Raw genomic sequence first — 72,089 nt, 5'->3', positions numbered from 1 at the left:
GGGGCCATGAAGGGCTGCTCACCAAGCAGGGGCTCTTCTCCAGCCATCTGGCAGGAGGGGAGATGAAGCCTTAGAGAGAAAGGCAGCCAAGTCCACTGTAGCTTTGACCCTTCCTTTTACCTCCTTGTGAAATGTAGGGGACAGAGGGAACACCTCAGCCTTTTCAGCGTGGCTGCCAGTGACTGTTTACAACTCTCCAAAGAGAAATGTAAAGGAGCTACGTAGAGATTTTCCCGCTGCCTATGTGTACTTCTGCTTAGTGAGTGAGTGGGAAGGCAATCTCCTCATGAATGTCTGACTCCTCAAACTGACCGTGAGAAGCTGCCTTAGCAGTGGATGGAGCAGAGGAGGAGAGTCAGGTGGATTTACGAGCTCCGGGGTTCTGATCTGCCACACACATTTCTGGAGACCCTCAATCTTCCTGGTCCTAGACTCTAGTTTTGTTTTGTTTTGTTTTGTTGGTGCTGGGTCAACCCAGGACCTCACACATGCCAATCAGGTGCTCTGCTGAGCCAATTCCCCAGCCCCAGTTCAAGTTTAGATGGATGTCCTGGCATGAGTTTGAATCAGGCAAAGGTGGTGTGCAGAGGACTTACTAAGAAAGGTGAGGTGCTCAGGCTGAGAAAGATTTGGGCTGAAGCCATGTCACTCACACAGGGGCCATCTTCCATGTTCTCCTCTAAATGTATTGCATTTAACTGAAGAGCAGCTCCCAGTGTTGAAGAACAGTTAACTGTAGAAGAAGAAAACTTCCTACGTCTCACTCAGGTCAGGAAACACAGGAAATTAAGATTCTGAGTCCCACAGTGTGAGCAAGCTCTCCTACCTGCCTGGCTGATGGTGCAAATGGAGAACATGATAGAAGGTCATATTAACAGGTCTTACCACAGGTTCCCAGATGCCAGAAGTCTGCAACACTGAGCAAGCAAAAGGAGCTACACAGAAGTGGAGAAAGTCAAAGAATATAAGAATTTCCATTGGATGTCAGACTCCTGATCCTTTCAGGCCAGAATTCTCTGACAATAACAAACATTGGGCTGAAATGAGGGAGTTAGCTATTGTCCAGAGCTCATACTTTTTATGACTCTATTATTTATTTACTTATTATTTTAGTCAGCTTTCTCACTGCTGCAACCAAAAGACCTGACAATTTTAGAGAAGGAAAGTTTATTTGGGTCTCATGGTTTTAGAGATCTCATTCCATAGACAGCTGACTCCATTCCTTGGGACCTGAGATAAGATCATGGCAGAAGGATGTGGGGAGGAAAGCAGCTGGGAACATGGCACCAGGAGAGGCAGAGGGAGGTCCCCTCACTACAAACAAAATATAAACCCCAGTGGATTAACACACTGATTAGATTAAGGCCCTCATAACCTATTTCACCCTCTAAACATTTTTTCATTGCTTCACACATAAGCTTTTGGGGGACACTTAATATTTAAACCATAACATTTATTTTTGTGGTATTGGGGATTGAACCCAGGTGTTCTATCACTGAGCTACATCCCCCAGCCCTTTTTATTTTGAGACAGGGTCTCCTTAAGTTGCCAAGGCTGGCCTCAAATTTGCAATCCTCCTGCCTTAGCCTACTGAGTTGCTGGGATTATAGTATGTACTACCATGCCTGGTTTATGACTCTTCGAAATGTTTTTCAATAGCCTATGAAGTTGGAAGGACTACCAAGAGTTGTTTTGTGTTTATCATGTAGGGTGACTTCAAAAATTAAGCACATACTTCTTCTACCTCCTGCCTTTCCCCCAAACAGCTTTTTTTTTTTCTGTAGTACATCATTAGCTTATAACCACAAAGAGCAGAGGTAACTTTATGTATAGCAAAGAATACTAGAATAGAAATGTCAGCTGTCTTTCCTGCCAAAGATGGAATTGTCCTTGGACAGTTCACTTTGCCACCCTGGATTCAATTTCCTTCCTTGTGAAAGGAGAGTTAGCTTGATTGCACTACCAGTTCTCAACACTGGTTTCAAATTAGAATATTCAGGAAAGTTTTTAAAAACTTTTAATTTTTGTTGCATAGAAAAATAGTGACAAAAGAATAAGATCTACAGCCTAGTTAACATATTGTACCAATGTTAATTTCCTGATTTTGATATTGTATTATAGATATTTAGGATGACAGTCATTACTGGAAACGTTTGTTGAAGGGCACCTAAGACTCTTTGTATTGTTTGTGCAACTTCCTATAACTTCAAAATACAGAGTTAATTTTTTTCTCCCTAATGCCCGAATCCCACCTGAGAGATGGTGATCTGTTGGTCTGGGATGATAAATTGGACATCATTGATTGTTAAATCTCTTCTGGTCATTATAATATGAATCCGTGGTTGAGGACCACTGCAGTAGATGATCTTTAGGTCCCTTTCTAGCAATAAAATATTATCAATCTAATTTATCTAAACCTCTTGCAACCACTTAGATGTTCATCATGTAGGATGAGACAATAAGTTTATCATATACTGGGCAACAACTTTGTATTTGTCCTAAAGTTAGCTTTTCTTTGAGTGACTCCTTCAGTTTCAACCATCATTCTCCTCTAGCTGTATCAATAAGCTGCTGCTTCTCACTTGATGCCTTTCTCCATGACTGTGACCGTCACCAAGGGCCACTGCTTACCAGCTGCAGTTCACTTCCTGAGAGCCCTCCACCAAGTCCCTGAAAGAAGGTACTACCAGCTCCATTTGGGTCTCAGCAGGGAGGGAAGAGGCTCCCTTTAGAGTCTTTGTATTCTGTTGACTTTCTCTCAAAGTTCCATGGTAAACCAGACTTTACTGAACAGTTGGAGTTAAGCAATGAGGATTAAAATGTGAGAGGGGAAAAATTAAAACATAATGCCAAATAAGACTGGGCTTACAGTCCAGGAGAAAAGCAGACCCAACTTAAACCTCTCACAGGGAGCTCACCCGAAGATGCACCTCAATGCTTAGCCAAGCTCCCTCCCCTCAGATGAGTCCTCCTCACATGGAACTTCTTTACACATCCACAGAGGGACTCAGTACTGGAGCCACTGCAGGGAAAGTGCTGTTTACCCTCTAACTCATCCTTCCTTAAGAGTCACACTTTCCTAGGATTTCAGTAACACAAGCAAAGCTCTTCTCAAAATCTGAGTTAATCAACCAAAAATTATGCAGTGGGAGAGGAGGGATGTGGCTTCACTAGGATAGTCCCAGGTGAGCTGTGGTACTTTAGGTCCCATCTTGACAGGGTGAGGGGAAGATATCTCCCTTTCCCTCCTGATTCTCCAGGCGACAACCAATGGAACACACACACACACATCCAACTTGCATATTTTCCCAAAGCCCATTACGAACAAAACTGTTTCCTAAAGTGTGATCTAGGACACATGCAAAGCTGTATTTTAGATGTGTTCATCTTCTAGCCCCTTCATCTTTCCAAAGGCCTCTTGGAGCATAAGGAATGAGGCCAATTAAAGCAGAACCACCAGGCCCTAAATGTCCACCCTCTGTCCACACTAAAATCCAGCCCTGTGCTTTGAGACAGCCTGTTGACCCAATCTTGTTCTTCAGTGGGGCATCATCTCCATACTCTTATCTGTAGGAGGAAGAGAGGCCAGGGGTGTGGGGACAGGCATTTTCCTGAGCAGCTTCACCAGTGGGTCACACAGGGGTTAGTTCTGTAAGCTTTGCTGATTTGTAATGATAGTGAGTCCAGGATTGTATTAATAGAATTCATAATTCCACTGGGCTTGATCTAAATCTTTTTGAACTTTCATCTCTCTAACTAGACATTATTTTTAAAGACATTTTTTTTTTAAATCAGCTGAAAACCTTCTCTCCTCTACCACTTTGGTCATCCTTATCTATCTACACATTGCTCCCAAATGTTCACCTGCAGGCTTGGTCCAGCTGCCAAGATGTCCCATTCTGGCCACTGCTTAAGGTAACAGTTTCTAAGTGTTCATTGCATTTAGTTTTGTCTCATCTCACCTCTTGACTTCAAGAGTTGACCCTTAAGTTTCCCAGGAGTTTGATAATCAGCCCATACCCATCTGAACAAAATTCTGGCAGATTTATATTTTTAAGATCACCTCCTTTTAAAAAACTGTGATTTGTATTTTGAAGGCATGTGATCAGTTTTACATATGGTAAGCACTTAACATTTTATTTAATTAGTCTAATGGTTCTTATTCATTCATTTAAACTTCCAGTTGTAATTTTATTAGATGCCTCTATGGCATGAGGAACTGGCTACAGATATACATGTGAAATTTAAGGCAAAAGAGCACATTCCAAAAAGTTTATTCTTCCAAGTGTAGTGCATGGGAAGTGTATTGAGGCCTTTGGAAGTTCAGACCATAACATCAGGTAACTTGAGTAAGAGAACTCTTACACTGATTTGTATGTGATGTGACCTTGGGCAACTTATTTCATCTCTCCAAACTTCAGTTTCATCTATAGAAATGAGAACAATAATAATATGTATCTTATGTGATGGGTTGAGGATTACATGAGATAATACCCCAGCACTGGCCTATTGAGAGCATTTAGTATATGTGAGTTATAAGGATTGTGTTAATAGGTCCTTGAAGTGTGGGAAGAAAGAATGAGAAATAAGGGGGCTGGGAAATGATCTCTGTTAGAGCTGCAAGATAATTAATTCAGAAGGCAGAGGATTGAAGCCAGGGAAGAAGAAAAAGAAAAAGGAGAAGAAGGAGGAGGAGGAGAAGGGCATCCAGGAAAGGGCTATATTGGTACCAAACCCTAAACATCCTTGGTTTCTCTGCTCTTTGTCCTTGGAGATAACTGCTGGAGTGGGGTAGGGTGTACTAAGGGCCTTGGTCTGTGTCAATAGGTATTTGTTGACAACAGGCCAGTTTCAAGCCATTAAGAATCTAGTTTTATTGGCATGTCAGGAAGGCAGCGATTGTTCTGTTTTCCTGGCAAAGCTATTCCATGAGGCAGGCTGGAACTTGTCCTGTTTGCCTAAGTCTCAGTTAAGTCTCCAGGGAAAGGACAATCAGGTGGCATCATTTGGAAAGCATCTCTGACTCAGGATAGTAAGAAGTCCACTGAGTGACCATGGCAGTGGGTCAGCTTCTCTCCTGCCCCCACATCACAGGACTCAGGCAGCTTTGTGTTTGTCATCTTGATATCCTGGGGACAGACTAGCTCTTCTGGGGAAGACTGACTTAGTTGTGATAGGAACAAGGTTGTATGACAAAGCTGGGGTTTAATGATCCTATAGGCTCCTGAACAGTCTTTTGTAAGGAGTAGCTCAACCACTGGAGAGGAAGGAGCAGGCTTTGCATTCCTTCAGACCCAAGCTTGGGTGCTTACTGGCTGGGTAACTCTGGGCAGGTGACTTAAACTTTCTGAGCCTCAAACTCCTCATTTTGTTATCAATGTTGTTATGAAGACTAAATGAGATACGTGCCAGAAAACTCAGACAATTCTGGCTCACAGGAAGGGCGAAAAAATGGTGGCTATGGTGTTAATTGGTGTCAGTTATTATTGCCATGATGCTGAAACTTGGGACATGGAAAATGCCCCTCAAGACTTCACTTCAGGTATTAATCCTGTTCTTTGACTGTCCTCAGTGAACAAGATTTAATAGTAAAGTCTAGCACAGGTAGCTGAAGTAATTCTGGACCTTGAAAGACAGTGGGTTTCTTCAAACAGATTAATTGGAGGAAGTAAATTCTGAAAGTCAGTTTTGAACAACACAGTCAGTCCTATAAATCAATATGCAAACATGAGTCCATGACTTTTTCTGATGCTGCTCTTTGATGAATAGCCCCATTTAGAGGCAGGGCGGATTTTCTCTTTATTACCTTCACAGTGTGTCTAACCTCCATCTCATGCATCTCAGCACACTAAAATAATTTTAAAATCATCAATAAGATGAGACCACTCAAGTTTAGTGATCAATTTCCTAGCCTATTGGATAAAAATCAAGTCAAATTACTGTTGGTAATTTAAAAAATAACCCAGCATATAATAATAATGCAAAATTATTTATTAGTAAAAAAGAGAGAATTTGTTCATTATACAGAAAAATAAAACAATGGAACATTCCCTACAAAAATGTCAACTGTGAGTTGACAATTTTTTGTACAGCAGGCGTGGTACTATGACCAGGTTTGAGGACTTCATCTTAATACCTATATTAGCATCAGAAAATTGAAAACAGTGACATGTAAACTGTGATATTTTGTTAACAGGTTGCATAAAACAAAGTGTTATCTAGATGTGGTAGAAAAAGTAGCTATACCCATGCCATGTTCCAAATAAGTGTCGTTTCTATTAACTATAGCAGATGTCACAGTTTGTTTCCCTCTTATAGAAATCACTGGCAGTGGCTGCCGAGGGTGCGAAGTCCATGCAGTCGGTGCTGGGGTAGAAGTACTCAGCTGTTCTGACTGCCTCCAAGTGCTCCGCCTCACAGGATGCGCAGTAGCAGACAGAGGCTGGGGCTGCAGGGAAGCAGTTGTACTGGGCATTCGAGGGCAAATGATGGTAGGAGTAGTCTTCCTGAGAATGGCCATGGTTTAGGGTGTCCAGATAAGGGGGAGAACTGTAATTATCCGGAGGGTATGAAGGCAGCTGAGCCGGTGAGTAACTGTAGTCTAAGGAGCCAGAGAGAGTGGAGGAATCTGAAGGTGATCCTGGGGTCTAGAGAGTGAAAACCAAGGAGCAAAGAGCTCAGTAACTTAAATAGGATCAAAAGAAGCAAGCACCGTGGATTTATTCACACAGAGTAAGAAAATTAGGGGTAAAATCCCCAAACACAGAACCCAAGTCTGCAGAAGTAATTTTATTTGCTGACTACATATTTTCATGATACCACATTCTGTATTTACCTATTTCTTTCCAACAATAAATTGCCTTGCTTTACTGGCTTCCTTTGTTATTACCATATATTAGAGGATGTTTTGTTCTTAAACCACAAAATCCTATTGTGCTTTGGATCACCTGTATATTGAATCCTGCTGTTTGCCACAATATAAGGGGCAGGTGGCACCTTGGATATTTCTCCACACCCTTGATGGAGAAGAACCAGGTGAACACGGAATCTGCCCAGGGAAAACTTGAATCCAATAGGACCCAGCCTCTGGGCTATTTCCCATCACACAAGTCTTGTTCCCTGAGGAAAAAGGTACACACTTCCTTCTCTTTATGCAAGTCACCAAGAAACTTGAAGGCTTTCTTAGAAGGGCAATAGGTGTTTGGGGCCCAGTATTTTCCCCATGATAATATGCATATTCTGTAGTGTTAATTTCAATTCCTTCTAAAATTTAGTCTGATGCCCATATAGACGTCTGAAAAAAATCAAAATAAAAAAGTATTCAAATTTCTTCAAAAAGAAAAAGAAACACTTTAAAGTTTTAAAAATTATGAGTTTCTAAAATAACTAATATCTATTAATAGAAACCTTACTTCATTTAAAAAGATGACACATTTTCAAACACTTGAGATCTACCTAGAACACAAAATTCAAATTAATTAAAAGATTAGGCTTCATTTTTACTAACCATCTCAGACCCAAATGAGTTCCTATGCCTACGGCAGATCCAAATAACCAGTTATTGGAGTCAACTCAGTAACAAAACAACAAAACCCCTTTATCTGAATTAAATTTCATAGTATGTACAAGCAGCCTTAATCCTGTTTTCAAGATCTCAAAAATCCAAGGGCCATTGTTTAAACTACCGATTTCTAAATTAGTAGATGTTTTAACTTCACAATTTAAAAAACATTAAGTATTACCAGGAAACCTTTTTATTGCCACATATCAACTTACTTGGAAAATCATAATTGTGTATCCAAAGGCTTATGCTCTGCAACTGTGACTATCTTTATACATTGAATTTTAAATGATTCCTTGTTTCTGGATGGTTTCCTTGTTGATAGACTTTGTATAATTTCTCAGGAGATGACGCAAACTCTTACAAAGCATCACTACCCCAGAGTTAGCAACAATCAGGTTGTATAAAAAATGAAGATAAATTACCAGGCTCTGGTTAAAGCAGAAAGGGGTGGCCGGGAAGCTGTCTGGGAAATAGTGTGGAGGACTTTGCGTGCAGTTGGGCAACGGCTCTGACAGTGTGTCAGTCTGAAGATAGGAATCAAAGATCTGGTCCAGGCAGCTTGGATTTTCTTCACAAGAAACACAAGTGTTAAATTCTCGGGGTTGAAAATAATTTGGTGTGGAAGACATCGATTCAGGCTCAAAATACAATCCTAGAAGAGAAGGAATTTTTTTTTTTTTTTGCAAAATTGCAAAATGGATTTGAATGGAGTTTTCTTCAAAATTTTAAAGAGTTACTGTTCTAGGAAAAGCACTTAAGAAATTCCAGAAAAGTAAACAGGTAGGCAGTAACTTTTTAGTTATCTTAGTTAATTCAAGTGTTAGTGAAATGAATCTGGTTAACATTGTGGCAATTGGCTTTCAGTGTGGCTAGGGTAAAAATGAGGCATGGTGGCCTGACCTGTGTCCAAGTGTCAAAGTGGAATAATGGTTCAAGCCTCTGCCGTCATGGACTACAAAAGCATCGACAGCCTGCCCCTATCTGTAATTCAGGTAACCCTCTTAGAAGTAAATCAGAGGTATGTTCAAGGCTTTAAGAAAACTTCTGATGCTGTGGGAAATAATTCTCTTGATTCAGGGTTATTGTCTTCACACTTAATAATTTAAATTTTGAGGAGAGGGTTTTGAGTAGTGACATGAATGACGATGCAAAGGATAAAAATGGAAACCAGAAACTTCTTTATGGAAAACAGTACTACTTATTTAAAATTACAAAAAGCAAAGCATTTTCTTAGTGGACGTGTTAACAGGAGAGTACACTGAAAACCATGTTAAATACAAAACAAAAACAATTCGGAAACATCACTCCTTTTCCATTTTAGTATTAATAGGACTGACATGTAATAATTATCCTTAAGTGCTCAAGGAAGAGAGGTTTAGAGTATGCCCACCAAAGGGGCTCAAGGATATTGAATTTTTCTTTCTTTCTCTCTTCTTCTTTTTTTAAATCCCAAGTTCCTTTAAGTTAGAGTGACACATTCAGTGGGAACCCCCATCAGCACAGGTTTTCTTATATATGACCTTCTTAAACTCTTACCTGCTGAGTGGCATAGGAAGGACTGTTTATGTAATAGATTTATTCATATTGGGCTGGGAAAACTTACACTTGTTTGAACTGCTTTCTGGGAAGAGAGAAAAGAAGGGGGAGGGAAGCCCCTGTCGGCTAGAAGCTAAATGAACAAGAACAAAAACATATTTTAGTGTCTCAGGATGTTCTATATTCCAACTACTAGTGCATTAAAAATATATATATATAACATATTCTAAAAAAATTCATCTTGTAGTCAAGTTGGGTTACTTGCAGATGAAAAACTGGGATAAATGTGAAGAACATGGTCTTGGGACAGAACAGGCAGCAGAGAAGAGACAGTTCAGAAATGAGGGCAAAAACCTGCACTAGTTTCCTTGCTGGGCTTGCATCTGGAGTCACTATGCCTTTTTCACCTTCTGATTGGTTGGATTCCAATTAAATGGTGGTGCCTATCTTAACCCCTGAATCAAGCACTGGAAGACCTTTGAGATGGACCTTTGAAAAAGTTTTTAAGGGAACTGTAATGCGGGCTGTACTGACCTGCAGAAGATGGTGCGACTGGATCTGAAAGGTGGATACTGGTGCCTCCGGACAACTGCCAAAGCAAGAATATGACCATGAAGCAAAGAGAAGCATATCATACAGGGAAAGCTAAGACTCGGACGGGAACTGTTTCCTGCTGCTGTAAGGTAAGCCAGATTCTTTCTTCTAAAAAAGGTTGTCTCCCTTAAATACAACCAATGCTATATATATATATATTTTTTTTTTAGATTCAACTTTTATGTTTTTTGTTTGCTTGGGTATTTTTCATGATATTAGAAATTTAATATTAAATTTTGATACACTTAATTTTTAAGTTGTTAATTTTGATAAAAATAATTTTTATGTTACAGAAATGTAACACTTTGAGAAAACTCAACAAAGTGCCTTCCTATTAAACTATTTAGTTTCCAATAGTGAGGAGTCACATTTATATAATTCAACTAGAACTTAGTTGTTTTCCTCAATTTTCACATAATATCTGATTTCTTAGTCTTAGGAATACATTTTTCTGAAAGAACATAATTCCTAACTTTGTTAAGCCTGAGAAGCTAAAAAATATTCACAGTCTTACTATCTATGAACTATTAAAATAGAAAATATTTTCTTAAAGGTACAATCAGGAGTTGAAGCTGATTACAACAGTTGAAGTAGAATCGACATTCTAGTCTAAGGTCAGGAAATATTTCAGCTCTTTATATGTTTTTTACCATTTTTAAATAAACGTTGCTCTTTTCATTACTGTATTTTAAACTTAATGTTTATGAAACTGTGCCTTTAAACTATTTACAGCAAAGCAGCCTGCATTTTCCTGTTGAATGGATAATTATACTAATGGAGTAATTTAGAATTTTTTTTTTTTTTTTTTTTTTTTAAGATTTCAGGTGGCAGCTTTAAATTTTAAAGGGACAGTGTTGCTGTGGGATTCTGGTCTGGGAAGTTGATCTCACCACACCTCTCTTGGGTTCCAGGGCATACTCACTTCCGTACACTGAGCTACTGGGAGAACTGCACAGTCAGCCACTGCTGAAACAGGAGGTGGTGTTCATTCTGAAAATGATCCATGCTGTAATGTCATGAACCAGGAAGCTGGAATCCTTTACCAGCTCTTTATGCAAATATTTGGCTACAGCTTGAGCTGGAGGACTTGGAAGGAGTGGGTTTTAAAAAATCTGTTTCATTGTAGAGCTCTCTTTAACCCCATTTCTCCCCTGGATTGGCCTGTTTGCCTGCTCCCTGTTATCCTGTTGTTATCTCCCCGAGGTATGTTTACAATATCCTACTTGATATTATCTTTCTAGTCATGGGTTCACTTTCTACTTTGTCCAAACAATAAAAAGAAAAGCACCTTTCTCTTAGGTTTCAAACAGCACAAAACCTACAATCTCTACTTTATAAAAACACATCAAGGCTGTTAAAAAACAAACTAATGATTAAAAAAAGGTAAATTATATATTTTGATAAGTACTATCTCTTTACCCTGAAGACAAAAGAAATGTGTCAGTGTATGAGAGAGAGGGGGGGAGGAGAGAGGGAGAGAGAGAGGCGGGGGCAGAGAGAGAGAGAGAGAGAGAGAGAGAGAGAGAGAGAGAGAGAGAGTATTTGCAAATTGATCTGGTTGACAGTGTTTTTAAGTTAAATTATCAGTCTGGCATGCACATGCACATAGTTTCTCTGGCACTGCTTGAGATCTGATATTTCTCTCAAACTATAACTTCATGTTTTCATGCTTAAATTTTTAACTGTGGAAACTACTCTGACTTTACAAAAAATTAAGATAAATTTCTTCCTGTTTTGTAATATTTGATACTATTAATTCTCTCTCTGGCTTAAAGTTTCCCAGAGGTGTCCTTTAACAATTGAACAATTGAAGATAATCTCCATTAAGCTAGAAAGGCCTACCTACACCAAAGAGCAGGCATAAATTACCCTTGGGTATTTGCCATCCTTGACTACTGAATATACTTTTGCAGCATTCCTAGAATCTCAGATCCATCTGATGGCTCCCAGTGAGGGATTTTATATCTGGCTCACCTTCTGAAATTATGTGTGTTACTTATATGTGCTTGTGAAGGAATAGGCTGACAAAATCTTCCAGGAAGCAAAGTAGTATTTTTCCTGCAAGGTGCTGGGTCAGGAGTCCTGCTTTATTTCTCCCCAGGAGTGTGTGTGTGTGTGTGTGTGTGTGTGTGTGTGTGTGTGTGTTTATGTTGGGGGTGCGGATTCAGAAAAAGTAAGTCTTAACTGCTCCAGGGAAACTGATTAGATACACAAATGAAATGCTTTCCACTTGCTTTACCTTCTGTAGCTTGCTAACAAGGGAACAGTGGTTAAACCAGTCTGTAAGGACCCTATAGCAATAAAGTTGCTTTGCCCAAATGGGATTTCTGCAGGTGCAGTTGAGGCAGAATTCTAGGAAGTATCAAAGCTCATTAGTGAAAGATATTGTTTTGTACTGAACATCTTGACTGGGACAGTGGGGAGGGGGAGGGTGTTTCAGACCTAATTTTATTAATTATATATAACCATCTCTGAACTGAAAGGATCAAAGTTATCAAACTCCTGCTTAGTATGGATGGGTTTTCTGAAAGAGAACTTAGAGAGTCAATAGGTGGGAAGGTTTTTTAATGCTAAATATAATACTAAATATAAAACAACCTTGGTCCTATCTTTTGCTCAACCAATAGCAACTGAAAGACTGTGAACTTTAGCTATAATAGAGGAATGCAGATTTCTGATCTACTTATCCCCTCTGGTTATTATATAAACTAAATGAGACAATGAGTGTGCAAAAGTACTTTTAATGAAGAACCACTGTGAAGCCTTGTATAAATGTAATGAATTTTTAGTGACCAGAAATCCTGCAGGCAGAGATATTAACTTCTCTAGCTGTATTACAAATTCACAGCAAACTCACACCTGACTTCTAAACTCTGAACAGAGGGTTAGATTAAGATTATTGAATAGCTGACTTTCAATCCCTGGTTGTAATTTTATTTAAATTTCTTTTCCCAGATAATATTTATTGGCACTCACTGTATGGAAACCACTCTTCCAAGCACTTTATATGCAATAGCTCATTGAATCCTTACAAAATCCTGTTATCCCCAATTTAAAAGATAATGGGAAACAGGCAAGAAAGATGGAGTAATTTGCTGGAAGATACAGACCATGGAGGAGCTGAGATCTGAACTCAGGCCATCTGGCTCTGAACCTGTCTCACTACTCCTACATACTTTGCCTCCTCCCATTTCAGGAGATTCATTGCCAAAAGCCCATTTCGTGAAGTTGGACATTGAACATAAACAGCACCAGGCACAAAAACCGTTATAGGGCATATGCCCACAGGTTGGATAAGGACCAATCCTAATAGAGGCAATACGAGCCCCAGCTGCCTGATCCTCCACACCCAAACCAGCCCACAAGCAATGTACTGTCTATGGAGGCTTTCAGTAAGAGCTCTCCTCCTGGGGGATGACTTCCACTCATTTTTGTTGGGTTCTGCTGCTGCCCTAAGCAATCCTTTGTGCTTTAGAAAGGAATACAGTATGTCAGGGTACCTTATGATTGCCCAGACCAATTCTGTAATAACCTGGACCTTCATACATCTTAAGGAAGCAGTTCTATGTATACTCCAGAGATATGGCTCTCTTGTGTTGGGAACTTCAGTGACTAGTGATTTACAGACAAATGACCTCAGAAGCTGAGTTCCAGAAGAATAAGGAGGGTGGGAAAGATGGTTCCCAGATAAGTTAACCTGGAAGGGCTCCCCTATATGAGGTGAATTTCTAGGAGAGATTTTCCATGGGTATGTGAGGGCTGGACTTACACTGTCTTCCTAAAACAGCAACAATCTACTTACCTGGCTGACTCTTTTCCTGAAGAGAACCAACAAGCCTTTTATACCCAACTTTGACCAGTGACAGATGAACTCCCCCAAATTCTGATCCCCACAACATGCCCCACCTGTTCTTTGTGGCTTCCTGGGGTGAACTGGGATGAAGTTGGGCATAGACATTGTAAGAACATCTGAGGAAGGCAGGGTCTGGGGGTGGCCTCCACACCTTCCTAATATTGGGCTGAATGAGGTCTATTATGGGCTGGGGAGGGAATGAGGGGTTCATGCTTACGGTTCCCCCTGAGGCTGCCTGGTGTGCCCTCCTTTGCTGCAACAGCTCCTTCACTGTGATCTTCACCCGGACACCTTGATACACCTTCGGTTTTTCTGGGAAAAGGCAACTGAGTTAGTGGTCAAGTCCAAGGTCTGGTATCAGGCTGCATAGTGATGACCCCCTTTAGAGGCTGTGTCCACCAAGGCCAAGTTTCTAGGTTTGGACAACACAACGAGAATGCTAAAAGATAGTTTAAGGTAGCCAGAAATTTCAAAGGATTAAGAGAGGCTGAGCAATTTCTAGGGCTCCAGTGGGAACAGAACACATGGAAATTTGTGGGGTCATCCACCCCAGGCTGGGCCCATCCTAGAACAATAGCATACAGGTGTCTCTGCTCAGGAATATGGAGGCCAATACAGGGTCGACCACCACCTTGGCTAAGGTGGGAGACCCTGGGGTTCTGGGTCCAGCCTGCTGGGAGAAGGTATTATGGATCTGATTTATAGCAGCTGACAGCCCACTTCACCGTGATGTTCCCACTGGTGTTAAGTCTCTTCTATTTCCCCCAGTCCAGGCCTGACTTCTGGGGAGGCTACGACCTCTACGTGCCCTTAGCCTGGAAGCCAGCCCCAGCCCTGGGACGAAGTTTGGTTTGGTCAGCCCTAACCTGGGCGGGTGGGACCAGAGAGAGAACCTAGTAAAGAGTCTGGGTCCACTCCCTCCCTCCTCTCCGTCTTCTGCCATCTCTCTTTCGCCCTTTTTCTCCGCCTTTCCCGCTCTTCACATTTTCCTCCTCCCTCCTTAGGCCCTGCTCTAACTCTCCCCTTCTTCCCCTCTCTCCCCACCCCCTCCCTGTCTGGTGCAGGCATTTCCCAGCGGCGCACGGAGCCTGGGGGAGAGTCCGCGCAGCGCGAGCTCTGGGAAAAGCCGTCCGGAGGCTTCCGAGGACCGCGCAATCGTTAGGAGGAAGCCTTTCGGGAGGAGCCACCCCTGAGCTAGCTGGGCCAGGCGGATTGCCCCGGCTAGTCGAAATGGCCAGGTGCGCGCCGCAGAGGTCTGCCGGAGGGACCCCAGCGCCGTGTAGGAAAGGCCACGGCCCTGCAGAGCTGCAGTGAGTAGGCCGGGCAGGCTGTAAGGCCAAGCCGGGCCGGGCGAGCTTTAGAGGTGGGATCGGCCGAGGAGCCCTGTAGGACTCCTGCCCTGACCTCGACCCTGGAGTGAGTGCCTGGGAATAGCGCGGGGTGGGGCCGGGAGCGGCGGCTGGGGGCGGCCGTGCGTTTAGCCTGGGCATCTGGTGACAGTGCTAGACCGCCAGCGCCTCGCCTGGTCACTGCAGGGACCGCAGCCGGATAGCAGGGAACCCCTCACCCCAGACCAGAGATAGGGTCTCCCCAGGAAAGGGGTCGCGCTCTTCTTCCCCTAGACCCAGGGAATCTTGCTCTTGGCCCGCAGAGCCCAGGCGCCGCGCCCTCTCCGTATTCAGTCTCCTTTCCTCCCGCTCCCACTTCCTCGCTCGGTTCGGGACTCCGTGGGCAGTAGACGCGTCTTGGGGTCGACACAGAGACCGCCACAGCCCAGTTTTGTGCTACCGATGCGCTCTGCTCGCGTCACGGGCTCACGGTGAATCTCTAGCTCCCCCGCGCCGCCGTTTCTGGGCGCGCAAGGTCCGCGCCGCGAAGTCCCAGGACAAGACGGTGGAAAAATGGGAGGGAGGGCAGGGGTCCTGGGGGCACTCCAATGTCCGGAGCAGCCAACTTGAGTTCTGGGCCTCTGCTCTGGGGAGCAGGCACCAAGTGGGAGCGGCCACAGCTTGGCCCGCGCCCTCTCCGGATCCTGCCCGGCCCTTACTGGCGTGCTCTGACTTTGTGCCTCTCTGTTGTATGCAGGAAAAGCTGTGGAAATACACCCTGATCGAAATGCCCCTGGCCCGCATGATCCGACCCCCAAAGAAGCAGCCGAATTACCGGACATCGTGGTCAGCAGGAACTGGGACGCAGGCTGGATGCTGCAGCTGCAGGAACTCTGCGCCTAGGAGGGCTCCTGTGCAGGGAGAAAGGCAGAGATGCGACATTTTTAAAGTTTCACAAAGCATCTGGCTGCACCCAGGTCCCTGGAGCAGGAGACACACAGAATTAATGTTTTATACCTTCGGGTATAGGTTTGAGTTTTTCCCCCCTCATGCCAAGTATTTAAAACCTCTAGAAACCCATGATTTGACAATCAATGATTGCGCGATACTTTCAATTTGAATATTCAAAGGCTTAACAAAATGGACTATCTTCTGCAGAAATCCTGCAGACAGGCACCCCATAGGGAGTCCAGAGAAACAGGGAGTGAGACCCCTTTAGGTCCTGACCCTTGCTTTTATTGTATTTTGAGCATTTTGCCCACCTTCCCACAGACAGAGCAGGTGTCCTCAAAGATGCTCTGTATTTCTGCCTCAAAATTAACTCAGAAGCCCAAAGTGACTTAGATTGACCCTCATGACCACCTGAGCCAGGTTGGCTGGCCAGACTGATTCCCACATGCCCAATCTCCATTTAAGGGGAAATCTCACGTTTTGGTGACTGAACATGGCAACCCGTGGGTGTGGCCCAGCAAGGGGTCACTGTGGGCTCAGATTGCAGGCCAGAGGACAGCAGAGGCCTTCCCTCTGCACTTTGTGTCTTTCTGGCTTCACCTGGCCACATGTGGGCTTCCCTTCCCTTTTCATTCTGCTGCCTTACTTGGTCCCGAACACTGAGGTTTCAGCACTGAATTCCTGCCCATTAAGACCTTTTGATCCATTGCATGTATCTGGGGATGCACATGGGCATCACCCATGAACAGTTTTCTAAGGCTGGTATTTCATCACTGCACTGTGAGGTCCCTCCTTCTGCTCTTGTCTTTCTCCCTCTAGAGCTACTCCTGCCTTCTAGCTGTAGAAGCACCTGTGAGAAAATGGTGACAAGCTGGGTGCCTGCTCATTTTTGCTGAAAGGACATGGATTTGTTTTTCAAAACTTACTTTGGGGTGAGAGGTGGAAGGGATTTGAGGTCAGGCTGCACCCTTGAGCTAGGCCGAGCCCCTCACAAATGACTTGAGGCTGTGCTAGCTAGCTCATCTTCTCCAAGCACTGGCTGTGCCCCTTCCCTGTGATTTGGAAGATGGAAGAGAGACAGGAATATGCCAGAGAGGGAGCAAATCCTCTGTAGCAACACTAGGAGACAGGGATTCCTTTGCAAATAACCAGGATAATTCCCAGGATATCAGACCAGGTGATTGTTAAAGCCCTCTGTTCTTTAATCATTCATGAGTTCTCTAGGGTGAGGGATTATAATTAGCCCCAAAGGCCTTCAGAAAAATATCTGAATGTGCCCAAATGTATCAGAACAAGGGCATCATATAGAACTCAAGGAAGGGGCATCTCTGAAAATGATAAGTGTGCGACTATGATGAGTGTGAATTGCTTGACAGCTGGAGCCATATGGCTGGGGGAAAGGATCAGGAATGGGGATTCCTGAGGTGGCTCCTGGCAGTAGAAGGCAGGATGGAGGTGTTTGTCCCAAATCCATTTGGGATATATCAGCGTTTGGAGCTTATTTCTCCAAAGGCCCTGGGCCTGTGTCCTGATAGAAGCTAGGCTTGAAGACCAGATGTGAGGAAGGAAAGGGCAGGGGGAATTGAGAAAGTCCCTATCTCTGCATTGTCCTGTCATCTGCCATGCCAGGGCACTGCTTGGAATTAGGGATGGTCTCTTGTCCTCATAGCTTCTTCCATTACTTTTATCTTCTGTTTATTTTTTGGTTTGCTTTTTAAACACCCCCCCCCACACACACACCATTTTCCTTCATCTCTCTTTCTATTACTGCTTTCCTCAGTTTCTTGCCTGTATTGCTGTTTTTCTCTTTGGTTCCCTATGCTACCTCTATTTCCCCATGTTCTGGGGTGCTGTTCCATATTTTCATGCTTGATCTCCTTCCTAACCTTTTCTTTACACGTGGAAGATGGACAGAGATGGCAGGAGGCCATTCTGGTCCCTTGGCAACATCATGGAGGTTCATGCTAATGATAGGCTACTCATTAGAGAAGACATGTGAGACTTGAGGGGGGGGTATTCCTTGGAAATCATGGGGTCTTTAGGGACAGAAAAGAACCTGTGTCCCTTCTTCCAGAAGCCTCTGCCTGAGCCATGGCAGCAGTTCTGGGGCTTCTGTGTTGGCTCCTGTTGCTGGGATGAACATCAAGTTGCTGGTCAATAACTTCAGAAAATTAAATTTCCCCATGCCTGACCCCTGTTTGAGGAAGAACCCCTTCCCTTCCCCCACACTCCATTCTGGTTGTTAGCCCAATAGTAAGGAGTTTTGGTTTCTGATGTTTCTGTAACTGCAAAATCCCAGCACAGGTATTTAAGAGTCAAACTCCATGCTTGTGCAGGTAGGGAACAATCTTTTCTAAATAGATCCTGGACTCCTCCTTATAAATCTGCATGTATGCTGACACCTGAGCGACCAACTGCTTCTACCCCAAGAACCCCAGAAACCCATAAAAATGTCCTCACAGATTTTTTGGGGGATACTAGGGATTGAACTCAGGGGCACTAGACCACTGAGCCACATCCACAGCCCTATTTTGTATTTTATTTAGAGACAGGGTCTCACTGAGTTGCTTAGCACCTTGCTTTTGCTGAGGCTGGCTTTGAACTCGTGGTCCTCCTGCCTCAGCCTCTCATGCCACTGGGATTACCAGTGTGCACCACTGCGCCTGGCCTCATAGACTCTTTAAAGTTCTCATCTGTTGTTCATTGATGTCAGGCACTGTGTTGTATGGTTCCTCCATTTTATAGACAAGGAAGCAGGCTTTCCAAGAGGATTGAGCACATCAGTGGTGGAATTGGGATTCATATTTTGATAAGTCTAACCCAGGGCCCTTGGTGTTAACTACAATTGTTGTCTTTCTTATCTTTTATAACAGAAGCTCTTAAATTTTCTGGACTTTAGCCCACAAGAAATTCACACATATCTGCAACAATATCTACATTTATAAAACAAACTATCCTTGAATCAATGTATATTTATGCATGTGAGGCACTCTGATATTTTCTATCATATTCTAGCTTTTTCATTTCATTCTGTTTATGAGAAATAGATGTTGATTGGGAGTTACTAAGGTAATTTAATGTTACCCTCTCATGAGTTGTAAGTAGCATTGGAGAAGTGGCACTCTTAAGATATGCACACACATCTCTGTGTTGTGCTCATGGGAGTGTTTTGGTGTGTAGTTTATTTGTGCAAGGAGTCAAAGATGGTGCAGCATACTGACTTGAGAGTATTCTGGAAATGCTGGAACCCTGAAGAAGAGACTGGCTGGAGATGAGGATGAGCTGTTAATTATGCTTCTTAACCATCTGTGCTTCTCAGTCTGGAACCCTCTTGCTGGAAGCCCTGTCACTTCTAGGGTGTCTGCCCTGAAGTCCTGATAATCCCTTTGGGGTTTTGATTAAAAACAATAAAAACTGAAAAACTGTGGGTTTTAATCCACTATACCAGGCTCTTTGGCTTGAAAATATAACATTGGACTCAATATTTGGTGTTAGGAAGACTCTTTGAAGTAGGAGGGACTTAGAGTCTTTCCCCAGTATCTCTGCTGATAGCTATTTAGCCTCTGGCTTCATTGCTTGGCCGAGAGCCTGGCTCATAACAGAATCTGTATAGAGGAAATGAGAGCTCATTATTTATAAGGCAACCCGTTCCAAGATTGGACTTGGAACAGTCTAAGTCCAACATGGTGATCAGTGATTGAGCCATAATTCAATTAGGTTTTAATTGAGCAGCACTATGTACCAGGCATGGTATCAAACACCAGGAATACAAAGAAATAAGTCCTGGTTTTTGCTATCAATGGCCCTGTTCTCTCACTTCCACATGAGTGCTTTTCTATTACAAGTTTGTTTAGTTCATTCATTCATTGAACAACCATGTGTTGATTATCTGTTCTGCCCCTGTCTAATGCTCGTATGAGGAAGTTATCATGCCTACTCTCTACCCAAGCTTTCTGTTCTTGAGGCCTCCACCTGCAGTTTCTCTGGTTCTTCATAAATCTGTTTTTCAGGTCTCTGGTTGACCTTTTCACTGAGCTCAGAAACCCTTCAGTTTGTCATTGACCATCTTAAAGTCAGTCAGCGGTACCAAAATCAATAGAATAGATTTGCTTTTGAAGTTTTAAACTGAATATTTTAACTGAAAAAACCTTTGGTAGTCATTAGTATGCAAATGAAACTACAGAGCATTATGTTTTTCTCCCAAATTAGGAGGTTTTATAATATTTAGGTACCGACATATTCAAAGACTTTCAGTATATGGAAAAGGGATAGTTTATTCCCTCCATATTTGACTACAGCTCTAAATTTTCCTTATTAATGCAAAGTTCCTTTGTCACCTTGAGTTTGGACACTGTTACCATATTTCTTGTGGGAAATATCAAGTTCCAAAAATTGAATACATGGAGGAAACAGGTAAGTATTAAGTCCTAGAATGAACATTTGACCCATATGAAAATGACCAGGAAGTCTATTAGGTGAAAGCTATTCAATGGTTTGTCAATTTCTTCCCATAAGACACACTTGAAGTTTTAATTTTTTTCCTTTCAAAGTTTCCATGAGGAACAAGAACCTGATAATTTATCCATTAAAAATGACATCATATTATACACTTCTTAAAAAATTCATCTTTTACTTACAACATTTTTATTACACGATATTTGAGAAATACAAAAATACATCAAGAAGATTGTGATGAACCCAACTTCTATGTATAACCATAAAACTATATTTTAAAAAGAATACTGTGATGAAAATCTATGAATGGTTAAGAAATAAATGGTTGGATGTTCTTTTATTTTTGACTAAATTGATTATTAAGCATTGAAACTTGGGTTTTTCCACTCAAGATACTTTGTTAGGGGAAAGGTTAGCAGGACCACCTATCAATTTTACCAGTGCGATATCTAATTCCTAGATATTATTATTATTTTGGTTCCCATTGTTTTTCCTTTTGGAATATGTAACATTTTTTACTGTTTTCTTTTTTTCCTAATGTACTGAAAATTACATTGCATATTGCAAACCTACATGATTATTTAGTAGGGGTCATGGTTGTAGGGCACTGCTGTATCAAGAATCAAATATAATATGGTATCATCATTTGCAAATAACTGTAGAAGGTTTTATTATTATTTATTCAGTTTGACCCTGGGGGATTCTAGTTTCTGATTTGTTTATCAGACTTGTTTTAACAACACTAAATATAATACCAAGCAACAAATAATTTTTATTTATAAGTCTTATTGATATAGTCATATCAATGCTAAATGAAATTTCAACATTTTCCTGTGCTATTTCAAAAGTTCAGTAATTTCCTTTCTTAAAGACATTTAAAAACACTAAATCAATTATCTTAAATATGTAGCTACTAAAGCCCAAGATCCATCTAGTGTCTGAATTTGTAGAACTTGTCTACTGGAGAGAATTTTCTCATTTACTGGTTTCAGGGAGCTGTCATCCACTGAGTCAAGGACTAAATAGTTGTTCATCTTTGTGGTCTAGTTTTAGCTCAACCTACCACACATTTAGTGAACACCTACAACATGCAAAGCCCTGAGCCAGGTGCTGGAGAAACAGTGATGAGTCCTCTATGTGTCCTTCCTTGTTTCTTTAGCTAGTGAATCACTTTCTTTAGAGTGTGTGATTTTGCACTTAACTTTTCTAGAGTCAATAGGTGGTGAATATGGTGTGTGAAAAGAATAGTACAATATTGTTTTGAATAGAAAGTATACTTTAGACAGAACACAGTGATTGAAACCAATGGATAAATATAATTTTGGTATGTGGTTGACAGAATCACTATAATGCAATGTGAATTAAACCTTGGACATCAATAGTTATTTTGGTACTTTAAATATAACTGATGTTTAATTCCTTATGACTGTATCATTTAGATTTACATTTTTAAAATGGATTACAAAGATACTTTTCTGTGTATATATGTAAATATATATTTTACTATTGGGGTTAGTAATTCTTTTCCCTTTGTAGAATTTCCTTTGGAGCACTTCATTCTTCTTCCTCTACCACAATAGTACCATGACATTGTATTATTAACTGAGCTGTGGCAGGTCATAATGATCATTTAAAAGTATTATTAAATAAACAAGGTAAAGATGTGGTTTTCTTTTCTCATTCTTTGGGGTTTGAATAACATTGTAAGAGAAATACAAACACTTCCAACTCCATGCTCTGTCTGATTCCAGTGATTCACGGATGGTTGTCTACATTGCAGTTTTTGCATGGGTACATTTCACTTTTGGCCTTTTTTGGACTTTCTTATCTAGTCAGCTTTTTAAAGTAGCTTGAATTTGACATTACTATCTCTGCTTACTTTAAATCTTACATATATGCTAAATCCTGGCAGGGCCTGAAAGAGATGGAGTTTTGAATCTAAGCTCTTGAATTTTCTCTAGCTTTCCTAGAGAAGAGCAGGTTCAAAGAAGGAGGGGGAGAGAAGAATGTACACTTTTCCATATGTTGGTATTGGGCATGAAAGTGTGGTAGTAAATTGGAAGTATTTGAGAAGGGAGCACTTTCTTTGTAGAAAAGAAGACAAATGCCCCATTTTCTGGATTGTTAAGAGCATGGTATTTTATGAGTGGTGGAATGAAATTGTTGATCATGTGTGGTCATTTCCAATTATGACAGTGTAAGTAATAATTTTTATAGTAAAATTATTTTTAAAACAGCAACAACAACAAAAATTGGGAGAACTCAAATGAGAAATAGGAGAGGGAAATAAACATAATTTTCATGTTTTAATTTTGTAGCTTTTTTTCACTTTTTAGCAAAAATGTTCCCAAAACAATAAAACAAATTATAAGAAGTAGAGAAACACATTGTAAAGCTAAACAGATTTTTTTAAAAAAAATCATTTATTATTTGGAATTCATTAGCATTACTCTTGTTCCCTCCAAGCACTTTTAGGCTAGATAACCAAAATGGATAGTACGTGTGTATGGGCCTGTGTGTGTCTCCTTTTTTATTAACTGACTTTGTTAAACACCAAGAAAGGGGTTCGATGCTTGAAGAAGAATGTATACATCATTGCACTCACTGCGTTTTCTTGAGTTTGGAGGTCTGTTTACTGAGCTTTACCTAACTAAGAACCAAGCAACTTCAAGTTGTGAAGAGATGAATGGACATAATACATTGGCAGATAACATCCAAGTAAGTGATATGAGCATGTCTAATATTTAGCATTATAATCAAAAGCTGAAGTTGTGTGGAAATATGTAGATATTATCTATAATAATTATTATATTAATGTTATATATTATATAAAATATCTATATATCTCCGTGTGTATATATATATGTATATATACATATATATATATTTTACATTAACAATATTGTGTTGTTGCTTCTTAGTAACAAATGGTGAGTAGTTATATATTTTACACAATTAATTCAGAAAAATGACTCAGACTGCCATGAGGATCCCTAAATCCATAGAGGGGGTAAGATCTCTTCCGTCTGATGCAGAGATCTGTTGTTCATGTATGAGTTAACTGCTAGGTGACAGATGACTCTGAGAAAGTTATTTGGAACCAGGACTAAGGCCCCAAATTCCACTGGAAAAGAAGGAGTTTTTCTCTCCCACACTGAGTATTGCTACTTTTTACTGAAAAACAAATATTAAGCAAAATAAAGCTCAGGATATTTTCATTTCCTCTGGGTCTGTTCCCAGGAGTGAGATTGCTGGATCATAGGGTAGTTATGTTTCTAATTTTTTGAGGAATCTCGATAATTTGAAGAGGGATGTACATTTGCATATTTATTGCAGCTCTATTCACAATACCCAAGATAAAGAACCAACCTAAGTGTTCATCAGTGGATAAATGAGTGAGAAAATGTGCTATATAGATACAATGTAATACCATTCAGCCACAAAAAGATAAAATCCTGTCCTGTGTGACAACATGGTAGGACATGGATGACATATGTTAAATGAAATAGCCAGCTGTAGAGCTGAAATCATACACCATGATTTCACTCATGTGCATAATATGTACAAGTCAATCTCATAGAAATAGAGAACAGAATAATGGTTCTTAGAGGCTGAAGCGGGGAAGTGCTGGGGGGGGAGTTGGTCAATGCGTAGTGCAGAGTTACAGTTAGGAGGAATAAGTTCTGGTGTGCTCTGCTCTTTCACAGTAGGGTGACTATAGTCAGTGTGTTAGTCAGCTTTCAGTAGCTGTGACAAATGCCTGAGAAGAACAATTTAGAGAGAGGACTTATTTTGGCTCATGGTTTCAGAGGTTTCAGTCTACAGTCTGTGGGCTCCATTGCCTTGGGCCTGAAGTGAGGCAGAACATGATGGTGGAAGGGCATGATAGAGCAAAGCTGCTTAACTCATGGCAGTCAGGGAGCAGAAAGAGAATGGAAGGGGCTGAAGACAAGAAACACCTTTCCTGGGCATACCCCAGTGACCCAATTCCTCCAACCATGGCCCACTACCTCCCAGTAGTCCATTCAGCTATGAATGGATTAATCCATTGATGATCCACTTGTGAAAGCCCACCTCTGAACCCTACTCCACTGGGGATCAAGGCCTCAACACATGAGTTTTTGGAGGACACTTCATATTCAAACCATAATAGTCAATAATAATACATCATATATTTAAAAAACACTAGAAGAGAGGATTTTTAATGTTTTACTATCAAGAAATTATGTTTGAGGTGATATGCTAATTACTTTGGGTCATCATTTAGTATATACATGTATTGAAACATTGCATTGTACCTCTACAAGTGTGTACAATTATTGCCTGTTAATACAAAATGAAATTTAAGAAAAGGCAAAAAAAATTATACCAGGCTGCCAGAAAAGAGCTGGGTGGCCTGGAGGAGTACTGCCCAGCAGGTGAGGCTCATTCTTGATTGGCTCTCCTGGGAGAGAGCTTTAGGGGGTGAGGTAAAGGAAGGCTCCCTGCCCAAGCATCTCTGCTGGTACTCCATACATTAGAAATGTGTTTGCTGAACCAGAAAATATCCTTAAAGGAGTAGAGAAGGAGAAATATCAATTATTTACATCTAAGTGTGAACAAATCCCTTTGTGTGAGTTTCGGGACTCTTCTTCTACAAGAATGAGTACTTGTAGAAGATTCGATAGAGACTGCATTGAAGAGTTTTGGGCAATCGGCTGGACAATGAGAGTCTTGGCTTCCAGGAGATGGCAAGGAGGGACCAGCGGGATCAGAAAGATGTGAGAAGGAAGTAAAGGAAGGTCGGTGGTAGAAAGACAGGAGGAAGGGTCTACATGTAATTTGTGGGCCTTGATTTATGTACTTCCAGTCAAAGTGTGTGCAGGGCATTTATGATGGGTGTGGCCTGCAGACAGGAGCACTGCTTGGTGGGGGTTTCTCATCATTGGCAAACGAACCCAGTCTAGTCAGACTTACAGGAGACAGATTAGTGTTTCAGATATTGTTTCTTCATTTTTACACAGTGAGAGCCATACATTTCTGACTGGTAAGCCACCGGCAAGGCACAGTTAGGGGACATTGTGTGTGGTGCCACTGACTCACCTGACAATATGTTCTTCTTCCAAGCCATTTTGCTTTTTGGCATTAGGTGGTCTGTTTTTTGTCAATAGCTTATTCCTATTTTCTTTAAAATGCAAGGATTCTGATTTGATCACCAACTGTCCATTTTACTTGTCCATTCTGATAACCCTAGGCTTATTTCTCAGAGAGACCATGTCTACCTTAATTTAGACAGTCACTGATCAAATAAAATTTTTGGCTTTTTTGGCGGGGAGGGGCTGGATTAATTTTTTGACATCCTGGGCTTTAAAACAGAGTTGAAACTATATATTTAAAAAAAACCACACATGTAATCTCTGGACCTCATCCTCTTTTATTGACAGTAACACATTTACACTCAGTGCCATATCTTTTTACAGTGCCTTTACATGCCCTTGTAATGAAGGAAATGAATATAACACTTCACTCTTTAATGTCATATGGTATAAAATGAATTTTGTTTTATGTGCCTCAACCTATATTATACCCTAGCTATCTCTTTTATTAAATAATACACATGGTTTATAACTAAGAAAAATTACACAGAAGAACCATTCTGTTTTATGATCTACATAATTTAAGGAAAAAAATCAGTGCCCCCAAATGATATTTCAAAGATAACAGAAGATTCAGAATGGAATTGGCTACTAAATTTCCAAAATGACCTCACTGTAAAGTTGCCTCACTAGAATATGGTCCATGGTATATTTAATTGACACTGTATTGTATTTCAACTGGGTTATGGTGGTAAAGATTACAAATAAATGCCATCGTCCATTAACAAAGGGTGGCATTATGGCTTATCCTGAAAATCTAGTTCCGAATGAGCCAGCACATCTAAAGCAATCCCTGGAATACAGAACTCAACGACAAGCACAGAAGTCCTTTGGTCCACACCCTCAGTAAGCTCTGCGGCATTCATATGACCCCCAGGCCACACTCCCGTCTTCTTTGGTCCAAGTTGAATGGTCATGAAGGGAAGAGGGGTCTGTCCCCTCATCTGGAGAGAGAGGTACCACCTTTGGTGGTAGGTCATTTGACATTGTCATGAAAGGGGTAAAAGGGTAAGGAGGTGGGGTGGGGTACCCAGATGTGTTGTGCAGATCCTCTAGCGTGTGCAGAGAATAGGATTGAGTGCCAGCAAGGGAGGTCCCCCAGGTGGAGCTCCTGTGCTGTGTGGCACTTCCTGACTCGAGCTGGGAGAGGCAGCTGGTGCTGGGCTGCAAGGTCTGTAGAGTATCGGTGGGCATGGGGTCTGTCTGGCTGAGACCATCAGGCACTGTCTGCTCCCACGAGTCCCTCTGAAGAGAATGGGGTTATGTATTAGTTGATGCTTTTCTGTTTCGAGGGTTGCTGCTGGAGCCAACTTCCAGAGCAGCCTCAGGACCCTCCCTCTGCTATTAAAGCCCACCCAGGCAGCTTCATCCTGACACCAGAGGGGAATGTTTTGGTTCTTTTTTACTCTTGAATGAGATTTCCTATATGTATTGAGGTTACATTTCCCAGAAAACAACATTAAATGAATGAAATGTGAGAAGAATAAAATGGCCATGTACCCAGAATTCTATTGTTTACAATAAAGCACTGCTTGCATTCTTTTTGAGGCTCAGGTTTCTCTGGGTCCCAGAATACCCTTTACACTAGTGGGTAAGTCAGCCCTTGGCCGGCTTTTTGAAGGAGTAGACTTCCAGCTACACAGTAAGCTTTGGAGTGGGTGGAGGAGGCTGCTCTGACCTCAGTGAGAGAAGAAATAGGTTTGATGCTACCTCCTCAAGCCTACCTCTCTTGGAGTGGGCTGAACTCTTTCATAGCTGTGCTACCTACTCCCTTCCTAACTCTGGGCACCTCACTTTGTTCATCTGTGAAATGGTACTTTCATAAATATTCCCTGAGTTAGTGCGTATTAAATGAACAAAAGCCCATAAAGATTCCTGGTATAGAATAGGTACTCAGTAATGTTAATTCCCTCTCCCACCTTTGGAGATTCACCTTTATGGCAAGAAGGCTTTACAGTTTTAGTTTCCATGAAGAGTTTTAGCATCCTTCAGATCTCTATGAGCTCATCTTGTTGGAAGGATCCAGAGAACAACGTTTTATGGTAGAAATATTCTTGGGAAAGTGGGAGGCAGAGCACTGGGTGGGAAGAAGCCACCTGTGCTGGCATGGAGAGACAACTAGCCGTGTCTAGATGTCACGACATGCTTCTCTCTTATGAGCAGGAGGAATGATAATGACTTGTGCTAATGGCATTGGGGAACATGTGGCAAAATCTGTAGACTATTAGCAAAATGAACATAAATTTTACCTTATAGTTTTTTTTTTTTTTTTTTAAGTTCAAATCCCTAGATGAACGCTTGCTGTCAAGGTTAACATCCATCTATGAGCAAGTCTCCCTCAGGTGTCCTGGCAGAGCTGGCCTGACCTGGCCCCTTTGGGCAACAGCAGAGCAGCCTCAGGGATGTCCGAGAGTCAGACCCGCTTCAACCTGGTTGCCCAGCGCGTGGCAGGGCTGATGCCAGAGAGCCCTTTCTCCTCCTCTAACTCCCTGTTCCTGAAATAGCGCGTACTCACCAACACGAAGTGAGCCGGGTCGCTGGGGAAGGGCGGCGGCAGGAGCGGCGGCAGCGGGGAGGCGCTGAACAGAGAGCCCGGGCTGGGGGTCAGGGCCGGCGGGCGGTAGTCCCCGTAGGGCTCGGCCAGGTAGGACTCGAGCAGCGCCGCGTGGCTCTGCCCTGCCGACGACTCGCAGGGAAAGGGCTTGGCCACGCCGCCGGAGGTGTAGACGTCATTTGAAAACGGCTTACTGTTGTGGAAGTCTGAGTCAGACAAAAAAGATCTTCTGACGCCATAGTAACCTGACATGACCGGCGAACCTGTTGCCAAAGGAAAGACAAGTGGGCAAGAAGGCCCACCCCAGCAAGGGCAGGGCCTCTCGGTGGCCGCCGCCGAGTGGCTCTAGTGTGAAAGGACGTTCCTGACACCTGCCTGACACCGTGTTAACGTAGAAAGAGAACAAAGTCTTGCAAAGCTCGAAATGTGCCTGCGTGACTGTTAAAAACGGTGCTGGCCCGTGTAACTAGGTTTAACGTCCACTCTGCCTTTAAGGATGAGTTCATTTTAGATGATACTGTCACTGCTCAACCATTCACATGGGCATCACCCAGTCACCTTCTATCTTCCAGAACTGGGCACTATGCTAGGAAGGGCTGGGCTTAAAAATCTAAGTCAAAGAATCTCTTGGCATTTACATTTTATTGAATGGAGTGTCTGAGCTCTGTCCCTGTGATACAATGGGCTGCTTCTGGACTTATTACCTGAGACACTGGATGTCCGGAGAAGATAACCTCACCGCAGATCAGATGAACGTTGTACTCTGTATTCGAATTCTTTTGTGTACTGACCTTTAACACCATGTCGCTCACTGGGAAGGCATCAATCAAGGGCTTGCTTTGGGATAATATGGTTGCACAGAAGCCAATTTCAGAGGAACTCGGGACCTTTCTGCTTTGATGAGTTTGAAGTTATTTGCTGCCCTCTTGTGGCCATCACTCAGTTCTCCGGGCACTACGTTTAGGAAGAGTGCCTGGTACCAAAGCTTGGGTGCAAATCGGAAAAGCTGAAACTGAGGAGTCTTTTAGTGCCAGAGAGATGTTCCAGAAGAGAAGAAATGTGTTTTTAAACTACTTTCTGACCCCGTATCTTAGTTGTAGCGGGAAATACATGATCGTTTAGAACATGTTTGGGGGTAGAGATGAGTGTGTAAAACCGATGGCTTAAGTATTCCAGCTGGAGGTGGGGTCAGAGTGGTCTAATTGGCTAAGACCAACCCCCTGAGTCACAGAGGGGTAGAAGTAGGGGAAAGACACAAATGGTGTTTCCCTTCACTTCCCCCAACCAGAGCAGAGGACTTCTGAACTATGTCCCACCCACTCTTGGAGGAAAGAAAACTATCTCATGGAAACCCTTCCTCTTTGTTATCATGACTCAGTCCTGCATGATGACACACACAGAACTTGGGCCACCCGCACACGATGTTATGTATACTATGCTTATTACTCTTTCATCTCTCACAATGTCTTTCCAGCCAATCTGAAAGCTCTATGGAGGCAGAGCTGAGGTCTTAGACATTTTCCATAATCTGAATAAACATAACATTGTGTTCAACAATTGCATGTAAATTTATTCATTCAGAATAAGCAATCAAAATTCCCCCATCAAAACCTTTAGCATGATACTACTCACTTCACTTTCATCTTAAATTCTATAACCCCAAACTTCAAATATACTCATGCATTTTTTTTCTACTACTCATGCATTTTGAAGGCTGCAGTTAGAGTTTTAATTATAAGCAAACTTCTTTGGGGAAAAAACTGTGTAAATTCAAATTAGTATCCATAAATAGATTTCTGTTTCATGTCATCAATTTATAACCATAGGAATGAGTGGTTAAAGCTGAGAACAGAATGAAGAATATGTAAATAAAGCTTCCAGGTTGTCATATCTTTATTTCCAACTTCTAAATATAAACAACCATGAAGGAAAAACCTCTGCTCTCTTAAAGCCTACCTTTTTCTCCTTAAAAGAAGGAAGAAGAATTCTAGATGAAAAGAGAAGCTGCAGAAGTTTCTCTGTGTAGAAGAGAGCAGATGAAAGCACAGTGCAATGGCATAAAATATGATTAGAAAACTTAACACAGAGACATTTGTTTATTTGAAATCCTCTAAGGCCCTTATTTATTTTTCTTATCCAGTACTGTGGGCTCTAAAACGATTGAGAAGGCCTATGGCACTTCTGAGTTTGAGCGCTCAGAGGAGTGGTTTTTTTGTGTGTGCACATGTGTGGATGAGAATATCCCAGACTACTACTAAGAATTCCCCTCGTTTGGTGCTGTATATCTGTAACCCCAGCTACTCTGGAGGTTGACCAGGAGGACTGTGACAGGCTGGGCAACTTAGACTCTATTAAAAAAAAAAAAAGAAAAGAAAAAAGAAAAAGAATGCTCCTTTTCCATCCTCACGGGAATATTTAATGAGATGTGTGTTGAAATGAATACATCATGCTCAACTGAGTGGTTGATGTGCAGAGAGCACCCACTGAATGGTAGTTCCACATCTATGCCCTTAGGTATCTTTCTCTTTCTGTCTGAAGTAGGTACCTCATCTATAATATCATGTCAGAACTTTGTTTTAAAAACTGTCAGGGGCTTAATTCCTCTTGCCTTTATGCAAAAAGTTTCTTCTAGGCTGGGGATCAAAAGGCTGACTTCAAGGCACAATAGATTCTAAGTATGGGAATGACTGAATGAGGTCTGTCTTCATTGATTTTACATTTTGAAAATAGTTATTTTAAAGAAAAAAAAATTTGGTAAAGTCATGTAAGGCAGTTGTGTAAAAAACCAAAACCAACCAACAACAACAAAAAAACAAACAAAACAAAACAAACAAACAAACAAAACAGGAGCCCAAATGCTCAGTTTCATTTTGAAAGGGAATTAATCTCCCATTGAATTGAAGTACTCACCTGGCATTTGGACGAAGGGAGACTGGGAGGAGCTGACGCTGCCCTGGAAGGCAAACAGAGTGCAAGTGTGTTCTTTAAGGGAGATGCTCAAATTTAATTAAAAAACCAGGTTCTTTATTTTCTGGTAGTCAGAATACATTACTTGAGGAATTGGATTGTGGGTGTCAACTGAGAGTAAGAATTCAAGTACTGAAGAACAGAGTTTTACAAGGGACAGAGAGAAACCAAACTCTCAGATTCTGGTAAACATAATGATGACCACTGGCTGGGTGAAGTACAATGATTTATTCTTTGTGTTTCATTGTTAATACTTATTCATCGAATATGTATCAAGTGTTTGTATATTTTGCAATATGTACTTATATACACTTGGCATTTGGCTTCAATCACCAAAGGGCACATTTTATTGTCAATCTCCATGTAGAATAGAAGCTCCGTCAAGTCTAGTGACCTTGACTGTGGCTTGTCCTTGTTGCCCAGAGCAGAATGCAGTTCATGATAGACACAATAAAAATATGTAGAATGAAGAGCCCACAATCTATTGAGTGTGGGGGGTTGGGTGATATGGTTGGTCGAATTATGTCCTCTAAATGATAGATTGAATTTTTTTCTTTTTACTATTACAAAAATTTATTAAACAAAAAGCTTAATATGAAAATTATATGACTCAGTTTTATATCATAGTAAAACAAGCCCTTTGGAGAGGGGACATGGATCTCTGTGCTGAGCAGCCATTATTTATACTTGTTCTAAGGCTTGTAACTTGATGTTTCTATTTCTTCCTATTACCACCATTCCAATATTGTTCTGTTGCCCACAGTTGCCATCTCTACACATTCATCTGTCATAAGATTTATAAAGAGACCAAATCCCTTAAATATTCCTTGGACATATCTTCCACCATGATAATGTCTTGCCCATATTTTTTTTTTTTTTTTAAGCTTGGGAGGGTGAGCTTTGCTCCTGTTGTCTCCCTGCAGGTTCAGAGCTGCTTTAAAACAGAATTGGTGGCCTCCATCCTAGACCTGAGTCTTAATCCCTGGTCCTTGTGGATAAAACCTTATTTGGAAATAGGGCCTTTGAAGACATAATTACTTATATTAAGATGAGGTCATACTGAAATAGAGTGGGCCCTGAATCGCATAAAACTGATGTTCCTATAAAAAGAGAAGGACGCACCAAGATACAGACTGAGGGGAGAAGCTTATGTGAAGATGGAGGCAGAAAATCGAGGGATATAACCTTAAGCTACCAAAGGCCAAGAATTTTAGCAACCATCAGAAGTTCAGAAGAGGAGAGGATAGATTCTTTTCTAGCAGCTTCTGAGGGAACATTACTCTGACATCTTAATTTCAGACTTCTAACCTTCAGAATGGTGAGAAAATAAATTTTATTGCTTTAAACCATCTGTCTGTGGTAACTTGTTACTATAGCCCTGGGAAACGAACTTGGGGAGGTTGATGCTCAAACAGACAACACTCTCTGTAGTGTGAGAAGTGGCATGATCAGGGAAAGGTGGGGTGATGTGGGCACCTGCGATGGTGTTAGTGGTGGTTGGGGAACATTCTGGAGGAGGTGATGTCTATGCCTACCTCTGAAGGACAGATAAAGTTTGAGGAGGACACAACCACTCAAGCTATCTGGGCATGTAGAGTCTTAAAACATTCAAATGCAAATTCTAACTCCAGAATGATCCCTAGCAAAGTAGTGGATTATATAGTTGCTATGGAAGTTAAGAAGCCTTGGCATCCAGTTCTTTGGTACTGAGCTTTTAGTCCTGACCCTCAAGAATCTATATACTCTCAGGAATTGCAAGAGATTTTATAGTCTCACCTAACCACCCACTCAGTGCTTAAATTCTCTGCATGTTACCAACACTAAGAGCATCTGATAGCCAGTGACAGAACTCACCACCTTCTGGGGTGGCCCATTTCTTCTTTGGGGAACTTTGACTATATACAGAGGATGGAAAGAAAACGCTCTCCTAGTTCTAATCTTTTTGGTTCATATAAACAAAGTTTAACCCTTGTTCCATGCACAGACATTCAAATATTTGAAGACAATCCATTATTCCCCAACAGTCTTAGCTCCAGATTCTATAACAAATACCATAGACTGGATGGCTGGCTTAAATGATAATTTATTTCTCATAGTTCAGGGGACTGGAAGTCTGAAGTCATGACTAGGGCCCTCTTTCTCATGTCTTTCTGAATCTTTATGTGGCAAAGAGAGAAATCATCTCACTTGTGTCTCTTCCTGTAAGGGCTCTACTCTTGGGACCTAATTATCTGTCTAAGGCCCCACCTCCAAATACTATCACAATGAGAATTAGGGATTTAACATATGAATTTTGAGAAACATTCAGTCCATAGCTCAAACCATGAATTTTGCCTTTTGCAGGCAAAATATCCTCCACCCCTCAGAGGCAGCATAATACTAAAAATACCAGTGTTTGAATTCCATCACTGCCTCTTGTTTGTTGTTGGATCTTGGGTACATGAAGATTGACATGAAGATTAACTGAGATCATAGATGTCAAGTACTTATAATGGTGTCTGGCACAGAATAGGAAGTGTATACTCATGAGCTATTATTATACTAGTCCCCCCTTATCTGTGGAGGATATGTTCCAAGACACCCAGTGGATGCCTGAATCTGTGAATAGTACCAAACCCCCAATATACTGTGTTTTCCTACTTATACATATGATGATAGAGTTTAATTTATAAATTAGGCATAGTAAGAAATTAATAATGACCAAGGATAAAACAATTATAATGGTATACTGTGTAATAAAATCACCAGCATCATTACTCTTGCACTTTGGAGGCTGTTATTAAGTAAAATGAGGGTTACTTGAATGTACACACTGTGATACCATCACAGTGACATGATAACTGAGAAGGCTGCTGAGTGACTCACTTGTGGGCAGTATACACAGTGTTGTCATACTAGGCAAAGCTATGATTCACGTTCTGAGCAGGACAGAGTGGGATGGCATGAGATTTTATCTTGCTACTCCGAACGGTGCACAATTAAAAAATCACCAATTGTTTATTTCTGGAATTTTCCATTTAACATTTTCAGACAGCAGTTGGCTGTGGGTAACTGAAACTGTGGAAAATGAAACTGAGGATAATGGTGGGGGTGAGGGGAAAGTGCTGTAACCTGCTATATTTTTAAGTACCTTTAAATCTGTGCTATATTCCTCTAAGTATGCTTTAATTTATGTGTTTTTCCTGTTCAATAAGTTCACATATTTGAGTGGAAGGAGGGAACTCTTGGGCATGTAGTGGCCAGGAGTGGGTAAAGATCAGGGTCCCCTAACATTAGCATGATTTAACCATAGATGTGCCTGTGTCTGGGCACATCATCCCATGCTGCTAGGATCCATGCTGTCCAGTGTTACCCTCTTGTTTCTGGCTCTTGTCTGGCTGGTTTTTGCCTTCAAGGATTGTGTCAATCCTTATACCTCCTGGCTTCTGCCTCCTTTCCAGTATGATCAGGGAGTGGCAGGGTGGTAGCTGTCCTGGGTGCTGTCTGGGGAGATGTCCCATAGTTCTTCTTCCACCTTCTCTGTCTACCTACTTCCTTGATCTCTGTGGCCAAGCTGGGGCCAGGATGAAGCCTTCTTTAAGTCAAAGTACACATCCCAATTTGATGTGTGGACTTTTCCAGCACCAGAGCTGCTCATAACTACCACAACAGCACCCTGTTCTCTCCTCAGCCTCCGTCATCAGCTGGCATGGCCCTGCCTCCTACTTCTGCCCCAAGCCTGGAGAGAGACCAGCATATGCCACTGTCCCTTCACCCTTGATGACTCAGCCATAAAACTTCCTAGCTTCCTCTTCTATCACCAGTAGTCCTTGCATCTTCTTTCTTCCCCCTCCTCCTTCTGCCTTGGTTTAATTGCTACCATGGAGCTATCAGCACTCTCTCCCCAAATCATTTTTGAATCTGAAGGATTTACAGAGACTTTACAAGTCTGGTTGATTTTTTAAAAAAATATTTGATGAGAAGAAGCCTCTTCTGTTCCTTTCCCTTATATAATTTTCCTTCTACCTGCTGTGGAAATGACACCCTCTATTTCCATTCCTTATGGTTACCCCTAAAATTTTACCATGAAGATTTAACAAAAGCTACAAATAACATCTGAACCCTGTCACTGAAAGACAGGAAGCTGAGGACATTAACTCTTACCATTCCTCTCCTAATTCTCATGTATATGCTATTTTTAATATTTTACTTTCTTTCTTTATATTAAACCTTCACAAATGATCAGTATCACTTTATTAAGTAAACATGTATTAGGTTTACCTTATATGTTTACCATTTTCTTTGCTGCTCTTCTTCCAGATTTTCTAGATCCATTTCTTTCTCCTAAATGAATTCTCTAGAAAATTCCTTAAATGTAGGTGATTTTTGGTATTAAACTGTTTCAGATTTTATTTATTTGAAAAAATATAATTTCTTTTGACATTGTACTCAAAAGATAGTTTCTGGATTTATAATTATAATTTCATAGGATGTTTTCTCCTCAGCACTTACAGATATCATTCCACTGTCTTTTGGTTTCCACAATTGCTATTAAAAAGTCTGCTATTAATCTTCCAGTTATTCTTTGTTGTGATCTTTTCTTCCTAAAGGCTTTTAACACTCCCATTGTCATGGAGGTTCTTCAAATTCAGTTCCCACTTTATCATAGACTTCATTTTATTTATCATGCTTGATGTAGCACATACTTCATTTGTCGAGGGGTTCATTTCTTTCATAAATTCTGGAGAATTTTCAACCACATCTTCTCAAATTTTGCCTTATTCTGTCCTTCTGAAACTATTTATATATATTTTAGACCTTTTACTTTTGTCTTCTAAATTTCATAATCTTTCTTTATATCCCAAATCATATGTTCTTTATTTTTTGATAGATATGGATTTCTTCAGATCCATGTCTAGTTCACTAATTCTTTCCTTACATTTTGTTAATTTGCCATTTCACTCACATTAAACATTTTATATTGATTTTATAGTTTTTATTTCTATATATTCCTTTTTTAAAAGTCTGCTTGGTAATTTTTGATGAACTCATGTTGACTGTTCATTATTTAAGTTACTTTTCTTTTGGTAATTATAATATTTAAAAGACCTGTGAATTTAAATTTATTGCTTTTTATGACTCTTTCAGAGTGATTTGGTTCTTTTTTTTTTTTTTTTTTTTTTTTTTGGTACCAGGGATTGAACTCAGGGGCACTCACTCAACCACTGAGCCACATCCCCAGCTCTTTTTGTATTTTATTAAGAGACAGGGTCTCCTCTGTTGCTTAAGACCTTGCTAAGTTGCTGAGGCTGGCTTTGAACTCCAAATCCTCCTGCCTCAGCATCCCAAGCCTCTGGGATTACAGGTGTGCATCTCCATGTATTGTTGATCTTTTATTGAGACTCATTTGGTTGTGTGAAAAACTGGGGTCCTAAACTGAGATTGTTTTCCTCCAGAAGATTTATATTTATAATTCTCTGGAGCCAGGTTCCCTTTCAGATTCCCCAGATTAATCCTGGAGTCCCCAGGATAAACTCAACATCCCAGCCTTGGCTATAGCTCAAGGACCCGTCTTTACAAGTGAAGCCAATTTGGATACTTATCCTCAGGGAACCTTCTTTTCAACATGATCATCTTTTATTATTCAATGCCTTCATTTCTGCCAAACCATTTCTCAACCTCCCATTCCAACCCTGTTATCTTACCTCCAGATTTAAAGATTTTTCTTACCATTTCACTAGCTCAAAAACTCATTAAAATTTGTTGCATGCAGAATTTGGCTTTTTTTGTGTAGGACTCTCCCCAGCTGAGACTATCTAGCCTCCCTGGAGCAGAATTGAATCCCTAAATATTGAACATGGATGTAGATGCCTTCTTGGTGTTTACACAGCACAAAAGCTTTTATTTTTCTATGATTCTTATAGCAGGGATTTAAATTGTAGTAGAAGTAATGCATAAGCAATAACTGATAGTAGCTTCATAACACAGTTAGGTATTGTTATGCCCTAAGATATTATATGTATTATATGTATATATGTAATATATATTATCTTATTTAATTTTCACAACAAACTCAGGAGATAAGTAATATTATTCTCATTTTACTGATGAGGAAGCTGAAATATTAAGAGTATAACTCAAGTTCCCTTCAGTTACAGGTGAGGCTGCTAGTGGTAGTGGCAGTGGGTAGGATCAAACAAGGACCTCTCTGATTTCAGTAATTATTATCTTGACCATTAGTTTCCCAAGCATTTTAATAACTCAAAAATAAAAAGAGGAAATCATCACTGTTTACAAATACCAGTATAAAGGAGACTTAGGGATCTCTAGAGAGTTCATATGATTATTTAAAAACACACAAAGATCAAGTGGGATTGGATACCCTCTTGTCTGAATTATATAATTCAAATTTAAAGATTATCTACATACTCCTTCATCTTTCAAGTGATATTCTATTTGAAAGAGGAACTTTATTGAGGTATAATTTACATATAATAAAATTCACAGTTTTTAAGCAGACAATTTGGTGAATTTTGACTCACCACCATGCATACAATATAGAACATTTTCATCAAATTAATTATTTTGTAGTTATAATTAGTACTGTCCCTTCTGTGATGGCCTCAAAAATATTTTGATGGATCAATATAAAAATAAATGATAATTCATCTCTTCAGTTCATCTCATAGAACATAAAAGAATTCTAAAGGTTCTACATGGGAATGAGAAGGATTCATGGACAGATTTCAGAGCTGGTGCTCACTTCTCCATCCATTCACAGATTTTATAGTTCGGGAGAGAAGAGCCTAAACCCGGAGCCTTTAGCATGCACCCTCTGTGTCATTCTCCATTCCTGTCTTCCTTGTTCAATATATCACATTCACACTGTTGCCTCTTGGCCTACCAGTCCTCCAGAAATCATATTAAAATGAATATTGAAGAGCCCATAGCTTTTGACCAAGTTAGATGGTATATAATTTTTATTTTGCATACTGCAAACAACAGGATCCTGCAATGCCAGGTAGCCAAATTTAGAGGTTTGTATTTGAATGAAATTTGCCAGTCTGAAACTTCCTGTAGCCAACACAGCAGTCTCACAGCTGCCCCAAAAGCCCCTCCATGAAAATGAGTTAATTTGAACTAATAGGTCACCAAGGTAATAAAGTGATAAGATTAGGAGTCTCCCTTGAATACATTTATTATCATTTTTATGACCCTATAATATTTTTAGGTGCCAACTGAGTTGAAATAATATGTTCAAAGGTACTAGGAAGAGATCGATTACCGGCCTGACATTTTCACACTGCTGCATAATTTTATCTTTAAATTTGAATTATATCATTTAGAAGGTATCCATTTAAACCTAAAGATATTGTTACTAATTCTTTCATACTAATAGTTGTAGACACTTGTGAATAGGAGGTTACTCTCTTCAAGGAATTCATAGCATTTTATACATTTAATTTCTCATCATTTTATATCTGGTTGGGAGGAAGTAGAACTGATGCTATTATCTTGAACATTCTAATACCACATCTTAATGTCTGAATGTAGACCCACCAAGACGTCATATGATTTTCCTCCTACTTTAAAATGAATGTAAAGATATGCCATAGGCTAATACAGCCTTTAAATGAGTACCTTGTTGGAATGGAACACTTTCTTCACAAGACAAAAATGAGAATAGAGAATTTGATGCTTTAGTTAATGTGATAAATATGTGGTAGAACCAGGGGCATTCTGATTGGTGTCAAATCTTATATGGTGATTATACTTTCTCAAACAATTCTAATACATTTTATTACTTTTGCAATTTTCGAAACAGGTTATGACTTGTAGGCCGCTTCTTTAAAATAATTTTTTTTTTTTGTTTAGTACTGGGGATAGAACCCAGAGGTGCTTAACCACTGAGCCACATCTCCATCCCTTTTTATGTTTTATTTTGAGAAAGTTCTCGCTAAGCTGCTTAGGACCTTGCTAAATTGCTGAAGCTGGCTCTGAACTCATGATCTTCCTGCCTCAGCTTCCTAAATCACTGGGATTACAGGCATGTACCACCACACCCAGCTTGAGTTACATTTTAAATCAAAAATAAGAAAAATACTCCATAATGGATAAAAACCACACTTATAAGCATCTACTATATTCCAGGTGCTCTATATGATATTATCATAGTAGAAAGTAGATATTCTGTTTTACAAAAGGAGAAATAAAACATCAGAAAAGAGAAGTAATATACCCAAGGTCACACATATTATGAATTAAAAAACTAGTATTGAAACCAAAGACTGAGCTTTCAAGACATAAGAAGTACACTAGTTCCTCAATTGAACCACAGGGATTTTATTGGCCACCCTATGTGGAAGGCACAGTGCTGGATTTTGCAGGTGCTAGGAAAAAAATTCAATCAACTGCTTAGATTAGGACCTACTTAAGGAGACAAGTTATCTGTGACAAATTAAATATAGACTTTTTTTTCGGTAGCTCCTTGCATCAGGAAGTGAAGTCTATATCTCTACCTTGAATTTAGGATGACTTTGTGACTTGCTTAGACCAATAGAATATGGCTGAAGTAATACTGAAGTTTCAGAGTCTAGGCCTTAAAGGGATTTGCAGGTTTCACCTTTATCTGCTTGAAATGCCCTTTAACCTCCTCAAAAGGAAGCTGATCCAGTCTCCTAGGTGGAAGTGAATCCAGGTGCTCCTGCTGATAACCAGCAGCACCTACTAGAGATCATGGAGAAAGGTCATTCTAGACTTTTCAGCTAAATTCAACTGCCTGAGGAATCCCTGGGGAAACAATAAAGGAACTGGAACATACAAACTGTGTGTCAACTGTAAGAAATAATAATAGCTATTGTTTTAAACTGCTAAGATTAAGGTGGTTTCCTATACAGAAATAAGTATCTGATACAGACATGCTCAGGAAACAGTTGCATGTGATACTTAACAGTATGCACCTCGTTTCTGGGTTGTGTGGTCCATGATCTACAAACTGGAAGTTAAAAAAGCAGGAAATTGGGTTGCTGAGGGTTAGGATTGGGTGCTGAAGCTGAGGGGATGCAAAAAGAGAAAAGGAAGCTCCCAGGTGTGAGGAATTTTGTAAACCAAACACCTGGGAGGGAAATCACAGCTTTTCTTCAAGAAATAATCAGCGAGTTGATTTGTTGGGAGTTGAAGTTTCACTTTGCTGATAAAATAAAAATACATTCTTTGCCTACTGTGCTCCAGGATTGTAGTGATTGCCAGAGATATGAAGAAGGATGAGATATGAATTCTATTCTTAGCATATGGTTTCATAGGGAAAATAGTTACATAAATATTTATGTGTGTGTATGTGGATATATATGTAGTTAGTGCAATAATTAAAATAGTTGAGAGGACTAGCATTTCCTGATACTTACTTCCTATCAGACTCTGTGCCAAGTGCTTTATGAGTGTGTCTCATGATCTTTAGTGACAACGAATATTTGAGAGCTTTATGTACTCTGCAGTGTGCTTAATGATTTACATGCATTTTCTCATCAACTCCATACCATTAATCAATGAGATAGATTGTTGTTATCCCTAGTTTATAGGTTGAAAAAGTCATAGATGTTGTGAAGGACTTGTCCAAGGTCATAGAGCTAGTGACGACATAGTTTAGATTTTAACCTCCATCTACTCTAACCACAGTTTTGTGCAGGTAGAGGATTGGGGGTGATTTACTGTCCTGGGAGAATGTGATCGAACACATCATAATGTAGGTGATGTCTGAGTCCAGTTCTGAAGGATGAAAGGAAATCAGTAAGCAGATTAGCATAAAGGTGTTGACATCAAGGAGAAAACCAAAGCCTGGAATGTGTGGGACAGCATGTCAGCAGCAGGGAAATGCAAGCAGGAAGTGTGAAGACAGGAGGGTTGAAGAGAAGCTGGAAAAAAGAAGCAGAAGCCAGATTGTACAGTGCTTTTTCAGTGATGCTAAGGATTTCAAATTTGTCTACTAGCAGACTATGATTTCTTAGCAGTGTAGACATGGCAAAAGTGATGTCCTAGGCAAATTGAATCTGAGGTTGAAATGACAGATCTGAAATGGTTGATGATGTGGATATTGTACTTGATCAGTGATCCACTGGCAAGTGTCTGATGGTATTTCAGGAGGTCATCAGGTCACATTTCTATCCACATCTATTTGGCATCCTTTAGAGGATGTATTAGCAAAGTCTAATATGTGCCCGTAGGTGCTGAGGATTGCTAGCCAACTGTCCTGGGTGCTGTGCAATCTCAGTGCTCTCTCTTTTTCTTCATTACAACCTTCTGGCTGATGCATGTGTGTACAGAGTGGGTTGGTCCTACTTACAAGGGGGAAAAACCATTTTTTCAATGATTCAATTTAATGGTACACTGTATAGGTCCAATCTGAAGGCCAATAAGGATTTTTAATTGAGGAAGCAACGTTGAAACAGATATCCTCAAAAACACCTTGCATCTACAAAGCCTGGGCTCTAGGGGACTTAACTCTTAAGAAAAAAGCTTGCCTGGTTTTGGGCCACTTTTATCTTCACCATCACTAGTGTGGGCAACTAGTAGGGACTATGTTATTGATATAAAAGTATTAATGATTTGTTTAATGCCTTCAAATGTATAAAGGTATAATGAAGGCACAAAACCATGTTCAGCCTGGTGTGGTGGTACATACTTGTAATCCCAGCAGCTTGTGAGGCTGAGGCAGGAGGAGCCCAAGTTCAAAGCCAGCCTCAGCTATTTAGTGAGGCCCTTAGCAACTTAGCAAGACCCTGTTTCTAAATAAAATATAAAAAAGGGCTGGGGATGTGGCTCAGTGGTTAAATGTCCCTGTGGTTAAACATCCCTGGTACAACAAACAAACAAACATGTCAAATTCTGAGAGAAAGGAATTTACCATGAACATATTAATTTATGCATTTTTGTAATAGAACATGTGATTATATAACATATTTGATATTCATTAACTTGTTGATGCAACAACTTAATTTCTCTAAAATAAAATGTTAGCAAAATCTGGAAGAATGCATATGAAACTAAAGGTAGTTATCCTTAAGATGTAACAGAGTGGGTAAGGGATTGGGAGACTTCAGTAGACTCCTATTCTCCATCTTATACTCTTTGTTTCTGTTTGAAAATTTTACAAGGTATTTCTTGTGTAATTAAAGCAACTAGGTAATGAAAATAAATAGCCATTAGGTCTTCTATCTTTATTGCAAATCTCAGATTTTTAAAAAACTACGATTCCAAATGTCTTAAATTTCTGGGTTATGAATTATTTTATGTCCTTTGGAAGGCTCACACAGTTACAGAATTCCAACTTTCTGACAGTTTCTTACAATTTTTTTTTACTGTTTAAACTCTCCTGCTTGGCATAAAATTATACCCAGGCTGTCTCTGTGAGAAAATGATTGCTGTTGCCTAAGTTACAAAATGAAACATATTTTTTTTTACCCCTGGATCTTGGTGTGCCTTTGGAATGCTATTTGTATTTATGTAGCTAAGTTAGAACAACAGGAGTCACTGGGATGTACTTTGGCCAGAACAGAATCTGCAGAACTTCAACCCTGCCAGATGGACTTGCGATGGCTGTTTTGCTGCAAAACCTGATTATTTTTGCAAGCTGCATGAAAGAATTTACCAGCAGGAATTATTTTAAATTTCATGACATTTAAAAAAAAGACAGAACTAGTAGAACAGCTGAAAAAATAAGTTGCTTGCAAAAGGTTCGCTTTTATTATTAATAAAAAAAATTTCTGCAATTGTGAAGGAACAGGTGGTTGGGTGGGGAACACAGAAAGCCCTGGAAATGTGGTTTGGTTCTCTAAACAGGTCAGGACAGTGGGCTAATTAAATTCAGACAATGGGCCCTTTAGAAAGCCTTAGAAAATAAAGCATTCATTCAAATGAATGCCAAGAGTATAGTGTGTAGCTGTATTCAAACGATGGCATTTTGAGTTTACAAGGCATTGCCTGCTCAGAAAAATGTTTTTTTTTTCTTTTTTTGATTTTTTTTCTGGGTTCATGAAGGGCTTGGTTAGCAATGTTAACAGGCAATATGCAAACTACTGTGCTGTGAGAAAGAGCAAGAGGTGTGGGGGAGACACTCCCAGGATGGACATGGATTCCCTTTGTCAATAATCTTGTAAAAATTACAAATAATAAGAAATAAAGTCTTCTGGAATTCAGAAAAAAAATAACAAGGGCAAATGAGATGCATTAATTAAAGAAAAACTTCAGTTTTCCTAAGAGTGTTAGTAATCAAACACAAAGAACAAAAGGTACTTCTAAAAATATAAGAAGAATAAAGATAATATAGAAAAAACAAAAATCTCAGAAAACATAAGAAAAATAAAACAATAGCAAAGCAGGAAGATGTACATTAGGCCATCTGATGGTCATTTATTTTTTTTGTGCCCAGACAAGCATGCAATCTCACTAAAGCTAGAACACATTGTAGGGTGAGTTCAGTTTGCAAAAGCTGAAGAGATGCGAAGTAATTTTTATGGTGAATTCTAGGAAATCAGAGAAGAGCATGAGTATTTCCTGAAATAGCCATGGGGCTGACTTTTTCAGTCATATGTCTTCAGGGGTTGGGGTGCCTTAGTCCAAAGCTGACCGTTTTTCCAGCTATCAATTCAATATCCCATCCATCTGCGTTCTTAGATCTGAAAATACAGTCATGACTATAATTCTTCCTTTAATTTATGTGTGGCCAACCCTCTTGTTTTGAGGTCTGAATGTTTTTTTTTTTTTTTTTGCTGTTTCTTCTGGCCTTTTCCTTATTGTTTAGCACAACTAGAATACCAAAAAGAAGTAGTGCAGTGCACAAATTATTCAAATTTTAGTGCTTTTCGGATGTAGATCTTAACGAAAATTAGATTTATATGTTAGGAAAGAGTTCTGTCTCTCTTCAGCATGGAACATGAGGAAATGAGAGCATTGCTGGTCTTCTTCCCTCCATCTTTCCCCATGTTCCATAAGGAAATAAGTGCATTAGGAAACTTCCTTCCCTTTCCTTAGTGGCTTTTGTATTTATCAAGCACAATTGATCAACAAATATTTGAAAAAATGTTCAACATCTCTGGCATTTAGAGAAATGCAAATCAAAAATATTCTAAGGTTTCATCTCTCTCCAGTCAGAATGGCAGCTATCAAGAATGCAAACAATAAGTGTTGTTGAGTATGTGGGGAAGAAGGCACACTCATACATTGCTGATGGGTCTGCAAATTGATGCAACCATTATGGAAAGTAGTATGGAGATTCCTTAGAAAACTTGAAATGGAACCACCATTTGGCCCAGCTATCCCACTCCTTGGTTTAAACCCAAAGGATTTAAAAACAGTATACTATAGTGACACAACCACATAAATGTTTATAGCAGTTCAATTCTCAATAGCTAAATTGTGGAGCCAACATAGGTGCCCTTCGATAGATGAATGATAAAGAAAAATTGTGGTATATATACACAATGAAATATTACTCAGCATTAAAAGAGAATAAAATCATGGCATTTTCAGGTAAATGGATGGAGTTGGAGAATATCATGTTACGTGAAGTAAGCCAATCCTAAAAATCCAAAGGCTGAATGTTTTCTCTGATAAGTGGATGCTGATCCATAATAGGGGTGGGGTGGGGAGCATGGGAGAAATGGAGGAACTCTGGATAAGGCAAAAGGGAGGGAGTGGAAAGGAGGCAGAATGGGGGCAGGAAAGATAGTGGAATGATATGGACATCATTACCCTAGATACATGTATGAAGACATGAATGATGTGACTCTACTTTGTGTACAACCAAAGAAATGAAAAATTGTGCTCCATTTGTGTACTATCAATTGAAATGCATTCTGCTGTCTTATATAAGAAATTATAACAAATAAATAAATTTTAAAAAGAAAAAAAAAGAATATGAGTAAGGTGCTTTTATGTATATACAAAAGTACAGACACAATGGGGGTTAGAAGAGCATCAGAAGGATGGGGTCATCAGAGACACTGGGTAAACTGAGGTAGGAAATGCTGTGTTTCCTGGGTTTAGGAGTCTTTCTGGGTCTCAAAAGGGGGAGCTGATATGCTGCCTGCTCAAGTGAGTGAAGGGGAAGCCTACCTCAAGTCCCAGAAGTGAGTCACAGGATACCAACCTCAATCAGAGTGGTAGTCACACTTCATCACAAGACACAGCAGGGAAGGAAGGAAGCTTCAGACAAGAAGAGGCCAGAGAGAAATGGGTTGTGTGAGGTTGGCCCTAGAGATCACCAGGAGAGCAGAAAAGCGGCTTCTGCAAGGTCAGTGGTATACCTGGACTCTGAATCAGGAGGTGCTCTTCAGAGAGGGTGAAACCATGGAGGGCTGCAGGAGACTAGAGATCCAGGAGAGGTAGAAATGATGGAGGGGCAGGAATGATGGAGACAGGTTCTGGGACTCTGGGACAGAACCAGAGTAAGTTCTAGAAGGAAATGAAAAACTTCTTGGGTCTCATTTCTTCTCAGATGTCTGTAAATCATAGGAAAGGAAGGTACTACTCTGTTCAGGCTGGGTGTGGCATCTCTGGACCATTTCAGACACACTGCAATGACGGGAGAGAGACCCGTGTGGCCTGAAGGGAGCCGAACATGTAACTGGAGTCAAACACCGTGTATGAAGTCTAAGGGGTGAGATGGGCGAGCAGGAGGATCTGAAGGAAAGTGGTTACTCCAAAACCTGTCCTTCTTTGCTGTGGCTACATAAACTTAAGAACATCATACTTTGGGTGTAAGAAAGACTTACCTTACAAACCTGTGTCAAAAATCCAAGCTCCACTGCTTTCTACCTAATTTTTATTTTCCTTATCTGAAAAATAGTTATCAGGGCCACCCTCCTGAGGCTGTTGTGCTCTTGTTGATAAATGAAATATATTTTAAATAGAGAAATGAAAATATTTTTCAAGTCCCTATTTCAGAGTTCAGCAGTAAATAACAGTTATTATTATTGTGGTTTCTTATTTATCCTAGAGAGAGATGATGAAAGGGGACTCATGCCTGAAAGTCACCTCAGCCATCCCAGCCATGTTAGTCTTTGACCAGATGTGTAAGGACGTTTATAGGCCACATAATAATTTTTGTGCTTCATGTGATTTTCTGTTTTCGGTTTTCCTTGCAAACAGGGAATTTGCAAACTTCTAGTTGAACTAGAGGAAAGAGGATTTAAATCTTTCTCAGAATAAAGAAGGGGTTCAGCTTGGTGTTGGAAATTGGAGATTTGGGGTTGGGGGTGCCTGTGGGTAGAATATTATGAGTTATGAGAAAATCTATTGAGTCAGGAAGAAAAACAGCTGTACCCAGTAGTGAGAAGGGACACATTGAGATACTGTGAACACTAATCTCCTCCCATCTGCACCACTTTTAAAATTTTTTTACATTGAGGAAATGTAGGCTTGAGAAAGCAAAATTACTTGTTAGATCAGTATGTTGGTAGTAAATCTTGATCAAAGCTTTTATTTCTTTCTTCCTGTAATTTGGAGCTAGATTTCTCATAAAATAGTAGTTTATGATGGACAAGTATATAATTCCTGGTTCATTATCCAAGACTTGTCAAGGCTTTGGATATTTAGCACTGTGGAATGGGAGCAGCTGAAATTATCTTAATGAAATGTACCAAGTGGGAACTTCAACTCTAACCATCTTAACCTGCATAATGGAGGAGGGTAGTATTGCTACCATGTTTATTACAGCATCATTTACAATAGCCAAGATATGGAATCAACTGAGGTATCCATTGATGGATGAATGGATAAAGATGGTAAGGTGTACACCCTCAATGGAATATTATTCAGTTATACAAAGAAGAAATACTATCATTTGTGGCACCATGAATGGAATTGGATGACATTATATTAAGCAAAATAAGTCAGGCACAGAAAGACAAAATACCACATGCTCTCTCATGTTTGGAAACTAAAAACATTAATCTCATAGAAGTTTGGAGTAGAATAGTGGTTAACAGAGATTGTCAAGGTCAGTAAGGGAATAGATGGGCTGGAGAGAGGATGGCTAACAGGATCAGGTGTGTGGCTAGATAGAAGGATTAACTTCCAATGTTCCATAGTATAACAATGGAATGACAGAAGAATAACTAAGGTTGAGAACATTTAGTCATATATTTCAAAAGAATTTTGAATGTTCCCAACACAAAGAAATGATAAATGTTTCAAGTGATGGATACATCAATCACCCTGATCATTATGCATTGATATGTGTATTGAAATATCACGCTGTACCCCATAAATATGTATAATTACTACATGTCAGTTAAAAATAAAAAAGTTAAAAACCCAATCACTGAAAAAATAAGATTGCTAGCTCTTGCTTCTACTAATGTATTGTTTCCTTCACTCATAGTGAATAAATTTTTCAGATCTACAAAGTTGTCAAGTGGCCTTTTCTAATGGTTTGAAGTATTTATGTTAGAATTTGTAGTAATGAGGGCAGGGATATTTGACTCCCAAGGCTACTATTCAGAGCTCCCCATAATCTGGTGTCTACCTTAGCGCTGCACACCTTGCTGTAATATTTATCAAATGCTGCCATGTGTCGGTTACTATAAAAAAACCATAAAAGCTGCCATTTGTTGAACACTTACAATGTGCCATGTGTTGTGCCAGGTGCTTTGCCAACATTACCTAATTTTTCTCTCATGGAGCTTTCTGTGTTGGATATCACTGTCCCCGTTTACATCAGAAGAAACGGACTTCCAGAGAAATTGGATCTCTTTCATATGCTAGAGTCATTACCAAGGTCTGTCTTGTTCTGACGTGCAAGTCCTAACCACCCTCCCGCACTGCCATTCATCCTGGGCCAGAGGCTCCAGAAGGACAATCAGAGATAGCAGGATATTAGTCACTGGAAGGGGTTTAAGAAAACAAGCAATTACAGTGTAATATAATAAACAATTTAGCAGAAAAAATATGCTGGAGGCTCTGGGAGCAGAAGGAACTGTCTGAGACCTTCCCAGGTCAGCCCGAAGCTGAATTTTGAAGGATTGTGCACTAGACAGGCCTCTCAACAGTCTCTTCTATTTCTCCACTCTGCAGACAAAGTAGGTTCCCCCACTGCACAATGGCAGGTAGAGCGCCCCCTGTACCCTAGCCTCTGCTGGCTCTCTGTGTTCTGCTGGGACTCTCCACCCCCTGCTTACTGCTCACTTGTCACCTTTTTCCTTCATATCTTAGCTCAAGGAACACCCTCCTTTATGGATACTTCCTCCACCTACACTGTGACTTACCCCTTCTGAACTATAGTGTTCACTGATGCTCACTGTCATGATTTTGGCAAAATCAGAGCAAAGCCACCTTGGTATTTTAATCACATATTTCATATATAATTTCTTCATCTTCAACTGAACTGTTTATTTCTTCAAGGCAGTGGATTTCTTATTGCTTTGAATACTAACCAGCATCACTACTTGAATGTAATAGTTTTTAACAGCAATCACATTAATAAAGCACCTATTATGTGGCATGCCCTTGGCAAATATTAAATACAACCTTTATGATAAGCTGGCAAGGTAGAATTATTGTCTTCCTTTAACAGCAAGGTTGGGTAACTTTACCATCAGCACATAGTTGGAAAATGGCAGAACTGGGAATTGAATTTAGGTCATCTGGATCCAGAGCCAAAACTCTTCACCATGCTATGCCCCCTGGGTCTTACAGGATGAACTTCAGTAAACTCAGGTGACAGAGCTATCTGAAACATCAGCTTAAGGACATTTCAAACTGGGTATAAGGTAATTGCTAGTTCTTGCACATTCAGGTTTATTTTAAATCCTAAACAGCAATACAAATGTGAATGAAATGTGAATAACAAGAATAAAGAACATAAAAGAACAGGATAAATGTTTTAAAGCTGAAGTCTTAAAAATGGACTCTGAGTTGTCATTTAAAGGATACAAAGTATCAGCATTAGAGATCTCACATAAACATGGAAACTATAGTTGATAATATTGTATTATGTTAGAGATTTTGGAGATTTTAAGTAGATTTTAGCTGCTGTTGTCACAATAAAGTAATTATGTGAAATGATATATATGTTAATTTGTTTCACTGTAGTAATCATTTTACTTTCTATATGTGTTCTATAACATCACCTAAACCTCAAATAAACATAATCAAATTTATTTAGAAAATGAACACTGAGATGAGAGAAATTTTAGAGACATGGCCCAACTCTGTTCTATTGACAAGGATACTGAGGCTCAGAGAGGAGAAGGGAACTTTCCAAGATCACTTATTGCTACAACATGGCATTCCAAGAGTCTGAGGAAGGGGAACTTTCTCTTTGGGGTAGGAGAAATGTCTTATATGTTTTCCAAAGTTGCAGGGAAGTCAAAGAAACTTTGAGGTGTCATAATATACAGTTTCCCATTGTGTATTTTTTTCCCTACTACTTCACAAGAAATCCAAATGCAAATTACAGATCTGGACATCACATGTTTGTAGTCAGTGATAACTTACCTGTGCCCATGACTGGTATAGCAAAACAGCAGCTGGATATGCAACTAAACACACCTCCATCTAGAAGTTCTGATGCAAAGACAGTTATTGGGACCCAAGCTAGCCAGTGTACATCTGGTCTACAGTTCGAGCTTGCCTACATCTCACCAAGATCAAACACTCTCAATGACTCTGTATCATAAACACACTATATAACACCCATTTACCTTATGTTCCTTCAATTTTTTACTCCAGGTATGTGCTATTGTCATAATTCTTTCCATTACTTACAGGGTTGTCACTCCAAAAACAATTAGGACAAATTATTAACTAAGAACTCCAGCTGACAATATGGCGTTATCCAAGGTGTTCTTGACATAAACTGTTAATTTAAACATCAGGACTTGAGAAAATGTAGAAAGAGAAAATAATTGTAAGTAATTATAAATGAAGGACAAACACTTCAGGTGGGTATGAATGAATCCTGCCAAATAGAAGCAGTTAAAATTTGCTCTGTTGTATTTCCTACTTGGGATATTCCTCCTCAACCTTTTCCTCCAAGAACAGAATCAGAAATCTTATTTTTCTTCGTGTAACTTAAACAACATTCATACTGATTTCACTGTTTTTACTGACTGTGGAATTTTGATGAATGAGCAGAGCAGGAGACCTATTAACTGTGTCCATAAATCACAAATCAACAGAACAGATTGATCATCAGAACCCGCTTCCAGCTCTCTTCTTAATCTTCTGCATACTACACAGTGTTTCTCCATTCTCCCATGCAATTTTAATTTTAAACCAATTTCCATTTCCTACTCAGCAAGTTTTTACAAATTTTCCCTCCTGCCAGCTGTTGTATATTCAATGATTTTAAATGAATCTTTATGATAGCTTCAGAAAAACTTGATTAGAAAGCTAAATAGCCTGCAAATTGTTCACTGAATTTTGAAACAAAACTGAAAAATTGCAGCTATTAGACTTACTGCTTCTGTTTTTATAGATAACAGAGTTTATTGAATTTTGTGATGTTATTTTAAAAAAATTCAATGAATAGCTTTTATGGAACTCCATTGAAATAGTGTAATTGAAAGAAAATGTGGCAATCAGAAATCTAATTATATACTTTTTGGTACTGGATGTTAGTGAATGACTCATATTTATTTATTCTGGCAGACGATCTATTAATGTAGTAAATAATAACAGAACAATTTGAGAAAGAAAAAAGAAAAGCCATGATTTTTAAATAGATGCACACACAATAGTAGTTGTGAAGCCACAGAATTATGGCTAAAATGTATAGAAATGTTTTTAATTTCCAGTCTTTGGTGAAAACTTCTTGATTCAAGCTTTTTGTTTTTAAAATGGTGTTTTTCTTTTATGCCCACTGCAAAGATGTGAAAATGGTATCAAAAACAGATGTCATTGAGGGAGACTGGTAAAGATGGATCAGCATGGTTTGTGTAAACTTGTCAGAGTGTTGTCACAGAGAAGAGCAATGATTTGGGCATTGGATAATTCCCTCCTGGAGCCTACTTGTCCCCAGAGACAGGATAGTTTTCATAATATGTGTGCACTGGTTTTCCAGGACTGCTGTATCCATCAGAATCTACCTTCTAGTTCTGGGGACCATAGTCTAAAATCTGGGGACCATAGTCTAAAATCTGGGTGTCCAGGGGAATCTGTTCCTTGCCTCTCTAGGCTTTTGGTGGCTGCTGGGATTCCTTGACTTGTAGCCTCATCACAATCTCTGCTGAAGTAGTCACTTTACCTTCTTTCATGTCTTCTCTGCATGTGTTTCTCTCTCTCAAAACTCCCCCTTACGGGGGAAAGGCCTCTGCACAGGTCTTAACTTAATCACAAATTTTCCCCTATGAGGCAATATTCACAGGTCCCAGAGATTTGACATGGGCTTTTAATTTTTTCCCCAGTTTTTTCTTTTCTTTCTTTTTTGCCTGACACAATACAGTAAAGCTGCTTCATAGGGCCTTGGGTCACTAGTCCTTCTGTCAGCCAAAAGTTTTGAGCTGGCCTCATGGATGGCTTCCCTATGTGAACTGAGATATTAGACTCATTGTCTCCTAGTGCAATGGTATGAAAAAGAGGAGGTAGTCTCAGTGTTACCCATGTGATCAGAAACCCATCAGTGTCTACCCACAACATGGTGCTCTGTGATTCCTGCACACTTCACAGCAAAATAATGAACCGTTCATCATCTAGTACCAACAATACATAATCAGATTTCTTATTGCCAACTTTTTTAATGACACTATTTTAATGGAGTTTCATAAAAGCTAATCATTGAATTTTAAAAAATTGCATCTCAGGATCAACATGGGTCTGAAGAGTAGATGATAACTGAATGTGGTATCCTCCTTGAGATTTTCAGATATTCTAGAATAGTGGGCAGAGGACAAGACACGAGCAGGTAGACAACACAGTCACCTCTGTGAGATGCCATAAGTGCAAATCACCCCACATTTGGTTGTTCTGTATTTAGTGACCCAAATTTAAAAGATTAGTGATGGTAAGATACTAGCACTGAGATATTGGGTAACACAATAGAAAACACAGGAAAGGGTGAGCTTGTAACACCTATGTGTTGAGCACTGGAGAGTGAGTTGCTACTGTGGTCAGAGCTTGTTTATACTTTCTAGTCTCACTTCTTTCTGCATCATATTTTTTCATCCATTTTATTATTATTTTTGAAGGTAGCAGATTCTTCTGTACTAGTCCACATGATCTTTGCTTTTAAATATGAAATTAGGAGTCCAGAAAATGTGCTGCTTGCTAACTGGGCATCTTGGAAACAGTCACTGCTCTTCTCTTGATGGCAGCTTACTCATCCATAAATGGGACTGTAAACATCAACTTCACAGGCTAGTGTGTCTGTAAAGTGAGATGATGCACGAGGAGGGGCACCTTCTCTGTCCTTACATGAGTATTATTGCAGATTTTGTGTCACATAACTTTATAGCCTGGTCTTTGGTCTTTAGCATTCAGTCTAGTGCTTGGTTATATGATTTTGTATTTTTTAAATACAAATATTTTTATGTTTCCTTTCCACCAGGTTATTTGTGGTTTAATGGCAGGGACTATGTTGGTACTCCATGTTCCTTGAACCTACTCTCTCAATAACTCAGTGTCACTAGGTCAGTACCAATAGCTCATCCAGTTCTTATCTGAGAGGAGCCTTGGATGTGGTGTGAGGCTTGGACATTTGCTCTTTGGTCTGTGGTAAAGTTTGTAAATGGTGATGTTAAAGCCTATGATTTGGGCATTGGCTAAATGACAAAAAGACTACTCCCTGGCCCCCACCTAATGACTCTGTTAGTAGACTGGGATAAGCCCAGGAATCTATTTTAAAATACAATAACATGACTTATTATTATGCTTATATCATTTTATCTTTTCAAAAGTAAAGACTTAAAAACTAAAGAGAAAACACAAAATCTGTGACATGACTATCACTGATCGTGGACAAAAATCACATTAGGTAAAATTTTAGAGGGGAAAAGTTTTATCCACCATTTGGCTATGCAGTGTATCTTTGTGACTCTTATATCACATGTCTTTCTATAGAACTCTGGAGTGGTGCTTTGTCATTTGCATCAAGGTATTGATACAGCAGCAAGGTGTGGGTCACCTCTTCCCTCACACTAGGCAGACAGAATGTCCGCTTCTTAATGGTGGTTCTTATCCTAAGGCATGATTCCTACCCTTATAACTGACAATTTGCCTGGGATTTGTATCAGGTTTCACAATTCAGTTACTCCCTTGTCTGTTGTGCCTGTATCCATGGCCAAGCCCTCACATTACTTCCACTTGAAGTTGGGTAGACTGAGTTCCCTCCTGCCCCTCCCCACCAGGAAACTAAGCTGGAAGGATATTTTTAGCATACACTCCAGATGCTTTTGAGCAGGCATAGGAGAAACACCAAACAAGGATCAGACAAGAACCGATTGTTCAGATTTCTCTGTATCAGCTAAGTTCCATTTGTGGAGCTAGGAGAGGTGGTTTAAAAGAGGACAGCAGAAAATGAGCAATACAGGATGTTCTTGGATGAGGAAATTGGAGCTGGAATTGATTCACTTGAAGTGTGTTCCAGGAGTTTGCTTTTGGAGCTGTGTTGAACACTGTGCCCACTCTTAGCAGACATGCAGTGCCAGTGTGCATCAGACCCTGCACTAGATCCTGTACACGGCTGCCTCATTTATTCCTGGTTATCTGGAGATGCCCAACAGATGCCCAATGTTCTTGTTATTGTATGGCACTTAGAAGAATAGGTAGCTATTTACAAACCTTGATAGCCAAATACTATTGCCATTCTTGAATCAGTCTTGGAGATTTGGATGAAGCCACCGAAATATTTTAGACACAGAGCTCAGACATTTATGAAGATATAGATGACAGAGGTTTAGAATGAAGTGATAAATGCAATACAAGTACCTTCTACTAATATTTTAAAATCCGATTTTTTTATGGTACTGAGATAAATTTTTCTAAATTATCTCTGTTGGATTTAGAATGCCACATGAATGAAGGTCAGTGTTATTTCCACAAATTGAGTCTTTGTTAATTCATGAGTAGGGGAAATGGAAAAGTGAGGAGACGTCATCTTTTCATTGCCACCAGCTAAAGTGACCAGCCAGTAGGATCACAAAACTCTTGGAACACTGCTGGTAGCTAACAAATGTGCTGTGATATTAATAATAGTTTAGAGATTGTTACATTATAATGAACCCTAGAGTTTAATTCATTTCACGTTGGGTCCAGAGAAGTCAAGTGACTTTCCCAGGGTCATACAGCTTATCCTTAGAAGGACCATTATTCCATCTATGTTCATATTCCTTGTACTCCACTGTGATTTACAAAACATACAGCTCTGAGGGAATGTGCATTCTATTTCTAAGGGCATATAATCAATACAGATAAATAGAGATATAAAAATTCTTTCCCCAAACCAGTGTACAATAGGATGAACAGGGCAACAGGGGGAGGGAATGCTAAAGTGGAGATGTTGGCACATCTGGGTGAGTCAGGAGACTGTCAAAGGGGTGTGCTCTGCTGGCCAAGGTCATTCATCTCAGGAGAAATAAAAAAGAAAAAATACAACAATAACATCATTGTATAGTGTGTTCCAGGTAAATAAGAGCTTTGCTCTTGAGAATATCAGACCCATGAGGAGGAGATTGGTGTGTGGAGGAAGGGAGAGGGGAGATGGCTACCCTCAATCATGGGCCGGGACCTTAAGGCTTCAGTGTGTGACAAGCTGGGACTCACGTTAAGTCTGGAGTCACTCTGTCTGGATCGTTTTTCTGCCAGGAGATCTTTGACCGTGTGCTTCACTCTCACGCCTTGGTATACTCGTTTGCTGTAATCTCCTGGGACTTAAGCAAAGGGGATAGTCACAGTCAGATCTAGATGGGGTAGTAAGGTCAACCTCCCAGGGATGTACTCAGGGTTAATAATCTTGATGCCATTTTCCCATTCAAATGGTAGAGATCTGGAATATGAAGTGGCTTCAGTAAAGTCCAAACTCTGGTCCTTGATGGAAACTCACCCAGGCTCTGGGTAAGTAAAACAAGAAACGCTCTGCGTCCTCAGCATAAGAGCTCTTTAAAATGTCCTCTTTTTTCTACTTTGATTTGTCAAGATTTACTCCAGCAAGATTGATAACTTATGTTTTAATCACCAGATAAGGGTTTGGATAAAAATTGAAATAATGATTCTTATTACATGTAGAAGAAGTTAGATTTGCATGACTCAGGTCACAGACTGTTTGGCTGTCCCACATCTTGGTACCTGATGAAGGAGTAGGTCAACTGGATGATCATTCCTAAGAGGAAAGTCATTTGTTTACTACACTAAAAGAGTGTGCTTTGTTTTTAAAAATATGGTGACATGAGGTATTACTGCTTTAAAACTAGCCAAGGATAAGGGAAGAGTTATTTGTTCACTTAACAAATAATTTTTGAGCACTTGCTACATGCACTTACTGAAGATATCATAGTGATTTGCAATTCACATTGACTATTTCACTTTTAGCAAGAGGAAATTGCATGAAGAAATAGAGAAAACCTATTTCATGTTTCTAAAATTTGTCAACGTCGCTTCTAGGGATTGTGAGCTCCTTGTCACTGGGGATAATCAAGCAATGGCGGGAGAACTGTTTGAACTGTTTTAGAAAGCATGTAAACACCAAGTTAGTGATTGAACTAGACACATTTCAAGATACATTTTGCTTATTAAATTGGTATTCTGTAGTAGGTTGGATGGCTTCAATCCCTTTTAATTGAAGTGTGGCTGGCTTTCCAGCCAAGTCAGCTGGGACAGAATTTAGCATCAACATATATGGCAGGAGTTATTAGTATATAAATGTATGAAGCAGATAACCAAAAATATTCTCTAATCTGAATTTACAGATAGTTACTTGACATACAAATAAAATTGTATCACAAAAAGAATGAGAGGAGGAAAGAAAGGAAAACAAACAAACAAAACAAACAACAACAAAATAACTGAAGTTATAACCAGAGGCAGGGTGGTGCAGTGGGTGGGGGAAGTTGATGGCCTGAGTTAGGGTTTACACAGCTACATGTTAGTCACTGACTTGGGGAAAAAAACAATCACAATTTTTTCAGTTTCATTTTTCCCCCTGTTAAAATGGATATGATCTCTTTTTTGCTATATTCAGAGGTTTGTAAGTAAAAAATAATATATGCATATGAAAAATGCTTTGGAAACTACCAAGTTTCTGTGCCTGTAAACCCAGGCAGTTCTGGTTCAGCAAGAAGGAGAATATCCAAATGATTGATGGTAGGTATGGACTTGGGGCTGTGGAGGAATGGGAAGGAGGGCAGGAGTTGAAAAAAATCTAGGTTCCAAAACATAATTCAAAGAAAACCACATACAACCTGATTTAAACAAAACAAAATTATTTGAAGGGTCCTTTGGGCTAATTTTGGTCTGTCTGTCTTGTGTATGTGTGTGTGTGTGTGGTGCTGGGGTTTAACCCAGGGCCTTATACATGAAAAGCAAGCACTCTCTCACTGGATATATCCCCAGCCCCTGTCTGTCTTTTAATTAAAGAGGCTTGAAGTACTCCTTTCAAATAAGTCTCAAACATAAAACACAAAGACCAGAGGTTTGTTCCAAAGGAATCTAAAAGTTGCTTCTAGAATTGAGAGTATCTTATTTATTTTTGTTTTGAACAGCCTAAGGCTACATTTATTTACCAGTTATTTATTGACTATTTTCTATGTGTTGACAGAATACAAAAGAACATGGTATCTATTGGAAGAGAAATATATTATAGATAATTGTGATGCTACAATAGAAATAAGGCTAAGATATTCTGAGAAACAGACTGCGCCGCTTCCTGGGGGAGCAGAGAGAGGACTGGGACAGCCTCTGATCTGAGGCTTAACAGAGAAGGTGGGGGGGGGAGGTGAAACCCTAGGAATGGGGCCTGACCTTCTAGGTGACTCTAGAAGGCAAGAACATTCCAGATGTACAGGCAGCCTGGGTAAAGGTCTGGGCTGCAGAACAGAAAGAGGTGTGAGGGAGGAAGTGAGGCTGGGGAAACAAGTAAGGTTTAACTAACCATGGTGTTTCTGGTATACAGGAGCTTGGACTTCATCCTGTCGGCAATGAGCCACTGGAGGCTCTTAAGCAAGGGAGTGGTGTAGTTAGATTTGCATTTTGGATAGACTCTTCTGGCAGCTGTGTGGAAGGTGGATTTGAGAATCATAAAGACTCATAGAGATGAGTCAGGAGGATTCTGGAATAATTCAGGCAAGAGGTGCTGGGGTCTGAGATAAGCAGGCAAGGATCAGATAGGTGTAAGATTATGTAGGTATGGGAAAGAAAGGAGAGGGAAGGCTCCAGTGATTCTCAAGCTTCCACTATGGTTCTAGGACATAGGTTTCAGAGTTCATCATGACATTGATGACAATTGAAACCAGGGAGGGGGATGGAATCCCCGAGGGAGCCTGTGACAGTCACCTGATGACATACAGAGAAAACAATAAAGTGTCTGGCACTCTGGGATAACAGGCTGGGGTACTCGCAAGGGCTGAGAGGATCAGCATCTAGGGAAGGCCCTGAGCACTGATTTCTGACAGGTTGGTTGGGAAGCTCGGTACTGAATGATTCAAGATGGAAATCTGGGGAGCACTTCCATTTGAAGGGCTGTCAGAGGAGGAGAAGAAAGCCTTATGAAGAGGACACGTGAAGACTGTTGGAAAAGATCCAGCAAAAGCCAGGGGGAATAAGGCATGTGGAACTTAGGCAGAGATTTTCAGGGGATGGGAGGAAGGAGGAAAAGTATTGGATACCAGTACAAGTGGTCTAGGAAGATAAAGATGGAAAAGCATCCAGTGCTTTCAATCCAGTGGCTGGTGTTGACCTCAGTAAGAGTGGATTTTGGAAGTGTGCGTGGCTAGAACCCAGACAATAATACAGGGGAGGAAGTGGAAACAGGAGACAGAGAGACGACTACTTCTTGAAGTTTGAATGAGAAGGGGAAGCAAGAGATTGGGGGATGGTTGGAAGGAATTACATTGTCACAGAGAGGTTTGCTTATGCTTTATAATTCTCTGTATTTATCAGTAGTGGGAACTGAGGATATTTGAATGGAATGGAGGGAAAGACTTAAGATTTTGGAAAAGGGGAAAAATGAGAGAAGGAGACTTCAAAGAGGAAGACATATAGTGGAATCAAGGACACAAATTGGTCCTCAGCCTCTGACACTAAAATAAGGAAGGGTGGGTGGCAAGTGAGGAAGAATGGTATTGCCAGGGACTACGGCAGCCCCAATATACATGCAGCAGCCTGGAGGAGGAGAGTAACTCAGACACTCAAGGTTGGAAGAAGGCAAGGGTCAGAACCAGAAAGATGAGTCAAATCAAGAATAAGCACAGGTGATTCTCAAAGTTGGATTCCTAGACCTTCAGCGTCAACATTGGCTAGAAACCTGGTAGGAATATAGATTCTCAGGTCCTACCCCAAAGCACCCTAGAAACCTTAGGAATGGGGCCTGACTTCTAGATGCCTCTGATGTTCTCTGAAGTTTGAGAACTTCGAATATCTTTATGAGTGAGGTTCCTGTGTGTGGCAGAGTGTGTTGGGCAGGGGAAACTCTAAATTCAGGCAGTTCTGGTTGAGCAAGAAGGGGAACATCCGAGTGATTGATGGTAGGTGTGGACTTGGGCCTGTGGAGGAAGAGGGGGTGGGAGTTGAAGAAGAGGTCCAGGCTGGGTCATCTGTGTGTTCCCAGACAGTCTTGGCTTCCCTTTATTCTGAAAGGCTTTTTAAGTGATGACTTCAATCTGAATTAGTGATTCATACTTTCTGTGTATGCCAAAGAGCTTAGGGGAAATATACCTCTTCTAAATAAGTTTAACAAATAACTACATAGTAATTAATAGAGGAATGAAATTTACAAGATGGTAAATAACCAGATCAGAACTTCTTGTAGACATAGATGAACTTCAAATGGATAGCCCAGCTCTGACCTGGACTTGAGACTTGGATATCCACCTATATTTGCATGTCCAGTAGACATCTCAAATTCCACATGTCCAAATCTGAACTTTCATTCTTCCCTTTCATTTTGGTTTTACCTGAAGTCCTCCCCACCTCGGTTGATGGCAACTCCGTCCTTTTAGTTTCTCAATTTCAAGGCTGGCGTCCTTTACAACTTCACAACCATTTTTGGGGAATACACAATAGGGCCACCTACACAATAGATCCAGAGTCTGCTGACTTATCTGCACCTCCATCTCTAATATCCAGGTTCTCTCTACTGTCATTTAATGGAGATTATTGCAGGAGCCTTCTAATGGTCCTCCTGTTCTACCTTTCACCCCTGGCTCAGTCTGCTTTCAACAGAGCAGCCATAGTGATCCTTTCAACAAAGAAAGTCCAGTTTGGTCACTGCTCTTTTCAAAATCCTACAGTGGTTCTTCATTTCACTCAGAGTAAAAGCCACAGTCCTTAAAAAATGGTCCTATGTGACTCTATGCTTATACCTCTGTTCTCGTTTCCTAAGATTCTACTCTTTGCCCATTGTACTGTAGCCAGTTTTCTGAAATGTACCAAGTACTTTTGCCTTGAGACTTTGCACTGGCCACGTCTACCAGCTAGAATATTCTTCCTCCTTTTATCCACATAGCTAACTGTTCTTTCCTCCTTCAAGTCTTGGCTCAAATGTCAGCTTCTCAATGAGAACATATTTAAGGTTGCACCTTCCTCATAAAATTTGCCTGATCCCCCTTATCCTGCACTACTTATTCCCATGTAGCACTTGCCACTTTATAAAGTTCTGTAAAATTTTTGTATTTAGAGATTTATTGTTTGCTCCTTGCAAGACTCTAAGTTCCACGCAGCTTTCCAGTAAACATCTGTTGAAAGCATTTTGTTGTTGCTGTTGATAATGAGGTGCTGAAGGTCTTAAAAACCTGACTATATAAATATATGTAGTCATACATCGCTTGGAGACTGGAACGTGTTCTGAGAAATGCGTCGTTAGGTGATTTCATCATTATGCAAACACCAGAGAGTGTACTTATGCAATTTAAAATGGCTATGATGTCACTAGGTGACATAATATCATGGGACCGCTGTCCTTCATGCAGTTGGGGCATGATTATGCTTTATGTCATAGGTGATGGAAACAATTAGATTTTTTTCAATATAAGAATATTGTGTATCATATTTTTTGGAAGAGTTGAAAAATTTTTTGAAAGATGGATCTGAGTGTAGATCCTAGAATGGCTAAAGATTAGGAAGTAGAGAGGGTAAGAAATTACAAACAGAGGCTAGCCTCAAACCTGGATGTGACAAGGAAAGGGCAGATTTAAGAGAACAACAACAACAACAACAACAACACACACACAATAAAACAACACCATGATTAAGAGGAGAAATCTAAGAAGGCAAAGTAGAGTTTTGATTCTGATAGGGAAAGAAGAATTCAATTTTGACTATGTTGACTTTGAGGTTGTGGTGACATAATCAAATTAAATTTAAAATATCCCTTAGCTAAAACTAGAACCTGGGCTAGAACTCTACATCCAAGAAACATCTTAAAAACTATGAGAATTAAAGCAATGAAAATAAAGTTTTCCAAGGAGGACTTTGCAATAGAAGAGTACAGTTCAAGTACAGAGCTCTGGGAAATGGCTGCAGTTCTGAGCCCAGGGGAAGGAAGGGATGGAGAAGGGCCACTGTGGGAGGGGTGCAAGGCGGGGGCAGGGGCAAGGCCCAAAAAGTCACTGTGTACCAGAGCAGAAACATCAAGGGAATGAAGGAAGAAGGATCAGAGAGCAAGAGGGTTACCACCAGTTCTGTTATGCATCTGACACCCAGGTTCTCAATAAGTGCTTGTAGTATATACAAAATGCCTTAGAGAAATTGAGGAAAGTAAAGGCAAGAAAGGCCATGGGCTTAGAACTTGGGAAAGAATACTTTCGTAAGACAAAGGTGGAGATGTCCTTTCTTTGGGGGTTTCATGGGAACATGGCTAAAATTATGCTCCCATGCTGTGGTCCAGGAAGGCCAACACCTACACTTTACAACAGCTCAGAAGGGAAATTGACTTTGACAATTGTTCATGGAGGCTGAACAAATTATTTAAAATCCCATCTGGAGTATTTTTCATGATTTTTGAGTTTGGGGAAATTTCTGAATCTCCTTTTCTATTTTTTTTTAAAGACAGACATGATATATAGAGTTCAAAAAATATTGCCAGTATTCCTAGTCTCAAACATTTTTTTATGTGCATGTGTCTATTTAAAGAATCCACACCTGCATAAACCAGGAGAGCTGAAGAGTTTTTATTCAAATACTCTAGATACAAACTTGCATTCAGATTAGTTGTTGAGAAAACAAAGACAAGCCTTTCCGGAGAGAAAGCACAAGCAAATTTATCAATAGCAATCAATTTTTCCTTTAGAATTTGGAATAAAAATTTGGCACTGTATGATTGTAATTATGTTCATACAGCAGAATGTTTTTTTTATTTTTATTAGAAAAAATATTCTATTTTTTGCAATGCTGGGGATCTTGAGCCTGCTAGACAAGTGCTCTACCACTGAGCTATGCCCCCAGCCTAGCAAATTGTTTTAGCCTTATGACATCCTTATTCTTCCCCTTTTTTTTTGATGGAGAGTTTAGTCCATAATAGATTTAATGCAGCTATCACTTTAATATTATTTTGAAAATTAAACATTGTCTGCATCAAATCACACTGGTATATTCCGAAATTGATTTAATAATTAAAATGCAGGTGATTCCTAAACTATTCTTACTGATTAAATGGTAAGTCCACTTTCCATATTTGAAATTCATTCTAATTCTATATTTCTGATGACTGTTTTGTGGAGGGCATTTTTTTACTTTGAAATTAATTAGAGAGTCTAAGCTTGTGACAGAAGGTAAGGGAAAAAAGAGGGCACATGAAACAAACACAAAGAAAAAAGAAAGTTACTTTAGAAAAGAAGCATTTCTATTTTGGGTTCTGCAACTGGACAATGAAGATAGTAGATGATGTCTCTGAACTATCATCCCTCGTGACTTTGGGATGGAGGCACATTGTCAATCAAGACAGAACAGAGTAAAAATCCAGAATGATGGGTTATTGTTGGACATTTTGCATCTTTGTTCCATTCTCTGCCTGTCAGGAAAGGGCCAACAATGAGGTTCCAGGAAATACAGTGGCAATATGGTATGTTGGGTCACTGTGTGGCTCAGCTGCCCCTCTTGTCCTTTGGGGACCTCTCTTCCCACCCCAACAGGCTTGCCTTGCTGAGGATCGAGCCCTCTCAGTGAGGGGAAGGCAGATGTCTGCCCTGGAGTAAATAGTACTAGTGCCGGGCATGCTAGAAGCTATTGTTTGTATTCTGCTTCTGATCTAGGAAGAGAATATATTAGTTTTACTGTGGGAAACCTCCAAGGAGATACAAGGAGAGGCAACATAGAGTCTCCAAATTTGTCCACTAATTAAATGTTCAAATTATTAAATTTGTCCACTAATTAAATGTTCAAATTATTATTTTCATACTGCTTATGAAATCAGAAAGACTGAAAATTTTAAGGATGGAAGGCCAAAAGAGTCAATATATTAGGATTTAGGTGAAGTTTGGTTTACCCACACTATTGCTATCCACAGTCTCTCCGGACCTCCCCTTCATTCCCACCTTGTAAGGCTCATAGTTGGATCCCAAAACAGCACTACTGCCAGTAACCAATTCCATGTTGCAGAAGATAGGTGATTTTCTAACTTTATCTCCTTATCTTTTCAATAAGAAGATCTTCGATTTTTAAAAATATTTTTTCAAGATAGCTTACAAAGCATTTTTGAAATATTTTATCTGTCATTATTTATTAACATTTTAAATGCTGAAGTTTATATCTCAAATTTATTCCTGAAAAGGTGGGGTTTTATTCTCTATATTGACACTAATACTCAGGTTGAAGATCTGTAAGTAGTTTGAATCCAGGAAATGAGAGTCTCTTACTTATCATGTGTTAGTGTATTGCCTTTCATCCTAGCCTTAAGAGCTGAAAGCAAGATGCCTGAATAAAGGTATTTCTGGACTTTGTAATTGAGGACTTAACAGAAGTTGTTTCATTTAACATAAAATTTCATAATTGTAGAGAATAATGCATTAATATTCAGATAATAATTTTATAAAAATAATGTTAATTAAATTGATCTTTCGGAGTACATATCTAAATTCAATACAGCAAAATTACATCTAACAATTAATAATTAAATGTGTGTAGAATTGTTAACATGTTACCAAGAGTTCTAAATAGTTGGTTTCTGGTCCGTATTTTTATATGTCTAGTCAAAATTAGTGATATTTCTTCTTTACCTTTGCTTTGTGTTATAATTTTGTGATGTCAAAAATAAAAATTAGAATTATTAAATTTTTTAAAAATTGTAACAATTGACTTTGACTTACCACTCTCCATTCTGGATGGTTCTGGTGAATTTCCTTCTTAGAAGCAGCAGTACAGGGCCTCTGCAAATGGTGTCCACTCCTTGGTAAGGGATCCTGATCCCCTGGAGAGCTCAGCCTGATCCTAGTGGAAAAGCCTTCTGTATTCAGTGGAGATGCTTCTGAAATGACTTGCTTTGGATTTGATTAAATGCAAATCCTTTGGTGTATGTTTCTGTCCAATTTGCATCCCCAATGGAGATTGTATATGAAGGTACTTTTTTCCTCCCCAAGAAGATTTTTAATCAGTAACAATAGTTTCCATTAGGAACAAGCTCTCTTAAATGTTTATTATGAAAACAAGGCATCCATTATTTGTTTCATGAAAGCAGTGGCATTTTTTTACCCCTTTAATTTAGGGTTATATTTTTTAAAACAGGATGCTTGTATGAAAAAGTAGATGTTTCTCAGTAGGGACTATCCTTAAGACTTAGATTATGGGTACATGATTTTTAAAAGCTGGGTGGTTTTCACTTGTAGATAAAATCCTAGGAGGTTGTCTTCATTTAGAAACAGAAGTCTGGAGGAATGAGATGAACATAGTTACGCTAGGTACATGTATGACTGCACATACAGTATGACTTTACATCATGTATAACAGAGAAATGAAAAGTTGTGTTCCATTTGTGTACAATGAATTGAAATGCATTCTGCTGTCATGTATAACTAATGAGAACAAATAAAAAAAAGAAACAGAAGTCAATAGAAGAATGATCAGTGGGGAATGAAAGGGAGAGAGGAGAGATGGGATAGGGAAAGACAGTGCAATGAATCTGACCTAATATTCCTGTGTACATATATGAATATGCCACAGTGAATCTCACCATCATGTTCATCCACAGATGCTAATTAAAAAAATACAACTATGAGTAAATAGCAGAGAGACCAATAGAATAGAGGGCAGGAAACAGGGGGAGGGAGGAAGGAAGGAGAAGTGGACGTACTGGGGACAGAATTAGAACAAATTATACAAATTCTTTTATAATTATGTCAAAATGAATTCTATTATCATGTATAATTAAAAACAACCAATGAAAACAGAAGTCAAAATTAATGTTACAAATACAATTGCATTGCCTTTTTATGATTTATGAAACAAGTATAGGAGCTAGAGGTTCCTGTACTCTGCAGTAAAGCAGAATCATTTGTGTAGCTGGTCAAAAATATCTTTGTCCTGTCCCTCCTGGCAGAGTACCAAATCTTTTGAAGTAAGATTTGGATAATTACCTTTTAAAACAAACTTTCTCACTTTTAAAAAAGGAGTCATTATGATGCATAGTTAGTGCCATGAATTCCTTTAGAGCAAAATTTAAAGAAAACAAATTTTGGGTGCTTTCTGACATTTCCCTCATTCATCTTTAACTACCTAGAGTTACTGCTTAACATCATTTTGGCTTCTCCTGATTCTAAACAGAGCTAGAACCAGGTGCCTTCCTGGTTCCTCTGGATTTTTATAACACTTATATTTCAGAGCCTACATGGGCATCATCTAGCGATCGTTAAGCTTGACTGTATCATTTGAGACAGTGAATTTAGAGCATTCAGAGTATGTCCTAGATATCCCGGGGTCCTGCAGACTGATATCCAGGGGTTCTGCAAAGTCCAAACTATTTTCATGATAAAGTCAATAAATGATTTGCCCCATTTAATAATACAATTAATGAATTATTTGCCCTTTATCGTTCCATTTTTTCATGGATGCATGTGATATCTCAACAAATTGAAAGGAGAAGCAGATGTGAGAATCTAGCTGTTATATATGAAGCTGGACATTAAATATGCAAAACAAAACCCACTTTTTCTAATTAATTTTATTTTGGGAGTTTGGACAATAGAGTTGTTTTTTCTTAAAAAAAACAATGGTTATTTATGCTAACAGGTCAAGCTTTATTAAATGAACAAATACTATTAAATTGCTATATTAAATGAACAAATACTATTAAACAATATTAATTTATAATATAATAAATATATGGAGGAACAAAGTTTTGGGGGTCTATAATTTGTAGAAGAGTAAAGGGGTCCTGGAACCTGAAAGTTTAACTGCTTCTCAAGACTCTTCTTTATAGAATATACCCCTTGTGTTCCTACATTTCAAAGCAAAAATCCAAAAGAAAAAAAATAACACTCCCAAACAAAATTATCCCAATTTCTCAGTTTCTAGCACCTGTTTCTCTTAGGAAAAGCATGGCCATGTTGATCCTGTGACCACAGTGGTTTTTATCCATTTTCAAGCAGGCGTGCCCCAGCAACCACCCCAGCTCATTCCTACTTACACTTCCAGCCAACACCTCTACATTCAATTAACAAAATCATTAAGGGAACTACTGACTTTCTACAGTAAATTCCCCAAGCTTATAAATTCCTTTTAGCATTTTACTTTTTAAAAAGGATGGAACATTTTGAACTTTTTCAAGCAGATTAGAACCATTTTAAAACACAGATACAACACCCCATCACCAATCAAATGAAGACCAACCTCTGTAGCGTGGCGTTCAAGGCTCTCTATGACCTGGCCCCATCCTGCCTTTCTACCTTGTCTGTCACTGCTTTCCTCCAAGTAGCCTGTGCCTCGGATTTCTCAAAGTGGATCTTGATCCACCTGCCTCATAGTCATTTTTGAAGCTGATAAAATTCAGTCCATCCTGGACTTACTGAATTAGAATGCTGGCAATCATGCCAGATAACCTGCTCTTTGAACCAGTCCCTCCCTTGTGTGATTCTTAAATATTAAAGGTTGAGGTCTCAGATACATCTACAATGAATTAGTCAGAGTTTTACAAGTAAGTTGCAGGCTTTTTCCCTCTCTGTCTCTGTTCACAGTATTCTCTCAAACTAAAGCACTCTGTCTCACTTTGTCTTGATTAAATTTTATGTATTTTTCAAGATTCATCCCAAATGCCACATTTTCCTCATAGTTTGCTTGTATATTCATCAAGATTGATTTAACAGCCCATTTCCTAGTTGTCCTTGTTTGAATTTCTGTAATGGTACTGATTTCATGCTATTTTCCATTTTTAAAAATGTCATTTACTCATTTATTTTATTGACATATAATAGCTGTACTTAGGCTTTCCGTTCTTGTCAGTGATTTGCATACCTATCCCTCATACCAACTAAGACTGTCTCTCATTCTTTTCTTCTCTGTGCATAGAATCCATGAGAGATGATGATTTCTGGGTATAAGCAGCAATATATAAAAGATGAAGCTTAGCAAAGGATAGTCCATTATTTTTCATGGTTAAAAAAATGTTACCATGAATATGACCTTTATTTATTTATTTATTTATTTATTTATTTTTTGTTACAAACCAAACACAACACTGAAGAGGTTGTAACTATCTCCCAGTGGGTTGGTCCAGAATCTGAAGCTCAAAGACATTGTGATTTTTCTAGAGGAAGTTCAATGAGAAATGTCAATTCACTGCAGAAGCATTTCAGATATTCAGTGTCATCAGAAGAGGTAAAATACATTAAAGCTGAGAAATTGATTTGCAATAATTACTGGCTTGTTCTTGAAAGTATCCTCTGGTACACATGTCACATTTATTTAGAGCTCCAGTATTACTTGCGTAGGATTAAATACATTTAAAAATAAAACCAAAGGAAGGTTGTTTTCTTATTTCAAGGACACAATTCTCTCACAGAGTTGAGTGGATGTTGTTGCTGGAAGAATGTGGGTTGGTGATAGATTTGGCTGTTTGCTTCAGTTGTTGGTGGGCTCAGGCAGGTTGCTGGGCCACAGTAAGGCTGATGATGATCTGGGGCTGCCAACTGTGAAGGAGGGAAAACAAGTGTGGGTTTTGGTGAATAAACTATGATCCACAGAGTACAGGCATGGTTAGTATGTGTCTTCGTCTGATACTCCCGACCACAGTGCCTCTGTGTCTGCCTCCTTATTAATTCCAGGGCTGGGACCCTGCTGTGGAGGTTAAAGTATCTCCTGACAACTTGGTGGTGGCATCATTAACAAACTATCAGTGAGGCAGATGTGGTGGAGGTGAAGGTGAGGAGCACAGGCGTATGGGGCCCTGGAACAGACACACCAAGGTGGTAACCAAAGTCCCCTCATTTCCCCCACCCTGCCTTTGTTCTAAGGCCATCCTATTCCCCAGGATCTAGAGGGGATGGGAGGGAGCAGTTAGGGATGCTCATTGGTTGGACCATTGGAATGTTTCATTTGAAAAGCGTCAAAGGGCTCAGGCTGGAGAATATAGCCAATAGATTATATTTCTGAACTGTAGGGAAGGTGCCAGAATGGTGACTTCAAGTCAGTGAGTTATTGAATTATTATTTAGAGAGACCTCCTTTGGATTCGTATTGGAGTGTCCTGGTTATTTAGCCATCTGGATCCTTCTACATGTGGCCAGTTTCATGACCACAGACTTTCCCTTGAATCTGGAAACAGCTGTTTTGCAAATACCATGACATTTGGGCATGTTTATGGAAGCTCAGTTGGAGAATAAAATGCAGATGAGAGATGGCCTTCACACTGGAGATCAGATAGCTGATATCGCTTAGTGTGGCTGGGAGAAAATTTAGTTCTAGATCTGCTGGATCAGAATAAATCACCACCAAGGGACAAATGATTACATTGATCTTAGCATTTTGTTTAGTAGCATTGAGGCTACCGATATTTTGGGTAATGCTTTGATGAAGGACATAATTTAGGGTATATTGATCCATTGCCGTGGGAGAGGAAAAATATATAATCATGAGCTAGTGAAACTTTGAGGTATGCAGTTATTTTATTTACTGGGCTACACCATTCTGTGATACCCACTGTCCCCTTCAGGAGGACTTGAGTACCTCTTTGGGCCTGATGAGTTTATTTTCTGAGCAGTATATAGAGCCTGAGGCAGGTTTTAGATCCTCACACTTCTTATTGGAGTCACTCAATTCTCTAAGATCTCCCCCAGAATCTAGGCATGAAAGTGGTGGTTAGGGACTAGGGAAAGGCCAGGTGAGCTGGAATGGTGGTCCTGCAGGTAAAGGCTGGACCATTCCCACCCGACTCTAGCACATTTCCCTTTGGTGAAGAGCCTGCTGCTACACCTTAACTCTGATGTAGTGAGGGGAAGTAGCAGTGATGGCAGGAGGATAAAAAGAAGCCTTTTTTTTTTTTTTAACCAAGAAGTTAGATTAACAAAAATGCCAGGAGATAAGAATCATAAGCTTCCCATATATTTAGAAATCTCAATTGTGACAAAGTGGGGATCTTGACTATGTAAGCCAAGAAGTAGGCTCAGTGAGATCTGTTGAAATAAGGGTTTTACTTCACATCTATTTGGTGTCAGGCAGCAAGCTGGTTGTGGAGTATGAGGCCAACCATGTTGTGCTTCTCCCCTCTGTGGCATTGTGACATTGTAAATAATGGATAGCTTATGTCTAGACTGGTCACCATGGCACAATTGCAAAGCCAGTGTCTGGTGGTGCTATTACTATGTAACCTGTGGGCAATGGCCCTCATGGTATAATATGAAATAGGACCGAGGCCCAGATATTAGAATCAAATGTTGTGGCCTATTAAAGACAGTATGTACAAGTCTACATAGTAATTCTTCTGGAATTTGCTCATATCTGAGTAAAAGAGGTAGACAATCCCAGTGAAGAGCCTTGTATTCTGGCCAGAGCTTGGCCTGAAGGATGGCCTGAGTCTACCACCAGGGAGAACTGAGGGCTCTTGATATATCACCTTCAGAAATATCCCTGATCCAGATTTAGCCAGGTATGTCAATGAGAAGTTCGCTTCTCATGTGTGGATAAAGTAGTGCATCTCATGAAGCGAAGGTGCTGTCCATTGTCAGACACATCATGACTCTGTGCTCCACTGAGAAGGAAGCAGCTGCCTTAGACTGTGTCATAGTGCCTAGCAATAATCATGACACTGTATTGGTCACAGAGCCTTCTCCTTCTGTTGGAGTTTTTTTTTTTTTAATGAATTTTTGGGGATTTAGCACTATCTCCTGCCTTCAGTTGCATTATGTGACATTTAAAAGGCAATTCTTTTGCTTGTTTCCCACCAACATAATGTAACACACTTACATATTTGTAGGCGTTTTCTTTTCTTAGTTTTCATGAACTCCAGGGTTTTGCTTTATAAGAAAACATGGAATTGTGGGCATTCCTCCAGAAATGAATATCTTACTGATTTATGGCATTTTACTGCTTTTTGTGGGCATGATAATTTTAGTGTCAGTGCTTTTTCTAGTGTGCACATTTGAATGATACTTATCCAACCTACTTAGTGCTAGTGACTTACATACTAGGGTGACTCTATGGCCAGGTATGCTTGAACAAGGTCCAAGTTGACTCTTGTCATGGCATCTCATCTGCTAATGTCCCCTTTACTCTCTAAAGAGCCTCAGTTTGGAAGATGAAATTATGTGGTCACCTTACACATACCTCAACCAAGGTGCCAGCAGCAATGGCTATGACTTAAGTTGCAGTGATGTGGGCGACAACAGCTGTGCCATCAGTTCTGCTCAGATGACAGTGACTGTGGCACAACTCCATTTGGAAATGTTGGATTGTGAAAACATACGTATCTTAGAGTCCTGAACACAAGGAAGAACTTTTACAAAATTTATGTGTCTGTGAGTTCATTTCCCCAACCCTTTCCTCTAAAAAGAAATGCAGATGAGTTTTCATTCAGCCCTTCAAATGGGTCACCTATTGTATTTCTACAAGGAAAGTCACATTAAGGGGCTGGTGGTTTAGTGAGGGAGGCAGAAAAAAACCTGACTGCTAGAATGCAGTGTGAAAAGTGCTCTTTGGAGATTATTATCCCTGCCCTCCTGGTGTTCATAGTTCTGTACAGTGTTTCTTAACCATTTTAAAATTCAAGCTTCTTTTTGATAAACATAAAACATTCCCTTCTTCTAAAGATTCAGAAGTAGGCATCTTTTCCCCCATCTTTTCTCCTTTTCCCTTTTTCTTCTTATCACTGGGTAAGTGGAGGAAAGGGTTCTGCACAAATTAAGATAATGCAAAAAAAAGCAGCATGGATCCCCTAATATTAATATAAATGTTTAAAGAACTATGAGAGGCTACAAAGAGACTTAGAAAACAGGAAGGATCCTTACAGATGGATGCATTTAAGGTGAGTTTTGGTGTGTATGTGTGTGTGTGTGTGTGTATTAGTATGTTTTCTATGTATTCATCCTTCTCCTCTAAAATAAGCATCATTAAGTTTTTTTGTGTATTTTCCCTAGTTTCTTTATGTATTTACTAGTAAATATAGATTCTTACCTTACTTTCAGCTTCTACCACACAGCACTTTATTTTTATTTTCTTTTTTTTTATTGATCGTTCAAAACATTACAGAGCTCATGATATATCATCTTTCATACATTTGACTCAATTGGGTTTTGAACTCCCTTTTTTACCCCAAATGCAGATTGCAGAATCACATCTGTTACATACTCACATTTTTACATGATGGCATATTAGTGACTGTTGTATTCTGCTACCTTTCCTATCCCCTACTATCCCCACTCCCCTCCCCTCCCTTCCCCTCCCATCTTCCCTCTCTACCTCCTCTGCTGTTGTTCAATTCTCTCCCTCTTTTTCCCCCCTCCCCCTTGCCCCTCAAAACCTCTTATAATTTTGTGTATCATTGAAGGTCTCCTACCATTTCCATATGCTTTCCATTCTCTCTCCCTTTCTCTCCCCCCATTAGTCTTTGTTTACTGTTAGTCTTTTCCTCATGCTCTTCCTTCCTGTTCTGTTCTTAGTGGCTCTCTTTATATCAAAGAAGACATTTGGCATTTGTTTTTTAGGGCTTGGCTAACTTCACTTAGCATAATCTGCTCTAATGCCATCCATTTCCCTGCAAATTCAATGATTTTGTCATTTCTTAGTGCTGCATAATACTCCATTGTGTATAGATGCCACATTTTTTTATCCATTCATCTATTGAAGGGCATCTAGGTTGGTTCCACAGTCTAGCTATTGTGAATTGTGCCGCTATAATCATTGCTCACACAGCACTTTATGTACACCATTCCCTTCTTTATTTTTCCTAATTACCTTAGGGACTATTCTTTAAAATTTCTTTTGCAGAGATGTGCTATCACTCTTTCAATCGGTTTTCTACTAATAAGCATTTAAGTTGTTCCCAGTCTTCTGCTATTACAAACATTGCTATCATAAATAATCTTAGATACCCATCATTTTATCTGTATGAAAGTATATCTGTACAGGATAGATTCTTAAGGTAGAATTTCTGGATTAAAGGTTATGTGCATTTTAAATCTTTAAATGTAGATGTTACCAAATTACCCTACACAGTCCTTGTACCAACCTACCCTCTGCCATAGTGATGAGAGCATTCTGAGGGAATGCTAGCTTCCCACAACTGCACAGGCAGTGTTTGCAATAGAGAGAATCATTCCTCATATACTTCCCACAGAGGTGTTCAAGTACCAATACCTGGGACCTGTGAATATGTTAGGAACATAGCAAAGAGGAACTAAGGTTGCTAATTAGCCAATGTTAAGATAGGGAGATTTTTCTGGATTATCTATTGGGTTCAGTATAAGTTTAAGTGTCTTTAAAAGTGAAAGTGGGAGGCAGATGGGTGAGTCAGAGGAAGAGGTGACTAAAGAAAGGATCAGTGATGCAACATTGCTGGCTTTGCAGACGGAGGAAGGAGGCCACAAGCAAAGGAGTGTGGGAAGCTTCTAGAAGCT

General features: G+C 39.7%; 2 protein-coding genes and 1 pseudogene across 2 annotated transcripts; all 3 read right to left on the bottom strand.

The window, feature by feature from the left end:
* Positions 1-6,031: 6,031 nt before the first annotated feature.
* Pou2af3 (POU class 2 homeobox associating factor 3) lies at positions 6,032-9,683 on the bottom strand. The gene is made up of 3 exons (XM_077797722.1): positions 9,635-9,683; positions 7,987-8,216; positions 6,032-6,647 (listed from the first exon to the last, which is right to left on the bottom strand). The coding sequence occupies exons 2-3, from the start codon at positions 8,191-8,193 to the stop codon at positions 6,279-6,281; spliced, it is 576 nt and encodes a 191-aa protein (XP_077653848.1). The 5' UTR covers positions 8,194-8,216; positions 9,635-9,683; the 3' UTR covers positions 6,032-6,278.
* A 16,051-nt stretch (positions 9,684-25,734) lies between these two features.
* Positions 25,735-63,370, bottom strand: Pou2af2 (POU class 2 homeobox associating factor 2). The gene is made up of 5 exons (XM_077797837.1): positions 63,361-63,370; positions 54,671-54,777; positions 30,881-30,923; positions 27,932-28,233; positions 25,735-26,661 (listed from the first exon to the last, which is right to left on the bottom strand). Exons 1-5 carry the CDS (start codon positions 63,368-63,370, stop codon positions 26,260-26,262), a joined length of 864 nt encoding a protein of 287 aa, XP_077653963.1. The 3' UTR covers positions 25,735-26,259.
* LOC113185419 (small nuclear ribonucleoprotein G pseudogene) lies at positions 31,619-47,483 on the bottom strand (annotated as a pseudogene).
* Positions 63,371-72,089: the final 8,719 nt, after the last annotated feature.

The sequence above is a fragment of the Urocitellus parryii genome, chromosome 4 (assembly GCF_045843805.1).
Source record: "Urocitellus parryii isolate mUroPar1 chromosome 4, mUroPar1.hap1, whole genome shotgun sequence".
Taxonomy (NCBI): domain Eukaryota; kingdom Metazoa; phylum Chordata; class Mammalia; order Rodentia; family Sciuridae; genus Urocitellus; species Urocitellus parryii.
Note: the sequence above shows the minus strand (reverse complement) of the source record. Positions and strands in the feature narration are given on the sequence as shown.

Bases quoted from the DNA above. Each gene is read 5' to 3' on its own strand.
- Pou2af3 (XM_077797722.1), bottom strand. From the start codon at position 8,193: ATGTCTTCCACACCAAATTATTTTCAACCCCGAGAATTTAACACTTGT. The intron at 6,648-7,986 runs GTAATTTATCTT...TTCACTCTCTAG, and splicing joins TCTGCTTTAACCAGAGCCTG to ACCCCAGGATCACCTTCAGA.
- Pou2af2 (XM_077797837.1), bottom strand. The intron at 28,234-30,880 runs GTGAGTACTTCA...CTTTGGCAACAG, and splicing joins TCCCTTCGTCCAAATGCCAG to GTTCGCCGGTCATGTCAGGT. The intron at 26,662-27,931 runs GTGAGTACGCGC...CATTCTCTTCAG, and splicing joins ACCCGGCTCACTTCGTGTTG to AGGGACTCGTGGGAGCAGAC.